Source organism: Amphibalanus amphitrite, unplaced genomic scaffold (assembly GCF_019059575.1).
Source record: "Amphibalanus amphitrite isolate SeventyFive unplaced genomic scaffold, NRLGWU_Aamphi_draft 001818F_arrow, whole genome shotgun sequence".
NCBI classification, from domain to species: Eukaryota; Metazoa; Arthropoda; class Thecostraca; order Balanomorpha; family Balanidae; genus Amphibalanus; species Amphibalanus amphitrite.
Window position 1 is genome coordinate 32,485 of NW_024883311.1, and position 69,802 is coordinate 102,286.

Sequence of the window (69,802 nt, forward strand, 5' to 3'; positions counted from 1 at the left end):
CAGACTTGACCTTTTCAACTATAACATACAGCATTGGCCGAAGCTACTATTTTATTTTTTATTTTTTAGAAATCCCATTTGCTTTGCAAAACAGTTTGAAAGTTGGGAAAACGCCGGTTAACATCAACACCCAGCAGAGTGTAGAAAATGCACTCCCTCCCATACCAACAAAGTTCAAACTCTCAAATGTGTTTGTGTAACACCCCTCGTTCCGATACGCCTTCAAGCTGATAAACCGCCACCTAGCGGTCGTCGAGTCAAGGTCTAGTGTAGGTGGCGCAGCCGTCGGAAAATCGACACGGGCATCCGTCGACTGATACCTGGGTGAAAACCCGTAATGCGAGGGGTATCTTGAAGAAATGCACGCTAAGTCACAGTTGGCTTCCAGAAACGGTACTTACGACGAGCAGAAGGTAAAGAAAGCGTAACTAAGAGTTCTAACGGTCCTCACCATAGCAATAAGCACTACTAAGCAGACAAGTCGGCTAAACTGCGCCTGTTTACCCAGCTAGCTCTTACTCTTAGGGAGGTGAAACTGTAGCATATGGGTACCGACCATCACCTGCCGCTCCCAGTTCCCACTAACGCTCAGCAGGACGGGGCGCTAGCGGCATCTTTACCGAACTGTGACATTGACTGACTGAGTGTCCCAACAGCCCAGTCCCGGAAGGACTCCTGGGGGCTCGTCGATATTGATTATTGACGTGAGGTCATCATCGCGAGAGGCGCGGAGGTAACAGTCGAGTTCGATTGGAATGGCTAATCACCGAGACGACTCCATGCTGCTCCTGTCATACCTAGCATCACTCCATTGTGTATCAGAGCCCAGCGAGGGATGTTCGGAGCCACTGCGCCGCGCTGCCCGGTCGCAGAGCCTCCATGCCGGCCAAAGACAACCGTCCGTCCACCAAACGAGGCTTCTCCCTTATATCTAGCATTAGCAGCGGGCATCCCCCCCCCCCCCAACGCATGTGTTCAATTTAAATGCGGGGTTCTCTGTATGACGCAGAACCCAAGTGTCCAACCTAGAGTGCATGGGACACTAAAACGTTAATTCTTCAGAACCCTAGGTGCGAGATCCGACCCGATTGACGATCTCTTGCCAACCCAATCAGCCAACCATGCAAGGGCGTCGCCTGTGAGTACCTGACCCCGCCCCTTGACCTGTTCCCTCTGCTCCGTCCCCCTCGGTATCCGTCCGGCGCTCTCCACGACAAAGCACGGCGGCGTCGCGTCGCTTGTTTGTATTGTTTGACCACCGCGCTACGCTGTCAACACACAGCAGCCGCCCACCTTCTTGATCTTCTCCTCGGCCAGACGGGAGAAGAACTTGGCCTTGACGATGACCGGCTGCTTGGGCAGCAGGCCCTTACCCAGCACCTTGTAGTAGCCGGCCTTGACGACGTCAATGACGGGCGCCTTCTCCTGGTGCTTGGCGAAGTGGTCGCGCGTGTCCTCAGAGACCAGAGACCACACCTTGTCCAGGTTGATGGCCGGCCGGAACTTGCGGTTCTTGTGCACGTGGAAGTCACGCATGCCAACCTGACACACAGGACACGGATGTTAGTGGCAGCAGCGGCGGTGGCCTTGTGACATTGCTAGGTCCGTCTTCCTACATCCAACAAACTGAAACGAATCGATCGCTAAGCCGTATCTTGAAACAAAATTATTTAGCTTATGTCACGAATCGTAGCAATTTGGGGGTGGGGTGGCATGGAGGTGACTTTTAATTGAAAATACCCACAGTAATAAATCTTAAGAAGTTCTCCATGAAGTTCGCCTTTTACTCTCTTGAGCAGTATTGTATGTTATAAAGTTGAAAAACACGGGAGGTAATACGATACAATGTCCCAAAATTACATTTTTGCTCGGGTGTCAGAGGGGAAACTGCTGACAAAAAATTGGATGAGAGTGAAACATTATGGGCCAGGTAAGGCCCAAAAAGAGTGGGAAAGGATAAAAAACATGACTGTATCTACAATTGTGGCAGATAGTAGAACGCAAAACAACCATCAAATCTGGTCTTTCACAGTGGAATTGGCAGTGGAAAATTGGGCTTGAAAACTGGAGGTGAGAGAAGAAAACGACCTTCATTTGGATGTCGTTTCCCACCCAAATCGACACATTTTGGGACATTGATACGATAAAAAAGAGACATCCTCCAATAATCTTTGCAATGTATGATATATGGTTTACCCATTTAATAGTAAATACTGTGAGCATATAAGGGTTGCTTCCCAACTATCTTCGCAAGTTCCTGCAGCAGTAGGTACTGAGCTCTCTTCAGTTGCTGTTATTATAGGAAATAGTTCACTTTTAACATTGGGTTTTGAACTGGAATAGCAGTTCCGTAGCTTGAGCTGAGACAAGTACAAATCAGGAGCTTTTACGGCCCAACGGTCACCCTAGGCAAAGATATTCCATTTTTCGTCCCCAAAAAGGTGCCTTGTTGATGTGTGCCTGGCAGGGGTCATGTCCCTCTTTTAAAACTGAAGAGTTCTTCCTACAGAAAGGTTTTATTAAATAATAAATGCATTGCAAAAAACTAATTTCGTGAAAGTGAACTATTCCCTTTAATCACCATGCTGTCGGTTTTCCCATATAAGGAACTTAATTACTAGCGTTTCTTGGCCTCTCCTTGGTCAAAGGCATAAACCACGTGAATCTGACCAATGAGGAGCCTGGAGCCAAGAAATAGTAGCAGGCTCGCCGCCCAATGATAAAAAACTGCGACCGAACAACGCCCAGGGTCTTCCTTAAAAATACGGGTTTAAGTAAAATTACATTTCCTTTATGACATTTAAGCCACACATAACTAGAATAAAGCTGCACACCTCAGATTACTCGACCTTTTTAATATTCATCTCGTACAGAAGAACGTGTTTCACATTGGCTCATAAGATAGCCCAGAAATTAATCTGAGAAGCATGCCAGAGCGGCAAAGACGCAATAAGTCCGCCTGGCAGCTGCCGCGGTCGACCCACCTTTCCGAAGTAGCCGGGATGGTACTTGTCGAAGTTGATGCGGTGGTGGTGCTGGCCACCGGCGTTACCGCGACCTCCCGGGTGCTTCCTGTGCTTGCCTGTAAACCAACAAACATACCGTTATGATGTGATGAAGTGTCGTTTTTTCCAATAACATACGTTAGTGCACAACCGGAGATCGCAAGTCATAAATGCTTTACTCGAAATAAATCCAGTGTTTCAATATGAGCAAAAATGGGCATACCGACCTCAAAATGTATCAATAGGCTTGGATGTGAAGGGAAATTATAGACGTCGTATCCCCAATAACTTAAATGACCAGCATCCCAACGTTGTATTTTGGTTTGGATGTCAGAGGGGAAATTACTCTCCAAAAAGGGGGACGAGAGAGGCATACATTTCTATACAAGTGTGATGAAAAGTAGGATGCAAAACCACCCACAAACATGTTTTTTCTCAGTAATATTTGGAGTGGGAATTGCTCTTAAAATTGAAGTTGAGAACCCTAAATGGTTTTCATTTGGATGTTGTTTCCCACCCAAATCAACAAGATTTGTGAAACTACAATCCCAGACAAGGCGAGAGAATTTTTTCAACAGGAATAGCATATAATATGTTTAGGATATTCATCTCATATCCGAGTGTGAACATAAGCCGAAGCAGAGACAACTTCCTTTTGTACAGATCAGCCTCCACGTTACTGTCCCTGCTACAGCTTTGGTTCACGCCATGCTGGACTAGTGGTGCATACTGAATGGGCTGAATAAGCCTAGCATGAGGTGTAGGGCCCTAAACCAACAAATAGAAGTAACTAGCATGACACACAATATTACTGGAAAACTACACCAGACACAAATAATAAACTTACCAATGCGGCCATGGCCATGGCTCACTTGGCCACGAAGCTTCCTGGTCTTCTTCTTGTTGGTTGACTGAAAAAAGCACAGATTGATAAGTAGGCATCAAGAGGATAGGTATGTAAAAGCTTTATCAGCCTTGCCCAGGTTTATGCCTAAATCAGTTGGGAAATAATTAAAATGAATAGCAATGGAATGAACACAACACCCATCACTCACAAATTGTAGTCAATTAAACATACTTCATGCTAAGATCTAGCCAATATAGTTATGCAACAGGGTGGAAAGTAATAACATGAAAATGTATTTTCTTACAATGTCAGCAGTCAGTGGAGATTTTGTATGAGTGCGGGCTGTCATGGAATATCATTGGTCGTGTTTGTTGTTGCTTTATCTATCACAAGTGACCTGACTTTGAATGATGACCTGGAAAGTCTTTAAAAGGTCTCGACTTTGAATAATGCAGATGACATACAGTACACAAGACCAAAATGGGCAAAGAGCCCCATTTGGAGTTGCCACAGAAAGTGTTTGTGATGATTTTGGCTGGACTGGAGTGGAAGGAATTGACAACAGTCTCAGCTTGCCATGTTGAAGACATAGCCCTAAAAGTGTGATCTTTTATCGGCCCTTAGACAGCAAGGCGCCACTTCTCTGACTAGTGAATGGCATTAACAGAGAGAATTTATCAAATATTATCATACCTACACTAGTAAAAATAAAGTCAAAATGTTTCTAAAGTGAAGAACTCAGCCCTAACAAGTAACACAAACTAAATATTGATCCTATTTTGCCACCAGCCTAAAAAAAGATCCCCCAATCACCTGATGAGCAAAATATAGGTAATGATTCTGCTACTCAGGCAGAAATATTTTTCTTACAATTGAATTTTGTAATTATTCATTAAACAAAAGGTGTGTTTCAGAAAAATAAGCTGATTTTATATTGAGATGTATGTATAAAAATTATTCATTATGGTAAGTTTATTTGCAGTCTTGTTGATTTATATATCCCCATAGTTACGAGTCATATTTCAGTATGTTCTACAGGACACTAAGCATTATTTCAGGCAGGCCAAGTGGTTTTCATGAGAGGGGTACCAAAAATGGCATCCTTTTTAGATCCTTTATACAGGACCCTATGGGAGGAAGTGCTGTCACAGGATCATAAAATAGTACTTTAATGTTTACTTATTTCCCTGGTAAGTCACCAACTGAACAAGCAGGGCGCATTGAAAAACTGGGCCCCATTAGATAAAAAATGGAAGCAAAACACAGGACAAAGATGAGCCTAAATGAATTTGAACGTGGTTGGATCAGCCCAGCAGAGCAGAGCAGCAGGGGTTGGAGTTGTTATATAGTCTTGGAGCAGCCATGGGAACAGACTTTTGACCCAAGCAGTGTTCATGGGCACCACAAACTGCTGAGTGCGGTGTGTGCAGTGTGCAGCAGGCCTGGGGGTAGGGGATGGGTAGGCGGTTCTAACGTCACAGCTGCGTGCGGTGGACGGTCCAGTGTCCACTGTGGCTGGTCCTGACCGACCGCAGTTGGGCGCACTGTGGTAATTCCGGTCCATTTATAGAAACGTTGCTATACTTGGAAACGTTTCCAAATATAGAAACGCTGCGTTCCATAAATGGAAACGCTCAGAAGCACCGATCATTCCGGACAATTTATTTTAAAGCAAGATGCGTTATGTAACTTTCTAGATGGTGGAATGCCATCTAGTAGCAACAAGGAAGCACTCAGGTGAAAATGACACGTCAATTTCGCCAAAACTTTAAACATCTATTTAGCCCAAATTAGCCAATATTCTACCAAAAATCAGCCCAAATCAGGTTCTGGACGTCATATTTGAAGGGAAACCTTAATGGAAGTTTTTCTCTTATTCACAATTTCTTCTACATTTTACAGAAACCAGAAATCCAATCGTCATCATTACCATGGCCCACCATGGATTTCTTTGGGCCTCCTTGCGATTATTAACTCAAATGTTGGCTTGTCACTGGTGGTAACCGTTTTGTGCGAAATTTCGCCAGAGCTTACGAAGATCGTCAAACAGGTGAGCGTGCACCTACCATTTCCAAATATAGAAACGCAGCGTTTCCATATTTGGAACAAGCGTTGGTATTTATATACATAAGGTCCGATCGCCAAAGTGAGTATAACAAACATACCACACGATGTATTTTGGCCTCCTGATTTCATATCTGATAGTAAATCATGGCGCAACCAACTTTTAAAGCACCTGTAAAATATTTACCGTCACCACCGGCCACTACCGCACTCCACCAGCCGTTGTTTGCACCACGTGGAAAGGATCGAATGAATAAACTCCGAGGTTGAGTGAAAACATTACGCTATTCGATTTTGTTACGAAAGTGACGTCATAATAATACTCGTGGCGGAGCAGTGCAGTGCCGAAGGCGATGCCTTAGGAGAGATTACAGGCAAGAGTAAATCAAATATTTTTAGGTTAAGTGGTTATGTATCTGGCTTCAGGCCGAAGGCCTGAAGCCTGATGCATGACCACTTAACCTAAAAATATTTGATTTACTGTTGCCTGCAATCTATTCCTGCAAGTAACTTTTTCCTTATCCCCGGTAGGCAAAAATCAGTAGGTTAGGTTAGGTTAGGTTAGGTTAGGTTAGGTTAGGTTAGGTTAGGTTAGTTTATGATTTTTACCATTTTTTCGTCTTTTGTTATTTTGACGTCACTTTCATTGATTATCGTATTTGATTCCCTCCTCACCCATAAACCCCGGTTCCCAACATTTCCCCGAAAATGGCAGCAAAAAAACTTCATATGGCAGCGCTGAAACGGCGGCGTTTTTCCCTCGTCGCATTCATTCGCGTCGTCGGTGCGTGTGCACGTGGGTATGTATCGTGTTATGAAGGGGTGTAACAGGTTGTTATTTTTGTGTTTTTTGATTTTTCCGCCGCACGTAAGTATGATATCTGGATTCAGAATGTCAAATAATGTAAGAATATGCAAAATTTATGCTTGATCAGTCAATCGGACCTTATGTAAATATTTACCCAAGCGTTTCTATATGTGGAACATCGTTTCCAAATATAGAAACGTTTCTATATACGGAACGGAATTACCACAGTGTGCCCGACTGACCGCAGCGGCCGCTGAGTGCGGTGATGGAAGGATGACATAGGGACACAGTGGGCGATGCTTAAAGCCTGTACAGTCCAGCTGCACATCGAGCCCGTAAACAGCCCTCTGGACTTCAGCTAGCTTCCACCCAGGCAAATAAAACGCAGCAAATACGATTCCGACGCTAATGAAACAATCAACGAGCAATTCAGTCTGTGATCAGTACCTATTAAAATTGCGAAACAAAGCAGAAAACGATACCCTCTGCAAATTCTATTAAAACCGATCGAAGAAAACAGCAACATAAGTTGAATTTTACATGAAAATTCTACAAACACACGTGAACTCACCATTGTAAGCCACGGATGTTTTCGAAAGGAAACAGCGTTGCCTTTTAGAAAATAATTAGTCTGATTGCTAGGCCAAAATCAAAATGTTTTATCTTGCTCGGCTTACGTCTTCTAAATGGATTGTAAATAAGATATTTGCAAAGAAATTACTGCTTAAAATCTTAAGTGAAAATGAATGAAAAAAATTGAAGACAAAGGGTATGTCCGGGTATGTCCTAGAAAGTCATTTGAGGCACTAAAACTCAGTTAAAAGCCTAATATTAGCTGGCAGCTCCTATTTCATTAAAAACAAAAACAAAAAAACAACAAAAAATAGAGATCGACTGACGATAACGGATAATCATTTTCAGGTATTTTTAGGAGGCCGCCCTTCATTAGCGTCGCCACGGGGGGGGGGGGGGCAAGCGGGGCAGCTTGCCTCCCTAACCTCGGACCGGGCACCCCCTGAGATCGATACAGATCCGATGAGATTTTGGAGTTGGGAAAAAATGGGGGTACCTTTCTGAGAATGCCTGTGAGGTCAGACTCGGTTGGAGCGTGCGCCGTACAGTTCAAACCAGACTCGGAGTCGCAATCGCCAAAATCTCCGACTCCGACTCCAGACCCGGAAATATCAATGCTGTGATTCATTCAATGTTCCTACTGTGGACGTCAAACCGCGAGGGACGCGACTTTTTCGCAATAACTTTTGAATACGTTGCCTCTCAAGAACGAAATTTCGGCAATGGACATTTCAGACCCCGGCCTAATTTTCATTATAAAGGTTTTTTAATGTCAAATAAATATTTAGGGTACTTCCCGTTCACTCGTAATGCTAAGTGAAATATCATCCCGGATGGCGGCTATCGTCAGGCTGCTCGCGAAGCCCCGCCTACTAACTACGAATTCCCTGCCATCTACCGTTCAGACACGCCTGCCATCTGTCGGTCGATACTCACTCAGAACCGGTTCTGCATGCTGTGTGCGTCGGGTCTCAGATGGGCGGGCATCTCGAAACCGAGATTGTTCAGTATGGCCTTTTACCAGGTTTTTTAATCCGAGAAAAAAACCGAGATTGTTCAGTACGGCCCTTTACCAAATTAACTATACGAATTATTGACTTAGCAGCAGGGATGCAGAGCCTTGAACATTTGAGTCAGCTCCAGCTCCGGCTCCGGCTCCGAGTAAAATGGCAATACGGCTCCGGCTCCGGCTCCCACTCAGGGCAAAATATGACGGCTCCGGCGGATCCGGCTCCCCTCCGGCTATGCGTACCGGTGCATTACGGAAACATTTAACCCGCGCACCGACGGGGGTCTGCGCCAACTTAGTACCGACGGGGGGGGGGGGGGCGGATGACCGCCCCCCCTGAGATCTCGAGAACGAAGCAAGATAGCGACAAGCGGTAAACGGCATCGGATACGCACGGTCAAGATCTACAATTTTTACTAAGGTCATTTTCAGGTCAGGTCAAAGATGACGTCACAGGGGTCGAAAAAGTCAAAATGGCGGCGCTGAATATGGAGAGAGTTTTTCTCGAATAACTTTCGAATTAGTCAAGATAGGAACAAACTAAGGGCATCATCGTGATCCTCTCGTCAATCCGCATCGAATGATATATATGTTGACCTCGAAAGGTCAAGGTCAAAGGTTGACCTCAGGTCACGTGACCTCGAGGTCATCATGTATATCATTCGATGCGTCTTGACGAGCTGAACACAATGAGACCATCCACGCGTCTGTATCTTGTTCCTGTACGGAGTTATTGGCCAAAAACCTTTGGTGACCTTTGATGACGTCACATGACCTCACAGCTGCCCATCAGCAAAACAGACCTCAAGGTAGTGAAGGTTGATCGTATATGAAGTCATGTATGGTATATGGGGCCATTCCTACCCGTTTTAGTGGTAAAAACAGGGAGTTGATTTTTCCCCCATTGACTTATAATGGGGAGGTCGCGAAATTGACCTGACCTTAGGTCACCGATATCAAAATTCCGAGATATACAAATTGTAGTTACTAATGACCTAATAACATCCTGCGACTTTCAAAGGCCTCCGACATCTACTGTAGCTCTGGCACGGTGACAAAGTTGCAAAAAAGTGACTTGAGGTTGGGTCATTCAAAGTGACCTGGTGACCTGACCTTGAAAGGTAGGAGGTTCAAACTTGCACACCATGTGTAAAATTGATAAGGGAATAGTCATACCAAATTTCGCGGCGCTACGCGCCGCGGTTTTCCCGCTATTCGCGAAAAACCTCAGGGGGGGCGGATATCCGCCCCCCCGTCGGTGCGCGGGTTAAGTTGGGGCATATTGGGGCTTGGCAGGATAACACGAAGTGTACTAACGTTCCTGGCGGTTTGATATCTACAAGAACCTAAAATTAAAATGTTAATTAAAAAAATTAACTTGACTGTGTAAATATATTATATTATTATGTATCTCATTTACGTAATTACGTTGACAAACTTATTAAATAATCATGTAATTATTTTCTGTTATTCTTAAATCGTCGTAATATTTGGCGTACGCGTATAGTCTTCCTATCTGGGTGACATTCTTAGCGAGTCGAAGAAAATATATCATTGGCTTCCTTCACGGTTAAATACCGACAAGAGGCGCATTGCAAATACATTCTTGCAGCCCTTAGGGCAAGCATGAATAACGTACGCCATGCGGCTGGGTGTGTTGGCAGGAAGCACCGCGTACCAACCCCTACGGACCGCGACTGACCGGTCTCGGGTCAGGTAGCGCCTCAGGCAACGGCCATCCGAGGCGGAGCTTAGCTCCAACGTCACACTATGGCTCCGCCCCTTGTGGAGTAGCCTCTGCTCACCGAGAGAGTTTCAGGAGCAAAATTTAACATTACGAGTGAACGGGAAGTGCCCTAAATATTGATCGGACATTGAAAAACCTTAGTAATAAAAATTAGGCCGGGGTCTGAAACGTCCATTGCCGAAGTTTCGTTCTTGAGAGGCAACGCATTCAAAAGTTATTGCGAAAAAGTCGCGTCCCACGCGGTTTGACGTCCACAGTAGTTGGTTCTGTATTACATTTTATAGCTGATTTTCATAACTTTGGAGTGTTTACGCCTAATTTTCGGTCATAGCGACACGAAATCTTCGGGGCCTTTCTCAACTCTCGTCAAATGTCTGCGACAGACTCAAGATAGGTACCGTTCAAGTGCCGCATGGCTCATGAGCTTGCTTTTCACACAGGCTCCTAAGGAGCTCGACTGAGCTCTAAGAAGCTTTCCGAGGACCAAAACCGGCCTCTGAGAGTCCCACTGGTGTCCATGTTCTCTGGGGGCCCATACAGGGATCTTTGAGGACCTCATAGGTAAGTACATACGTAGACTTCTGAAGGGCCACACGAATCTTAGAGGATGCCTTCGAAAATTTCTGGGAACCTTAACTGGCCTCTGATAGTTCAGTCGAACTTCTGAGGCGAAAGACTTTGCTAACCCCAAGCCGGCATCTAAGGGGTCACAACTCGCGTTTCCCTCTGAGGGCCGCGACACATGTTTCTTAGGTATGTCCCAACGTAGGGTCCTTAGGGATCCGACACAGACCCCGAGGGCTTACAGGAAGGACACTGTTATCTGAGGGCTGTTCATTACACTGTTATCTGAGGGCTCCAGGCTCACCCTGGGCCTGGTCGCTTAGCCCGCGCCCGGTAGGGAGGGGGGGGGCCGAAACAGCCCCCTGTCCTTTTCCGTCGATATCTCCTAAACGACTAGATATCGCCACCAAACTTTCAGGACCCCTCCGGGCATCAATTTTACACATTGTGTTAAAAAAAAATCTAGAGGCTATGATAGGTTGGCCACAAATGACGTCAGAATGACGTCATGTTCTGCCATTTTCGACCGAAAAAAGACCTTCGCGAGAAGAGCTGTCAGGCCTACAGCTTTGCAGATACATAAAAATGATCAAGACATAAAAGGTGTAGAATTGACAGTGCTACAAAAAAGCTATCTCGGATTTTCGAAATTTTTGAGTAACTCCCTTAAGTCAAAAAGCTTTTTTGGATATATCAGCCGAAAGATCAAAAAAGTTTTTGAGATAAAAAACCGGAATATTTGTGATATTGCCTACCGTCTTCTATCTACATTCTACATACCAAATTTCAGATCGATATCTCGTTTTTTGGCCAAGTTATAGCGAAAAAAATGTTCAAAAATGATTGCCTCAAATTTTCAATTTCAATGTTTGGCAATTCTAGAGCACGTAAGGCAAAACAAAGACCGCCATTAGACTCCCCGTGACGAGCTGCATCGAATCGATACCCATTTTATGCAAAATATCAACTTTGAAATTTGACCAAATTTGACCTGACCTTGACCTGACCTTCACCAAAACGTGACCTAAGCTGACCCCAAAGGCTGCCTGACCCACATATCGCATTTGTCATGTAAAATGGACCATAAAACATGTATCACACGACATGGTGACCCCCAGTGACCTGACCTCTGTGACCTGACCTGGTATCAGTGACCTCAGATAGCAAAGTAGGTATGTGTTTGACGAACAATTTACCATCGTTGGTTTTCAATAACTTACCAATCCCGGCAGGCAGTGGGCCTCCCAGCCACCTTCCGCGCGGTGGAGGGTTGGGCGGGCATTTTTTGCCCCCCCCCCCGTATCTCCGAAACTACTGGACGGATCCGGAAAATTCAAACGGTGTTCGATAGCCCTGTCAATTTTTTTTAATAAACCAAATTTAATTGATCTGGGGGTCGCTGATGACGTCACAGGTCAGGTCAAATATAAAATGTTTGACCGTTCACGGGTCTTCTAGGGAATGCGCTATAACACCGAGTAAAACGCATTTTGTCGAAAATCAGCGATAGGGTGTCAGTTGCCTAATACATGTTGCTATTAGAGGTCACTGATAATGCCAGATCAGGTCACAGGTCAGATCACCAAGGCCAAGGGTCAGCACATGAACCCAACTTTACTAAGGTTGTTCGATGGGTTCGATGCATGTTTTATCGCCAATTTTTCATTTCCAACTCAATGGTGTTGGTTATAAGACCATGGTTATAAGTTTAGGTCACTTTCTGGTGCAGGTCAGGTCAAGATCAGGTCAAAAAGGTCAAATTTCAAAGTTGATAGTTTTGCATAAAATGGATATTGATTCGATGCAACTCGTCGCGGGGAGTCTAATTGTGTTCTTTGTTTTGCGCTACGAGGTCTAGATTTAGAATAGCTAAAAATTGAGCTTGAAAATTTGACTTCATCAATTTTGAACAGTTTTCTTTCGCTAGAACTTGGCCAAAAGAGCGATATCGATCTTAAATTTAGTATGTGGATAGAAGGTGGTAGGGACAATTATATTTATTCCGTTTTTTTTCGAAATTCAAAAAACTAAAAAACTTTTTGGATCTGTCGGCTATCATATTCATTTTTTATTTTTGGAGGTCAAAATCCAAAAATTTAAAAAAATCCGAGATGGCAGTTTTATAGCCCTGTTGATTCTACACCTTTTATGTCTGAAACATTTTTCTGTAGGTCTCTAAAACTGTAGGCCTGACAGCTCTTCTCGCGAGCCCTTTTTTGTCGAAAATTGCAGAAATGACGTCACTCTGACGTCATTAGCGGCCAGCCTATCATTTCATTTCATTTCATTTATTCACCATATCAGCCACGGGACATGCCCATTTACGGCCAAAGTCACAGCACAATAAAAATACATGAACCATACACAGTCTTCATAAAAATTTTCCCTGTTGCTAAAGTAGGTACAAGATAAAATAAGAAATAAATTTAAAAATAAACAAATGCGAGCACTAAGCATGCTAAAATCGTTTCAAGCGCTATGAGAAACAGCACTCTTAACATACCTTAAAATACAAGACCTAACGCGAGATAAAGAATCATGAAATATGTCGACCTCGTCACATCGCTGCAAAAACTCATTCATCACCCTGGGAAGCCTACAAAACATGCCCATTTTCACCGTTTCTACTCTTCCGTGGGGCACCGCAAGAAAAGTACGCAGCCGGGTGATGCGGGGCGGGACGGCCAAGCCGAAGTGCGACCGCAAGAAGCTGGAGTCGATATTATTTTTCAAGATGCGTGTCGAGAACATTAAGTCATGTTGAGTTCGCCTTACATTCAGTGGACAGAGAGAAAAGTGAGAAAGCAGGCGGCTATAGTCGAGAGTTTGTGGCGCGCCAGAAACGTGGGTCGACAACCAGATAACAAATTTGTGTTGTACGCGCTCTATTCGTTCTGTATGGGACTTCGCCGCCCCACCCCACACTACGCTACAATACTCCAGTATGGACCTCACATTAGCACAATATGCAGCGATCAAAGCCGTTCGGTTAAATTTGACCTGTCGTCCAGACTGAAAAGATCGTATCATCACACCGAGTGCCCTATTGGCTTTGGAGACAATGCTATCGACATGCAACTGAAACGTGAGCTTACTATCAATGATGACGCCAAGATCTCTGATGAATTCTACATGTTCTAGAGCCCTGTCATGGATACAATACACACTCTTCATGGGCGCACGCCGCAGAGAGATGGTAAATGATCGACATTTATCAGCGTTTAATTGCAGGCGCCACGTCGCCGACCAGTGTTCCAGTCGCTTGAGGTCAGCACGCAGGCTATCAACATCACTGGCAGAACCTACACAGTGGAATAGCCTGACATCATCAGCGTAGAGCAAACAATTTGTGGATATGTGCAGCGGTAAATCATTTACAAACAGGGCAAACAGCAGTGGAGAGAGCTGACTACCTTCAGGAGTACCGGACGTCACACGTATCCAATCAGAGGCGCGACCATTCATCACTACTCGCTGGCGTCTATCTGACAAAAATGAACGGATCCAATCCAGTGCTCTATCTTTAAAATCGAAGCCATTTTCAAGTTTGTGAAGTAAAAGTCTATGATCTACGCTCTGAAACGCAGCAGAGTAGTCGGTATATATGCAATCGAGCTGCTTTTTGTTCTCTACGGCCTCCCATCCTGCATGCAGCAAAGTCGACAAGTTGCTGTCACATGACCGGTTTGGCATAAAACCATGCTGTTTCTCGGATAAAACCGGGCGAACGTGAGCTAAAATACACTCGGATGCAGCTCTCTCCAGAACCTTACCGAACAGGGGAAGGAGCGATATTGATCGATAATTAGAGGCCAGTCTCTGGGAGCCTTTTTTGTGAACCGGGACTATATTGGCCTCCTTCCACCTGCTCGGGAAGACTCCGGTGTTGACAGATTGCTCACACAGTATTTGAAGTGGCACAGCCAGCTCAGCCGCACATTCCTTAAAGGGAGATAATGAGCTTTCTTTTTTCTTTAATGAAAATTACTCGACATCTATACTATTTCTACTGTAGTTTCTATAAAATATGAAAATTTCCTAGCACATTTTCGTATGTGAAAAAGGTTTTTATTTTTGCAAAAAAGAAGCAGTACTTGCAGTACTTGTAACACCCACCGAAATGCGTTGTCCTTCTTGTCCTTCTCTATAAAAAAGTCGCAGTATATGGCGCTTTTGTTTCAAACAGCGACGCTTGGGTTTTTGTTTATGTTATCGCCTTGTCGTTGCTTGGTTGTAAGGATTCTAATTTGAATTAGAGTTAATTCGGTTTAGAATTAATTAGATTCGTACATAGTGCCTACTCTTCTTTGTTTCCAAGTATTATTTTGCGCCACAAATGAACGGCATGCGCCAGAAACGCAGCCAAAGCTTGCGATTGCGACTACGAAATTCATTATTTTGGCCTCAGAGCCTGAAGCGAAAAATACAAGCATATTTATTTCAAAAAGACTTCAGGTTTGTCGAACGGTGTTATGAGAATTTTGATAACAGTACTGCATAAGTTTTTCAGTGATGCCGCAAAAGTGTTGTATCTATCTTCTTTTATTGTGCAGTCGGCGGGACCGATTCAAAATTGAGTCGTTGCTACTAAAATAGCAGCATATGGCCTCAGATGATGAACAGGAAAAATAGTTGCGTAAATTTAGACATAAACCACCCCCAAACCATGAATATCTTTTGAAGGCACTATAGACGACCATTAACTAACTAGATGTGATGAAGATCAAATGTAAGGAATACGCTCATTTTACAAAATTACATGCAAGTACCAAAAAGTGATGTAAGTACTTATTCAACGGTCATTTTCAGCGCTCCCCGCTAACGTGACTTCAAGTTGAGATATTTGCGGCAAGGTACCGCATTGAGCAAAATGGTTTTAATTTACATTATAACTTGTTGTGTTTTGTCAGAAAATGATCCTAACTCAGATTTTGTGGAAAAAGGTCATTATCTCCCTTTAACGATGCGAGCACTAATTGAGTCGGGACCGCATGCCTTGTTCGGTGGAATGGACACTAAAATACGATGCACGGTGCCAGTTGGAATCCTGAGCTGCACTATCGCTGGTAAATCGTAACTGGGTGAGACCGGTAAGCATCCGACATATGGTTTGCTAAACTTGGCCGCGAACGAGAGATTCAAAACTCTAGCACGCTCTACATCTCCAGTCACAATTCTGTCACCGTCTACAAGAACGGAGGGTGATTTTCTGCTACCTTTGACACATTTAACAAATGACCAAAACCGTTTGGGATTTTCTCGAAAACTGTTAACAAGTTTCCTTAAGTAAGATGAAAACTTGTCGTTTGCCAGTGCTTTAAACACGCGCCGTTTGTCACGAAAGTCATTCTCTGTTTCTTGACAAGGATTCCGCCGTTTCCTGCGGAACGATGCTTCCTTCTCACGCAGCGCCTCCCGCAGCTCCCTGTCACACCACGGCGGCCGACGCAGGCGCGTAACCACGAGTCTGAAGTTACTGGGGACCACATGGAGGGCCGCGAAGACCAAATATGATATTTCAGGATCAGCCTTCGCCGTGGGGGGGGGGGGGGGAGAGGGGGGCGTTTTTGCCACACCTGCCAGCTTTTTTTGCGCGTGTAAGGAAAACCGCGGCGCGCACCGCCGTGAAACTTGATTATAGCTTATGATACCTCAATGTCGCATCGTGTGTGAAAATTTTGACCGCAGGTCACCTAAGGTCAGGTCACCAGGGCAAGTAAAGTAAGCATGCCTCTAAAAACTTTGTGACTCTGTCATTCCTATAGTTTACATCCCAGAAGTTTGAAACTCGAGCTTTTACTTGAGGAAATCAGTATGAAAAATTCGTATACGTATCTCAAAGTTTTTACATCGGTGACCTAATGTCAGGTCAATTTTACGACCTCTCCATTATAGGTCATTGGGAGAAAATTGAAATGCTCTTCTTTTGGCCGAAAACACATTCAAACACCGTGACACAGGTAAACATGACACACTGAACCGGAAAATTGCAACTGTGACCCCTCTATGCCCCTCAGCTCATCTTAGGTCATGAAACATCTCGCAACAGTTTTTACCACAACTTTAGGTAGAAACATGCTAGGGCGCTGAAAACATCATGAATGTGTTCAGCTCAATAATACCAATCAAATGACAAACAACATAACCTTTTCCGTGACCTGGACCAGGGGTCAAATTTTAAAGCTGACCTGTTCAGGTCAACTTACAGTTCATTCGACGCGCGTCTCGACGAGACAAACGCGATGCCGGTAAAATCAGCGTCATACAAGTTTTAAGTCCAAAGCTATAATACAAAAACCTTTTCCGCAAAAACGCCAGCCTGGAAGCTAAAACGTTGACCTTAGGCCAAATCTGAGAACACTACTCGGAAAGGCCTTTTATACAGGGGCGCGATACAGGGGCGGAACTGGTTGCCCTCCCGCTCGCCAAGCGATTTCAGTACAGTCCAAGTGAAAGCGCTATCGAATGCGCTTTCCCGCAGCATTGCAGCTCTATTGATTCCTGACTTACGCGCCAATTTGTGTAAAGTTGTCAAAATTGTGAACAAAATTTCGTGAAAATTTTACATTTGGTGACCTGCAGTGACCTCAGCGATGACCTAATCAAAAAATGATGTAGGTAATTCTGAAAGATACGAGTACTGTAGCGAGTTATCTGTTGCTTTTTACCTCGTCTTTCTAGCTTGCTTACTTTCCGGGATAACCTGTTTGGCCAAAAAGCCCCCCCCCCCCCCCCCACCATGGCGAAGTTGGCTGAAAGGCCCACCCGGGCGCGGGCTAAACAAAGCATCCATAGTTTTGTGTTACGTTGACTACATATTACTCTTCAGTCTTCACGTCGATTTAGAGACAATATTTCGCTATGTAAGCAAATTGAGGTGGTCAGTTTAACTGGGGACGGTCCCCAGTAACCCAAAAGTTACTGGGGACCGGTCCCCAGTGTCCCCAGTGGTGGTTACGCGCCTGGGCCGACGACGGCTGAGGGTGACGGTGGGGATATAATCCCTGATGGCCGCCTCTAAGAGCTCATAGAAACTATCTACATTGGTGTTTACACAGTCGCTATCCAGCGTGGCGGACCACGGTATCAGTTGCAGGCTTCTCCTCAGACCGGCCCAGTCCGCTTGCTTGTAGTTAAGAGCTGTTGTACGGGTGGCCAAAGGAGTTGCAGGGTATGTTGCTGCGACCCTGCATGTTACCTCTTTGTGGTCGGAGGAGAAGACCCCGTCCTGCACTGACGCCTCAACCTGTAGGTCTGCCGAGGAGAGCACCAGGTCCAGCATATTCTGTCCCCTGGTCGGCTGATGAACGTGCTGTTGCAGGAGCGACAGCTGGCATGTTTCCAGGAACTCCGCCGCACGCCTACATGGCCGCAACAGGACGGGACTGATCCCTAGTCTTTGAATTTTTTGGTCACAATGTGCAAAAGCTATTCGCGGGAGGGTGCTGAAAGTTTGGTGACGATCGGCACTGCGGTCTTGGAGATATATCAAAAAAAAAAAACTAAAGGGGGCAAAAAAATCCCCATCCCCACCGTCTGGAGGGTTAACCCTCGCATGTGTAGGGGGGGGGGTCGGATGGACCCCCCCATGGTTTTTCGCGAATAACTCGCGTAAAAAGCGGCCGATCGCGACGAAACTTTCAGTACCCTCGCATTGATCAATTTTACACCTACCCTGAAAATTTCATGACCCTGACCCAAATGACCTTTGACCTGTGACCTCTTTTCCGAGACCATGTTTGGCCGGAATCGCGATTTCGCGTATGTCGGCTCGCACTAGCCGCGTGTTTGCAAGCTTTTCGTGGTTTCAAACTTTCAAACATGTGATTTGATGTTACTCTCGTGTGTGTCAAGGTCACCTGAAGGTCAGGTCAGGTCATTGACCTTTGGTGACCTCGGGTGACCTCGGGTCACTTTTTCGAGTTTTACATGTTTCTAGGCTAGTTTTTGGAGCTGAATTCGAATTTAGCAACCATTTGAACATTTACGAAGTAGTTTTGGTGACTTCGTAACATGTTACGAAGCTGTCAGAGGCGGTTGACACGTACTACGAATACCCGTCACGACGCCTACTGGTTGACCTGACCTGACCTGACCCGACCTGGTCTAAATGCTTCAAGACATCATCTGTGATCAAAACTAACACGATATTCGTGATCAGCACCCCGAAAAACCCCTTAGCAGCCACACTTTACGACTTTCTAACAGGTCCCGATTTTCCCGACTTTGGGTCATTGACCTGACCTGGAAGGTCAACCAATGACCTAGGACCTTAAAATTGGGTATCATCGGCTTCCTCTCGTCACGGGCAACACGCTAGTTTTTTCCGCGAAGCTCTAGCTCGATCAGGGGCCAAACGGCAAGGGGGGGGGGTCCAACCGACCCCCCCCCCCCCTACACATTAGAAGCTGGCAAACGCCGCACACATGCGAGGGTTAAGGAATTGGGAAGGTCATGCCGCCGCTCTTTTTCTCTCGTAAATACAGCTGGTAATTCACTGGGCCATGATTCCACTGAGAGGCACTCACCTGATACAGACGTCGGACGCTCACTGATGGCACGCTATCGGATAGTCTCGAGAGCTCGAGGATAGCAAAACGATGGCACCACTACAGGGACGGATGCTCCTTTACACGTGACCACATCGAGCACACTCCTCCTATTTATGTAACACTGCTGGCCTGAGAAAGAGCTGTTGTTCTGCGCCATGTAGGTATACCGGGCTGGTAGTGCTTGTCCTCCTGCTGAGGTGAAGGCTGTTTGTGCTATCACCACTATACTATCACGGCGGACTTTCCGTGATCACTAGCTCCTTCACCCTAACTACCCAGCCAGCATGCCCATGTGGGCCCCACTTGAGCAGTTGATGGGCATGGTGGGCTAGGTGGGCCATGGGCTAGAGATGGGCAAATATGTGGGCTTCATGTGGGCCCCACATGGGCTGCCCACATATTTTTTGGCAGGCATAATGCTTGATAATGAGATTGCTTGCACCATGTAAGAGGGCATATCCAGGAATTTTGGTGAACACAGGCATTCACGCGGTGTTCCTGTATGGTGGGCTTAACATGGGCACTGCGTGGGCAGCCCATGTAGTGGGGTGTAGGTGGGCTGGATGTGGGCAGCCCATTATTTATTTTTTCACTGTCCAATGTGTATGATATTACAAGAAACAAGAACTCGCTGTTTAGTCTCATGCCTCCAAAATACACTTCGACGTCGTGAGGAAGTCGCATAGTTGATGTTTGTGAGACTAGCTACGGCTGATATTGGACAGTCAATGTTGTGATTGTGTCGTATGATTGTGTCGCCTGAGCCCGCCCCTGCGCGGGCGACCCGCCGGCGGAGCTCGGCCCACCGGACGGGGCCTGGGGCCGCCTCTGCACCGCCCGGGGCGGTGACCGGCCGACCGGCCGGTCGGCTGTCGGGGCTGCGGCGTCTGGGCGAGCCAGTTGGCGTTCAGACTCTGAGTGATGTGCGTGTCCAATAAAGCCTTAATTCGGGCGGAACCGAGACATGGCGCGGTTGGTATTAGCTCGAACCCGCCCATAGTGAGTACATGTACAAAGTGCGATGAACGAAAGTGAAAGGAAGCAGGAATGCGTAGCCGTGGCGGCCGCGCCGCAACCACGACCGCGTTCGAGTCTCGACGGAGAGGCGCGTCCGCAGCGACGCCAGCTGTATCGCTAGTTGGTCGAGTCGCAGCTGTGACATCAGGACGTAGTCGTCCCATCTCTCCTTCCAGAGGTAGAAGGCGCCACTGCGGTCGGTGGAGATGTCCAGTCGGTCGGGCCGGATCGGCTTGGGCTGCAGGCTCGTCATACCACAGCGATTACGAAGGACTGTTCTAGAAGCCCTCCACGCCAGCCACCTGGGGAAGGAGAAGACGAAGGCCCGCGCGAGACAGATCGTCTACTGGCCCGGGATCTACCGGGATGTGGAAAATGTCACCCGCTGCTGTACCAGCTGCCAGAGAGATCTACCCGCTCTGCAGCAAGAGACCATGATGAGGAGACCGCCAGCGGAAAGGCCGTTCGAACTACACATCGACTTTGCCGATCACGCCGGCGGAAGTACCTCGTGGCAGTGGACAGATACTCCGGGTGGCTGTTTGTCGCCGACCTCGGTGTAAGCGCCCCCGCTTACACCACCGGTCCGAAGGACGATGGCAGGCGTCATGACGAGCGCACTCGCTACGCGACTAAGCGTAAATGGACGGCACGGGAAAAGGGCTTTCGGCGGTACCCGGCTTTTTGATGTCGTGTTCAGAAAGTAATGGTTTTATCTCTTTATTTAATTGTCCAACTCCCTTGGACACCTGATAGCGGATGTCAGGATAACAGCAGCACTCCCATTCATATGTTATTTCAGGTGTCGTCAATTACTGTCCGATTAGCGAATTCCAAGCCAAAGCAGCCCACTTATAAAGCACTAATGTCCTTTGTGTCCATCATAATCGGACTTTGTTTGTTTATTCTGCATCATACTATTTCCTGCAAAAAAAAAAAAAAAAAATTAACCCTCGCACCGACGGGGGGGCGGATATCCACCCCCCTGAGGTTTTTCAGGAATAGCGCGAAAACCGCGGCGCGTAGCGCCGCGAAATTTGGTATGACTATAACCTCATCAATTTTACACATGGTGTGCAAGTTTGAACCTCCTACCTTTTAAGGTCAGGTCACCAGGTCACTTTGAATGACCCAACCTCAAGTCACTTTTTTGCAACTTTGTCACCGTGCCAGAGCTACAGTAGATGTCGGAGGCCTTTGAAAGTCGCAGGATATTATTAGGTCATTAGTAGCTACAATTTGTTTATCTCGGAATTTTGATATCGGTGACCTAAGGTCAGGTCAGTTTCGCGACCTCCCCATTAGGGCGGGTCATCCGAGAACTTTTTTCGAGGACACATAATGAAGACCGAAATTCCTACGGAGCATGTCACAAGAAGACTGTGTGAATTTTTTCAATTTTTTTGGTTGAGGTTGCGGGTCGCCGCAGCCAATTAATCAACCGGGTTTTTCGCTACATTTTCACTGCACGCGAGTTTTGAGCACAAATATCATATGATTAATTATTTTCAAATATATACCTCGAAACTTCAGCTATTCCTCAACCTATTCTGCAAGTCTGTTGGCTGTATCTCTTTAACTGTGGCCATGGTGCCATGCTCTCTGTATCGGTTTTCCGCAACTCGATCGCAGCGCCATCTCTTGAGAGGACTGTTAACCTTGCGTCGGCCGAGACAATATGCTTTCTGCTGATGCGATCTTAGGACGCTGATGAAAAAAACGTAAGGCACAGGAGCGTATATACACTGAAAAAAATCGGGGAACCCCATTTCTTACAATCTGACACCACATACTCCAAAATACTCCTAAATTAGGCTCCGTTTTCATGATTTTAGGATGTCATGGGTGTTGTGACACCCGACACGGGAGCCCCATTACCTTTTGACGCCGCAAAAATGTACATGACCCCCTTGGGAGAGGTTCGGCTAGCGAACTCCCCAAAAATTGCAGGCCAAAAAATTGGAGTGTCGCTGAGACACCCCCGTTGAAACCCCTCTGGGGTGTCATTATCCTGGAGTGACACCCCGTGTTTTCAGCTTCAAATCCTACCGATAGATGGCGCAAACTAAAGTTGGTAAAATCGGGACCTGTTTTTCACGAATGGCTGGTGCATGTTTGGAGCTAAGGCAAAAGCGTGCATAGCGTAGAGTGGCCAACTATATCATGATGATATCTAGACTGATTACCGTGACATACGTTGGTCGTGCACACTACAGGGCGCCGCAAGGCCGCGAACGGAAAGAGTAACTCCTCACCCGGTTATAAATATAGTCTGAGATTCTCGTTCCGAAGGACATTTAATCCTCGCCGAGAGTTTTTCGGAAGTATAGGGGAGTGAAACTTCTCTGAGAGATTCCCTGCTGACGACGCGCGGTTCCCCGCGTGGGGGTCAGGAACAACATGGCGAATTATATCAGAAAAATAGGGGAGTTGAGCTGCTATATTTTACACCCTAATTTGGGAGTTTGACACCCTGTCGGGTGCTTAGGGACCAAAAAGGGGTGCTCGGCTGATATTTGAGGGGTGTCACCTGCAGTCTAACGGAACCCCATGTGGGCCGGCGCTGACCCCCCTTTAGCGGCTGCGACTCCCCACTATGCGTCGAAACCTTCCTGGGGTGTACGCCAAACACCCCATTTATAATAGCTCAGCGACTCCCCTCAAAACACCCCACTCGGGTGTTATTTTTGACATGACCGTCAATACCCCGTACAGGGTGTCATTTTTTCTTTCAGTGTAGCGTGAACGCTGTCAATTGCAATTAAAGTAGCCATGAAATGTACATATTGGGGGTTCACCTGACTTTAGCACAGCCATTATGCGCCAAGTGCGATAGTGTCCGCTGGACCTATTAGTCATTTGATTCTGCGCTGAGACTTCAGCAGCATTATTTTCAGTTTTGGCTTCGATTATTTCCTTGCATGTAAATTTAATCTTTCTTTTGAAATGCAAACCTAGTGTTAGAACTGAACAGTAGCAGCTCAATTGCAGAATAACTAAGTACTAAGTTAGCCTCGTCAATTTAGCCCGGCTTCATCTGACAACAGACTGAGGATGAGTTGCGAGGTATCCTGCTGATCGGCGATCCGCGTATCATATCACTGCCCGAGTCGTGCGTTCTCATCGGACCATCAGATCCTATTTTGATGACCTATTGGGGCTGGGCCACCGCAACAAGCAGTGGAGCATCGAGCTTTGAGGGAAACTGACCTCATAATAACCGCGGTAGTAGCTGCTGAGTGGTCGCCGACGCAATTTGTGATCCCAATCATGTGACCTTGTTGCAGTTAGTGGAAAGGAGCCTCCATGTCGAAACGGAACTAATGCCGCGTGGTGGCCCTCGGTGACACTTCACATTTTGTTCTCGGATAGGCAAGTGATTACAAAGGAAATGCCCTTCTGCATTTTACGTGCATAAGGATGCGTCGTTTATCATGATAAATAGGATAGCCGTGCTGTATCACTGAAAGAAAAAATGACACCAAATGGGGGGTAGGGTGACTCTGCCAAAAAGTCCGCCCCACGGGGGTGTCAAATAAACTCTCTTTTGGGGCATCATAACACCGTAATATGGTATCCGTGAACGCCGTTTATTGGCGTACTTGGACTCTTGATTTCGGAGTTTGGATGCCCCAAAAGAGAGTTTTTTGACACCCTTGTGGGGCGGACTTTTTGGCATGTCACCATAAATAGAGTCACGACTCCCCTTAGGACTCTTTCTTTTGGGGTAATGATGCCCCAAAAGAGGGTATTTTGACACTCCTATGGGGCGGACTTTTTGGCATATCACCTTAAATGGAGTCATAGCTCTCTTGAATTACCCCCTACAGAGGTGCAAATGACACTTTTCTGGAGTGTTATCTTCCTAAAGGTGTCAAATATCCCAACGCGCGACGCGCTTCAGCAGAATCGTCTTATTTGGTGTTTCACCATTCTTTAGCGAAACAGCAAACCACGGTACCGCCATTCACTGTTGTCACCGTGACATGTTAGATGTCTTCCATTTCCATCATATCCTGAGAAATTCCAAGGTATTGTTCTCGGAAGATCTCTAGATATGACTTCAATGTCCACATCCGGTCTGCAAACTTTGATTTGACTCCAAGATTGGAGTCTAATCAGTATAACCACGCACATGCAAGTATTAAGCTTTATTATATGCAACATGAATCTTTTCACCGAGTTTTAGCCGTCAAAGCATTACCACACAATCATCTTACATCATACAGAAGTTGTGATGGGCCAGTCCTAAATCTCAAACTGCCAAACTGATGAAAATGATGAAAGAAAGACAAGGAACGTCAAACCTACAGACAAAACGCGGAAAGTTCGACGCAAAAAAAGACTGTCACAATCAGCGACATCTATGAGAAAAAGTAAAACTTTCAGTAACAGCACGATAGCAGCGCCACCTATATAACATCCGTTTAAAGGAGTCGTAGAGGAGTCTGAAACCTTAAATAGGGAGTATACTTTTTCTGTTAGAGTTTAACGTTCCCGTAATGAAACGTCACACTTTTGTTAGAGAGACATATCTTCAGCGAGGTATTTAGTCGTAGTTCTTTAAAAGAAAGCCGTACATCAATCGAAATTTTCAAAAGGGAGTGGTAGATCATGAGGGATCATTCAACAGGGAGTCGTACACCTTCAAAAGCGAGTCATACCTATATGTAAACTATATATATATGGTGTCGTACATATCTTAAAAGAAAATCGTACCTAACTCAAAAGGGATTCGCACATTTCCAAAAAGGAGTTGTACCTCTCGAAAAGGGAGTTGCACATTTTTAGGGCGAGTCGCACATGTTAAAAAGGGAGTCACTCATTTTCAAACGAGAGTCACACAGTTTCAAAAGGGAATCACTTATTCTCCAAAGGTAGTCACCTACGTTCAAAAGAGAGTCATCCTTCTTTGATGAGGAGTCATATATTTTGGCAAGAGAGTAAAGCACCTTTTATGGGAGTCAAATGTGTAAAAGGAGTCTCGACTCCATGTTAAGTGAGTGCAATAACGTAGAGTCAAGACACCTCATTTTAACTTGACTCTCATAAAGGGGTGTCTTACTCCCTTGCTCAGATGCACGACTCCCTTTTAAAGATAGCCAACTCCCCAACAAAGGCGTCAACTATTGCCGTTTTGGTGTCGGACACCCTCGCAGAGCTCACTGATCCGATTTAAGGGTGTCATGACCCTCTCAGGAGGACACCATTTTTTGGGTTCGTCGGAAACCGACGCCAAACGATGGGGTCAATGACCATACATTTTGGAGTCGGACACCAAAATCTAAGCACTCAGACTCTAAAACATGGAGTCGTCGTAGAGGTGGGGTGTCAAAATTTTTATCAGTGATATCATCGGCTATGACGAGCCTGTTGGACGAGCATATTGCTTCAGTAAATGAGCCCGGTAGTTAATGCTTATTCTAACTTTTACACCAAAATCAGACAAGGGCCAAACTATTAAACAAGTTTACAAGACTTCACTGGACTAAAGCTGCGCCGATCAGTGGACCATTTACCAAGAGTGCCTGTGCATCGAGCAGGAACCGTTCGTGCCGTTTCGGGCAACGCCATGCAGTCCAGATCAGAGAGCACTTCTGAACAGCCCGGAAGCAGGCGTCACGCTCTTGACAAATCCTGAGGTAGCTGTCAGTAAGGAAGCTTGAGCCCTTGAATTTGGTAAAATGGCTTACGTTGGCAGCTTGCAAGTTACGTATTCCGTCGCGATCGCCCATCATACAACATATATTGACCAGCTTCGAACTATCACCGAGTTCAATGTTGTTCACTATGTCCCAATGTGGTCCGAAATTACGGAGTAAACATTGCAGAGACGGATTACTCCAAAGCATCCAGCTATTGCGAGACCTCTCAGCTCACCGGTCTGTGTTATTCGCCCAGTGATCGACAGGAATAAGTACCGGGCTCACTATAGGAAACTTTTTTGGGCTGTACTGGCCGATACAGACAGCCAGCAAACAGTGCATACACTGCGATGCTTGCTGAACTAAGGAATTGTGATAAAAAGACTCGAGACACTTACGGCAAAAAAGTATAGGAAGCGAATGAGGCAGGAGACATAAAGATATGCGATTCTATCAGCATTTTGCAATAAACAAGTCATGCACTACATGCAGCTCATAGATCGGTCCAAAGAACGCGTTACAGAGTCACCAATAGCAATCTCGCTGGAAGAGGGTGACCTGGCTTCGACCCGCTGCTTAACAAATTAATTTCGATCCGGTGCATACCCATACTCACTACTCAGGCAGTGGAGCGAGCCGTCCGGTTCCTAACTTAGGCAGCATACGTTGCTGTTAAGAGAGCACGTCTCGGTTACATCACGTGTGCCATCAGGACGCAATGCAACGCTCTCATGCCGGCGTTTGAATCAATTATCGAAGTGTGATTTTCTGTCCTAGGACGGTTAGGTGGCTGGCTACATTGCATTCAAAAATGAACATACCGTTTGGACTGATGTTATCTGTCTGCAAAACTTAATTTAACTGATAAACATATAGGTATCAAAGTTAAGCATCTCGCTGTTTTCTTGGCGAAATCACTATAGGTATAGCTTCCGGAGCAATTTATGATTCCTGAAGTATTTCGGATCGAATGGGTACAAGTCACCTAGTGTCAAATAAGGAACACCAGACACCTAGGAACACCAAAGAACACCATATACCCGACGTGGCAGCGGCTGCGTCAGCTTTTAACGGTCGGAAAGCCGTCAAAATCAATGTTATGCCAAACTCGCTCAATAGATGGCGCTGGTTTCGTTGCGCTCAGAGCGCCGATGCTAATCGCTATTCTGAGCACGATTCTGCCACTGGGGTTTCCAAACTTTGTGAAGAGGTGGGGGTAAGCATGTAGAACTAGGAAAGTGGTAAATATAGTACCTTTCTCGAATTATTCCCACTACATTTTGCAAACAACGAGAAAAATTAGCAAAAGTGGTCTCGAAAAACCGTTGACGGCGCGCCCAGTTCCTTTTCAAAAATTCGCAAAAAATATGTTTTAACCGTTTTATGGATCAGCCCGTAGGAAAATCGCTCTTCACTTGGAAACTTTTTCCATCGACCCGCCCTACTCCCCATTATAAGTCAATGGGGGAAAAATCAACTCCCTGTTTTTACCACTAAAACGGGTCGGAATGGCCCCATATACCATACATGACTTCATATACGATCAACCTTCACTACCTTGAGGTCTGTTTTGCTGTTGGGCAGCTGTGAGGTCATGTGACGTCATCAAAGTTCACCAAAGGTTTTTGGCCAATAACTCCGTACAGGAACAAGATACAGACGCGTGGATGGTCTCATTGTGTTCAGCTCGTCAAGACGCATCGAATGATATACATGATGACCTCGAGGTCACGTGACCTGAGGTCAACCTTTGACCTTGACCTTTCGAGGTCAACATATATATCATTCGATGCGGATTGACGAGAAGATCACGATGATGCCCTTAGTTTGTTCCTATCTTGACTAATTCGAAAGTTATTCGAGAAAAACTCCCTCCATATCTAGCGCCGCCATTTTGACTTTTTCGACCCCTGTGACGTCATCTTTGACCTGACCTGAAAATGACCTCATTAAAAATTGTAGATCTTGGCCGTGCATATCCGATGCCGTTTACCGCTTGTCGCTATCTTGCTTCGTTCTCGAGATCTCAGGGGGGGGCGGTCATCCGCCCCCCCCCCGTCGGTGCGAAGTTGGCGCAGACCCCCGTCGGTGCGCGGGTTAACGTTCATTTCTCAATTATTCAAATCAAATCAGATGATGTTACTTTTAATGCAGGTAATACAGAATCATGGTAGAACACAGCAGGGGCAATACACAATTCGCTTATGTGTCTGCACATTTTACATTGCTGGCGCTTATTTTACAGGAGCCGTGCGGCGGAACGGGCTTACCCAGGACACCAACAACGGCCAGCTGGAGGTGGCGCCACGAAAGCGGTTTACGGGTGCCAGGAACCGCGACGCAGGGCGCCTGGAGAGGAGACCAGCTGGAGTTTAAGCGGAGGAGCAGATGAGAGAAGAAGTCTAGAGATGAGCAGAAGAGAGCTGAGAGTTTAAACAGCATTTTTTTGTGTTTATCGATAATATAAATATTGATCACTGACAGTTTGTTTTGTTGCGGTGGCGAACGTTCAGCAATGATCAGCGGGAGTGATTGAAATAGCAGACATCGATTATATTATAATCATATTGAAATTAATTGTAGAATCTGGTGGGAACTAAGATGGGCTTTGGTGAATATTTATCAATTAATGTGAACGATGTTAGGGAGGTGTGAGCCAGCATGGGGCCCACCTAGGGCCCACATCTGCTGGCCTACGTGGGCCCCATATGGTACCCATCTTGAGCCCATGTGGGCCAGCCCAGGTGGGCCCCATATGGTACCCATCTTGAGCCCATGTGGGCCAGCCCAGGTGGGCCCCATATGGTACCCACCTTGAGCCCACGTGGGCCAGCCCAGGTGGGCCCCACCATTTACCCAGGGACAAATTTATGTGGGCCCCACATGGGCTGCCCACATGGGTTCCACCAAGTGACCCACATGGGCCCCAGGTAATAATGTTGGCTGGGTATGGGTCCCAGCTGGGTCCCATTTCGAACCCACATGGGCTCCATGTGGGATTTTTCGCTTATACCCATGTGGGTCCCGGCTGGGAAAGCCCATATGGGACCCATATGGGACCATATGGGACCCATATGGGACCCGGCTGGGCCCCATATGGGTCCCATGTCGAACCCACATTGGCCCCATGTGGGATTTTTCGCTTATACCCATGTGGGTCCCAGCTGGGAAAGCCCATGTGGGACCCATATGTGCCCCGGCTGGGCCCCATATGGGTCCCATTTCGAACCCACATGGGCCCCATGTGGGATTTTTTTTCGCTTATACCCATGTGGGTCCCGGCTGGGAAAGCCCATGTGGGACCCATATGTGCCCCGGCTGGGCCCCATATGGGTCCCATTTCGAACCCACATGGGCCCCATGTGGGATTTTTCAATTATACCCATGTGGGTCCCGGCTGGGAAAGCCCATGTGGGACCCATATGTGCCCCGGCTGGGCCCCATCTGGGCTGCCCATGTGGGACCCAGTTGGACGCCCATGACAAACTCATCTGGGCCCCAAGTGGGCAGCCCAGATGGGCCCCAGTTTGCTGCCCACTTGGGGCCCATATGGGCCTCATTTGGGAAGGCTGGCTGGGTATAGTGGCGGAACTGTTTTCATCCACCCCTTCAGGTCTTTGGTTGAGCACTTCATCATATGATCTCCGGAAACACGGGAGATAATAGCCGTTTTTACGACGGACTATCCGGCGAGTGCACCTAATTTGACCAAATCTGCACTTAATATCTTTTACTGCAGATATCTTTATTTTATGAATTTATTTCAGTGTTTTAATCGATGATACTCTCTGATAATATGACAAAGCAGGCCTTTTAGAAATTAGTGCAACCCTAACTGATAGCTACTAAAGAGATACACTGAACCTAATTTGACCAAATCTGCACCTAAGCTGCACCAATTGGGCACCAAATGTGTACCAGATGGCTGTCGTGAAAACGGCTAATGTGCTGAATTCTTCTGAATTATCTTTATACTACACTGGCACATTCTTTAAAAAAAAATCCAGCTGATAACTGTAACAGGGCGGCTCCAGCCCCTTTTTTAGTGGCTTTCCCATGAACTCTCCCGACCAGGGATGCGGAGCCGTGAAAATTTCAGACGGCTCCGGCTCCGGCTCCGGCTCCAGAGAAAAAACCGGCTCCGGCTCCGGCTCCGGCTCCGGCTCCGGCTCCGGGAAAAATATGCCGGCTCCGGCGGCTCCTGCTCCGCACCCCTGCTCCCGACATTGCGAGCATACAGGTTGAGTGGCACTTGGTCCCTACGCTCTCTGTTGGAGCATGTTTTGATCTCCTAACATGCATGTTGCTGTGACCAGAGGATGTATAATCACTACGAAAATCAAACATTAACCATTTTCACGACAGGTTAACTGGCGAATGCACCTATTTGACCAAAGCTGCACCAAACCTCTTATAATATATATTTTTGCATCATGAAGTTATTTCAGTGTCGAAAATGAAGTCTGATAATTTGAAAATGAGAGATACAAGCATCTGCACAACCCAAACTGATTACTTTTTAGGAAACATACTGAACCTAATCTGACCATACCTATCTATACCAAATCTGCACTCGTGAAAGCGGTTAGCAATTAGCATGTCACATAGGCTATAATTTCATGCATCTAAAATAGGGGGGTTTGAGAGTAATCAGACGTTTATTTGGAGGGCTACACTGAGAAAAAAATTGACTCCATATGGGTCAAAACTCTTGAAAATACTCCCCTGAAAACTCCTTAAAACCATTGATAACTCCCTTTCAAGCAGAGTTATTGAGTGTGTTCTAGGGTAACTTCGAGCCTTCCTCATTTTGCGAAAGAGTTTTCAAGAGTTCTTAATGGATGGCGAAATGACTCCATGTGTTACACCCCATAACTCTGTGACGCAACTCTCCATTACTTCCGAAAAATCTTTCCCGAACGTTCCGACAGGAGTAAAAGGGGAGTTACGAAGGGGTTTTAGCATACGTCGCGAGGAGCTGCCGGTGGCCGCCATCTTTTGCGCGTAGTACACAGCACGTTGTGCGGGGCGGCGGGCGAGGTGTTAGTGAAGAGCGTGTTGACTTAGACGGACCTGACCTATATACAGTGACGGATAATTGGACCTTACTTTGGATTTAAAGGTAAGCTTAGCTGTATTTCTCATCATGCTTTTATAGTGCAAAGTGTTATAATGCTGTGATGAGAACATATGGTAACCCCATGTTCTTGATGGGCTGGAATGGTCTCTGTAAGGGTAAGTGATTTGTATTGTTCTTGAGTGAGATAAAGATCGGAAACAGCATGCTCTGAGTTTCTAGGTATTGGCAAATATCACACATTATTTCCCTCGAATAAATTGGAAAGTTAGGATTACACAAGCTTTACACGTCATGGATCCTATTGTTATTGCCCAATTATTTTAATATCTATACCAATGACAAATATCAAATTTGAAGGGTTTGCAAAGGAGAGCCAGAAAATAAAACTATCTTGGCATAAAAGCCTTGATTTTCCTAGCCCCTACATATATATAGAAAAAAAAAAATCAGTTACCTACCACTGCCACTGCCCATGAATGACGAAAACCACCGTCAAACCAGCATGTTTAAATAAATTTTGTCTAAATTGTTGTATGTTTTTAGAAAGTGTTCATAATTGAATTGGTTACCTATGCAGCGTATAACGTCCTTAGCTTATTTTTAGCGACCTGCTCAACTTTTTGAGCGTTCAAGTAGGTACGTTTTATAGCATTGCCCTACTGTGTCTGCAACTAAGATGGAGGCTGTTAACTTGCCCTTTAGACTTTCACTGAAACTTAACTTTATCAAAATTGTAGTGCATAAAAAGTATGCTAACTTTGCAATCTCTTGCTTTCATTATTTTGACATCATGTGCCGAAATGCAGTATCAGTGCCAACACGTCAGTTCGCGTATGTCTCGTCTCGTCCATCTTGTCTCATCTGCCTACCTCTCAGTCTCCTCCCTCATTTCTTCCTTCCATCTTTCCTCGCTTCCTTTCTCACTCCCTCTTTCCCTCCCCTCTCTCTCCCTTTCTTTCTCCCTCTATCCCTCCCTTCCTTCCTGTTTTCCTTCCTTCCTTCCTTCATCCCTCCTCTCCTTCCCTCCCTTTCTCCTTCATTATTTCCCCTTCTTCTATTTTTTTCTTTCTCCTCCATTTCCTCCCACGCAATGTTAAGGGTACCTATAATTTCATGGTTATTAACATTTTGCAGGGGATGAGCTGGAGAGCCTGCAGCGCATCCCGCAAGACACGTCGGAAGCCAACGGAGGCCAGCAAAATATCCATCCCACCATCGTGAAAGGAGAGCCGGACGAAGAAGACGCAGTATTCGTCGAGGCCCAGGAGGTGGTAGGGTAGCGGCACCACCAGACCAAGCATTCCTGCTGTGGTAGGCCGCCTTTTGGATTCTTAACATCAAAACTCGCGACCGTGAAGCATATGGAGTGGTGGAGGCCCACCGCCCCGGACTATGAGTACACATTTCTTGAAATATATTTTTATCTGTGCTTCGGTACACGAGCTTTGGGTGGTTACGCTATTCGTCCAATATTTATTTTCGGGGGGGGGGGGAGGGGCTGGAGTGGAGTGATGGGAAGTTTGGGTGAGTTTGATGGGGAGTAACAAGAGGTATACCATGAAGCTGTAAACGGAGTTTTGGGGAATCATGGAATGGAGTAATCGGGAGTAATTATGAGGCAGTAGGAGAGTCATTGAGAGTAATGGAAGGGAGTTTCAGGGAGTATGTTGTTTGTTTTGATAGGGTAAAGGAGAGTAATGAAGAGTTTTCTAAAACGGTAGGGAGAGTTACAGAGAGTTTCTCGAGGGAAGTTTTGAGGCGTAATGGAGAGTTTTAGAGGGGGTGTAATGAGGAGTACCACCTGGGAGTTTTGGGGTGTCGTTTTGGTGAACTCCCCCTGGGGGTGTCATGCGGAGTCGGGATTTTTCTCAGTGTAATACGAATCATGTGGATGTGGTCATCACTAGTGGTCATCATTGCCTCTTAGATATATGTAAATATGAGTCACTATCTGGAAATAAAATCAAAATGGTACCGTAGAGGCAATTTCAGACGTCAAAAAAGTTTTTGCGAATGTTTTTGCATTGCAACACAAAAAACTTGCACAGAGGCGTTTCCAGGAGTTGATATAGGCCGCCATATTAGGGGGTACTATCTACCAGATCCGTCTTTGTTATCTTCCTCTGAATATGCCTATGGATGGCTATGGCTTAAAGATAGAGTCTATTCCAAATGATAGACGCGCTCAAAGCAGGCATAGAAAACCGATCGCAACAAATTGCAAGGGTTGTTGATAGTGTGCTAGCCAAAGAAATCAGCGAAGGAAAATGTGGTTTTCCACAACCTGCCAGGGTCTGATGCCCAAAATCCCTAAGGGAGGGCCACTCATGACCAGTCAGTTTTTGCCCAACTGGTGAAAAACGAACTTCGTGTCATCACCACTGTGACGAAACCATTCAGGGTTAGGAAGGTTACACCGGCATACCTCATTTACTTGGAAATCGAAGAACTGAAATACCAACCAGGGGTTGCAAAGGTTACCTTTACCCTAAGCCCGCTTTATTGACAGGGCATGCTTTTGCTGCTCGCGTTGATGTTTTATCGAGGTACTTAAAAGACCATTCTTTCAAACATAAGTTCACAATGCCTGTTTTGTCAAATTAATGATACAGTTACGTACAAATCACACAAAAACCATGATGAGACTACTGAGCGTATAATCAAAATGTCATGCACTGTCGTCCCCGCACCAAGCATTTTCGGGAGCAACCGACCCTATCGGAGAAGCGACGAGTGCTCTTCACTTGTGAGCCAGGTGGAAACAGCCTAACGTGACCATTGTTATCTATACATTCTGGGCGGTTACCGTCAGCAAAATCACACCACTATGGGCCACCACCACTTGAACCCGGAGAGCCGGCGGCCATGTTTTGTCGGTCACTTTTCATGCCAGCAGAGGGTGAGAAGTGAGAATTTGGAGTGAACACGTCTCCATGGAGATAGAACGGGCAGCCCTGCACTCTCTCTCTCTCTCCCTCCCTCTCTCTTCCTCTCTCTCTCCCCCTCTCTCTCCCTCTCTATATCTCCCTCCCTCTCTTTCCCTTCCTCCCTCTCTCTCTCTCTCTCTCTCTCTCTCTCTCTGTCTCTATCTCTCCCTCCCTCCCTCTCTCTCTCTCTCTCTCTCTCTCTCTCTCTCTCTCTCTCTCTCTCTCTCTCTCTCTCTCTCTCCCTCTCCCTCTCACGACAATCGACATATACATACATACATGTAGGTACTTGGATTGAGTACTGCAGGTGTATCGATTGGGAGAGTTGCCTTTTGGAACACAACTACTGTGTGTTTACTTTTTATATGCAATTGCGTATTAATGATGAATGTGTATGTGTGGGTGTTTGTGTAATGTGTAGGTATGTGCGCGCTCAAGTGTTCACACCTATCTAAATCCATGCCAGCAGATGAGGGGGGGGGGGGCTGTCAGCACCGAGAATGACAGCTGATGGGCCTCCTAAATCCTACAGCCCAGATAGTCGGACAGCCTGAAGTGATTGAAGGTCATTGACACGGTCTGGCTGTCTGAGAGAGCGATACAAGGGATTATTTGTGTGCGTCTTCAACAGCCCATTGTCACCTTCTTATGACCCAATGACTACTGCGATAAGTGACAGATAAATACAAATTATCGTTTGGGTGCTCCTTTTCAACGTGACCAAGATATAACCTGTGAGGCACGACTTTTGTGTGGCCCATATTAGCTGATAAACCACTAAGCATATGAATGAATAATTAATATATCAGACAAATATCTCAACTTTGGCTGAGTTTATCAATATATAACAGAAACTGAACCCGGTTGGTAACATGTTACGAAGGCACCAAAACTACTTCATAAATGTTCAAATGGTTGCTAAATTCGAAATCAGCTCCAAAAATATGTAAAACTCGAAAAAGTGAGCCGAGGTCACCAAAGGTCAATGACCTGACCTGAGCTTCAGGTGACCTTGACATCCACCCTAATGCATGGGAGCAGCATCAAATCAAATGTTTGCAGTTTGAGCGTTTGAAACCACGAAAAGCTTGCAAACGCGCGGCTTATGCGAGCCGACTAGGGATGCGGAGCCGTGGAAATTTCAGACGGCTCCGGCTCCGGCTCCGGCTCCGGGTGAAATGTTGTGGCGGCTCCGGCTCCGGCTCCGGCTCCGAGTAAAATGGTCCGGCTCCGGCGGCTCCGGCTCCGGCGGCTCCGGCTCCGACTCAGTACGTCCCCTATGCAATCAATTAAATACGGGTGGAAGAAAAATTGGATTGGTTATACGCGTTACTCTTTGCCATGACCGGCTCACCGCGTCCCCACGCAAACGCACCTCGGAGAGAACTGGCAGAACAAAGGACTAGCCCGCGCCCTGGTGGGGTCTGTTTATAACGCGACCTGGTGGGGGGGCTATTTTTTGCCCCCCCTCGTATCTCCGAAACTACTGGACGGATCCGCAAATTTCAAACGGCGTTCGAAAGGCCTGTCAAATTTGTCGAAGGAAACCAAATTTTATTGACCTCGGGGTCACCGATGACGTCACAGGTCAGGTCAAAGATGAAATGTTTCACCGTTCACGGGTCTTCTAGGGAATGCGCTATAACACCGAGGAAAACGCATTTTGTCGGGAATCAGCGATAGGGCGTCAGTTGCCTAGTAGATATGTTGCTGTTAGAGGTCACTGGTCATACCAGGTCAGGTCACAGGTCAGGTCACCAAAGGTCACCAACCCAGCCAGCAATTTTGCTCCGGGCCCAAGCAGGCTCAAGTGCGGATTGCCCGAGATTTTTAGTCGGGCTAAAGTCGGTTAGGGCTTGGGCTAAAGTCGGCGTATGACACAGAAACGCCGACTAAAGCCCATGCTCTGCCGGAGGTATGCCCGCTCTGCGAGCTCCGGGCAGCCGTAGTTTAGCCCTAGTTGAGCGACGATTGGCGTTAGCCCGATTTAAGCCCGAGCAATGAATCCATTTATATAATGGAAATTACTCTGGGCCCGAGCGGGCTGAACTCCGGCAAGCCCACTCTGTGTGCCCTGTCTATCCCGACTTAAGCCATAGAAGTGAATGGGGTTTATACATTGCAAACTGCTGTGGCTTTGCTCGGGTTCGGTTCGAGTGACGGCTCCTGTTTTCTCAAGTCTCGACTTGACTTCATCTTGCTTTTGCTTCACACCGGATCAAGTAGCAAGGAGCAGCCAATGCACTTTCAGCAGGTTGTGTGGTTTTAATGCATATTTAAAATTGCTACGGTCACTCATATGCTCTGTTAACCGGTCATCGAGCATTGCGAAAGGAAAGTAGTGGTTGACTTTGATTGAATGTTTATTTCAAACGACTACAGACACGTCAAATGAAACACAAATACATGAAACAGTGGACTGCAAACTGCAGCAATAATATGGCACGAGTCATGAAAAAGCGCCATCAAAACTATAAATCAATCACAAGACCCGCTAGCCTTCCTCCCCGTTCGGCGTTCATAATGCTTGGTTGAACACTTAACCGAAAGCATAAAGTAAGGACAGCAAGTAATCGCTCATAAGACATAAAGCAGTTAGCAAACAATCGTTTATAAAGAACTTCACTCTGGTGAATGGGAGCTTTGGAGGCGTCTGGCTCCTCCACACACACACATCTGCAGTAGGTGGTCGGCCAGCTTTCGGCGCAGTTTCCGTATATGTAGGTATACCTACTTTAAGCAGGCAGTTTCCGCTAAACCACTTGGCGAGGGCGACAGCGGCGTCCACCCGGTCCTGGTTTGTACCTATAACTATTCCATTTTTGGAACAATTTGCTCTAATGGTACGTACCTGAAAAAGAGATCAATTGGTTTAATTTACAATGCATGTTTGCTTGAAAAATAACTTATTGTTGCATTAATACTGTAACAGCACTTCTCATTGATCCGTATAAAATGTTCATTCGAATTTTTCAACGCGGACAGAGAATGAGCGTGCTCGGTGATAAGTAGATAAATATTTGTGTTTTGTATTTCATTTTCCTGGTTCAGAAGTGCTGGTATTTCACAAAGATATACATAAAGGCACGGAATGCGGCTTTTCTGAGCGAGGGTATAAGTCGCCAGGCTGAACAGCTATTCAGCTTCATGTTTGATGGCGTGAAACTCAGTCAAAATAATGACGTTTACATACGATCAAGCGCACCATTCAATACAATTACCTACCGTTAAACTCCATGCCAGTCCACTTGATAAGAGCAATGAGCACTATCCCTTCTTCGCGCTGTCACACGCGCCCAAACATCAACCACCAAATGCCCCAACACCGGTGTGTCGTTTCGTCGCACAGCGCGCAGACTGTCACAAACGCTGCACATGATTGGCGCAGAACTGCGCATGCGCGAACAGCCGAACAAGTATGGCTAAACTCCGGCTTTACTCCAGTTAGCCGAAGGACACAGCCAGCTTGATCAGCCCGCGCTCCGCCCAAGTTAAGCCTGTTTTGGATGCGTGGGCAGATGTCGGGCTGAGCTACTGCTATCCGCACGTGGGCATAGCTGCGGCATGCCCAAGCTCAGCCCTAGTAAAAAATACATTGGTTTTGATCAAAGTTGGCAAACCCAAGCTAAGCCCAAGCTGCCCGACGTTTGCCACAGTTCAGCCCAAGTGAATTGCTGGCTGGGAAGGGTCACCACATGAACCCAACTTTACTAAGGTTGTGCGATGCATGTTTTATGGCCAGTTTTTCATTTCCAACTCAATGGTGTTGGTTATAAGACCATCAGGTACGGTTTAGGTCACTTTCTGGTGGAGGTCAGGTCAAAGTCAGGTCAAAAAAGGTCAAATTTCAAAGTTGATATTTTTGCATAAAATGGGTATTGATTCGATGCAGCTCGTCACGGGGAGTCTAATGGTGGTCTTTGTTTTGCGCTACGAGGTCTAGAATTGCTGAAAATTGAGTTTGAAAATTTGACGTCATCAATTTTGATCAGTTTTTTCGCTATAACTTGGCCAAAAAAAGAGGTATCGATCTCAAATTTGGTATGTATATAGAAGGCGGTAGGGACTATCACATATATTCCGGTTTTTTCGAAATTCAAAAACATTTTGGATTTTTTGGCTATTATATTCAAAAAATCTATTTTTTTATTTTTGGGGGTCAAAATCCAAAAATTTCAAAAATCCGAGATAGCAGTTTTGTAGCCCTGTCTATTCTACAGCTTTCATGTCTGTATCATTTTTCTGTATTTGCAAAGCTATAGGCCTGACAGCTCTTCCCGCGAAACCCTTTTTTGGGTCGAAAACGGCAGAACATGACGTCACTCTGACGTCATTTCCGGCCAACCTATCATAGCCTTTGGAAAAATTTTTGGTCACAATGTGTAAAATTGATGTCCGGGAGGGTACTGAAAGTTTGGTGACGATCGGCGCAGTGGTTCTGGAGATATATCGAAAAGTCTGGAGGGGGGGCAAAAAATAGCCCCCCCACCAGGTCGCGGGCTAGGAAGCGATGGCATTGGAAACGCAGTCGCCGCGAATTGGAGTTCACTGAACCATCGTAAGCTGACACCAGTCTCGGCTGCATTGGGGGTGGGAGTGGGGGGTGGGGTGGGGGGAGGGGAAGAGACGGTGCTGGGAGTCGCAGTCCACTGCACTGGCTTGAAAGGCCGTCACCTGATGACCGGTCCTCATGCTCTGGGGATGCAGTAGACGTGGGGGGGGGGGGGGGGAGGAGCAGACAAGAAGTTGATTGCGTACTGTGGGATGCTGGGGATATTCGGCTTTTTTCATTCACTTGATGGCCCATGACGTAAGTAAAGTACCATATGTTTTACTGCCTTGTACTGTCAAACCGAACTAGGTCAATTATTTTTTTCCTCTTCAAAAATAAAAAGGAGCCGGAGTCGCCCCCTTTTTGGGCGGCTCCGGGCTATATGTTTCACGGTTCCGGCTCCGGCTCCGGATCCGGGCAAAATATGCCGGCTCCGGCGGCTCCGGCTCCGACTCCGGCTCCGGCTCCGCATCCCTGGAGCCGACAAACTCCGAATCGCGAATTCGGTCAAACATGGTCTCGGAAAGTAGGTCGCAGGTCAAAGGTCATTTGGGTCAGGGTCATGAAATTTTCAGGGTTGGTGTAAAATTGATCAATGCGACGGTAGGTACTAAAAGTTTCGTCGCGATCGGCCGCTTTTTGCTCGAGTTATTCGCGAAAAACCTTAGGGGGGTCACCCCCCCCCCCTGTGCCGGCGAGGGCTAACCCGCGCGCCGACGGGGGTCCACGCCAACTTTGCATAGGCGGGGGGGGGGGGAGGGAGACGGATAACCGCCCACCCCAAGATCTAGAAATAAAGCAAGCTAGCGACAAGCGGTATATGGCATTGGATAGAGAAGGACAAGGGCTACAATATTTACATTGTCATTGATCATTGTCAGATCAGGTAAAAAATGACGTCACATGAATCAAAATAATTAAGATAGCGGCATTAAAGGTCGAGAGAGTTTTCAAACTAGTTCAGCCTGAAAAGGCCATTACCGAGCTGTGGGATGATAGAATAGGCTGTATTGGACTGTGCGGGACACCGACAACGATCTACAGAAGCGAGGCTGTCCCGGTGGAGCGGGAATGTCCCCTGGGAACAGCCCGCCAGCGCTGAAACGGTCACCCCGGAGAAGGTGTAATCCTGACGTGGATTTGCCCTCACCACCCAGGTTGCCAGGTGGGGTTTCCCGCTAGCCCTTGACCAGGTGGGGTTGCCCGCTAGCCCGGAAAAGAAAGCGGGAGGGGGATGGAAGAGGATGGTTTTGTCCTGAGTAAGGCAAGGACGAATGCGAACAGGTAACAGGTCAGATGTGATCTGGTTCTAGATAATCAAATTTTCAGTTTACGCATAAATATGGTTAACTCAAGAGGACTGAATTAGCCCTTCGCAATCCATCGTTTTTTTTACGCTAGATATTTGCGAAAAACCGAAGGGGGGCATCCGACCCCTTATTTCGCGCCCCGTTGGGCTCTGCCGAGCAACGCGCCCTGTTGGAGAGGGGGGGGGCAATTTGCCCCCCCTAAGATCTCGAGAACCACGCAACATAGCGACAAGCGGCAAGCGGTGTTGGATAGCCCTATCAGGGAACTAGGGGAGAGCGGGGTCATTTGGCCGCCCGGGTCACTTTGGCCGCCCCATGCCTACGCGTTTTGACGGTCCCGAGCGATTATTTTTTAATATGACTTAATCCGCCGTCATAAGAACTACTTTGGAAAGAAACTAAGGAAACTCGGCGACGCCCAGTTTTTTGTAAAGCCAACGATATTTGAATTTTGGCTAAAAAACGTAACTTTTTCTTCTTTACGAAAAGTTGCATGGTGTCCCTTATTTGGGTGGCATCAAAATTTTAACTCTATTGGTAGAACAATCTGGTAATTCAGGGAGCTGTCTGACCCTTTTGCAAGTTTAAGTAACAATTTTTGCTTGTCTGCGGACCTCTTTTCCTAAAAATGTCATATTGGGGTAAATTGGCCGCCCCATACGGGGCGAATTGGCCGCCCAGCGACTCAGTTGATTTTTTGCCTAGTCTGCGAGCGACGCGCTGCGCTGGCTAAGTTCTGCCACTGAGGATGGTAATGCGGCGGAGTCTAAATGCAAGGGACGACCTAACCAAGGTGTCCGCTGATTGGCTTTCGGCACCCGGCGGCAGATGGTGACGGCAGATAAGCACGCCGCGGCCCCGGCTGTGCTCCAGCCGCCTGCCGCGGCTGTGCTCCAGCCGCCAGCCCCGGGGCCGGCCGTGCTCCAGCTGCCTGCCGCGGCCGTGCTCCAGCCGCCTGCTGTCGCCGTGTCTTAGTTGCTTGTCGGAAGCCCAGAGTCCATCCGACCACTTCCGCAGGTGCGCATCAACGTTCAAAAAGCCGGTCGGAAGAAAGGGCGTTCTAAAATCATGACTAACAGCCCGGAGCGGACGGCTTTGGAGGGCAAGCAACAGGCACGTATGGCGAGGAGCAAAAAGCGGGGTCCACAAGCTGGACCGTCGAACCATCGAACGTCGGGAGCTGGACGTCGAACCATCGAACGTCGGGAGCTGGACCGTCGAAGAAACAGGGGCGCAAAGGTGAAAAACAGTGAAGCGCAGTGATGACTGGACATCCATGCCGTCGGGACCGTATGTTGTTTATGTTGTTTATTTGCTCATCACCAACAGGTACAGATAAAACCCGGTTACAGGTGAAGTCATGGATAAATATAAGATAAATCTATATAAATACACGCAACCCTTCGGACGGACAAAAGCTCAATAAAAGCCAGCTCGTGCAGCATGGAGCCTTACAGAGGCCTTGTACACTGATATCGGAGAATAAAAGAAGTCTAGAGATGTGTTGTCTCTTAAAAGCTCATTGCACCTCGATGGGATACGGCAGAAGGTATTGTTTTTGATCGTTGCCACTCGAGCAAACGGCACATGCCAAAGAGCTGGGGACCTGTTGCGTCTGACAGGTGTCGACAGCTGAAACTGATGGAGCAGCTGAGGACAGTCAATGTGGCCGTGAAACACACCGTAAAGGAACATCAGGTCATGTTGCATGAGACGTGATTTGATCGAGGGAACGTTAAAATGCTGAAGTAGGTGATCATAGCTAAGATTTTGTGAGCAAGTGTTACTAGAACAGGCCAGCCAGATGAGAAATGTGTGCTGAATACGTTCGAGTCTTTTGAGGTGAGTCACAGCTGCACCAGACCAGACCACACTGCCGTATTCGATGATGGAGCGAACATGAGCGTAAAACACAGACAGTAAAGGCTTAAAACTGACCCTGGCGCGGCGCGGGACGGCCGATCGCTGCATGCTTCTGATCAGCAGACCGACCATGCGTTTCGCTTTGGCGACCGTGGCATCTACGTGACCAGCAAAGGTCAGTTTGCTGTCAAGCACAACTCCTAAATCGCGCACCTGCGTACATCGTTCCAGTGCGGCGTCACCTATCTTATATGATGCTAATACAGGTGAGGTGCGCAAAGTAAAGTTATCACATGACATTTCACAGGGTTCAGGTGCAAGTTCCAAGCGCGAGACCAGTCTACCAATGCATTGATGTCAGCTTGCAATGTATGAACATCATCTTCACAGCGAACCATTTTGTGCAGTTTGATATCATCCGCATACATCGTGCACCCGTGCTGGACATGAAGCGGGATGTCGGCTGTGTAGCACGCGAACAACAAACTACTGCACACACTTCCCTCCGGCACGCCCGACAGCACAGGTGTCCATGTTGATTGCTTCCCGTTGACAACAACACGCTGTTTACGGTCACTAAGGTATGAATGAAGCCAGTTGTATGCAAGACCCGTTACGTTGAAAGACTTGTTTAGCTTATAGAGTAAAAGTTCGTGATTAACACTAGTAAAAGCGGAAGAGAAGTCGGTATAAATAACATCAGTTTGTTTGCCTTCGGCAATGGCACCCCATACATCGCTCATGAAACATGTAAGATTGGTCACACAAGATCGGTTTGATAAAATCCGTGTTGGCTCAGCGGCAGCACAGGACGGCAGTGAGACATCAGACAGTCGTAAACAACCTTTTCTAAAACTTTAGAACAGAGCGGTAGCAGTGAGACCGGACGATAGTTTTCCGGGCGACGTTTGTCTCCTTTCTTGTGCACTGGCACCACGTTGGCTTGTTTCCACCGAGATGGAAACACGCCCTGTTCAACCGAGAGTCGGCACAGAATCCCAAGCGTATTTTACAGTGGATGTGTTTAAGTGCTGGGTCGAAGACGGGGCCTGCTGGGATCGTTTTTATTTCATGTTTACGACAGAGTTTGAAATAAACAAACAACTCGTACACAAATAACTTTTTTTTGCAGTGTGATTGTCGTCTAAAGCAATCTACGATTTGGCAGCCATTACAGTTGGCTGTTGTTATCACTGGGCAGTGCTCAACTCATGAGTCGTAAGTTCGTAAATCAAATGTTGCTCCTCACTTGCACTGATTCAAATGAATCGAGTGTAAGCCTAGTCTTTTGAAAAATTAAGGATTTCAGGCGAATCAAAGATGAGTCACGATGCTCATCATTTGTGTCAGCATTGGGGCATCTGGATCGTCACATCAGTCATGCGTCGAGTCAATCCAGAATTCATGAGTTAAGCACAATCTTGGGCGTCAATATTTCAGGTTGTCTCAGCTCTGTAATGGGTATATCTCTGAATCACATGCCCGGCCAAATGACCCCACTCCCCCGGCCAAATGACCCCGGTACCGGGGTCATTTGGCCGCCGTGCAGTCTTTGAAAGAACGGTTAATTACTACCGAAACGAGATGTCCCGGCATGATGCAAGTAATATGCCGGAACAACAAATGAACGCCCCACACCCCTCCATGGAGAAATCGACCAAACACGCACTGGTTTTATCAAAATATCGTTTTTACAAATGGGCGGCCAAATCGCCCCGTTCTCCCCTACCTTGTTACTCAATTTTATTGAGCTAGGTCAAACCCATGACGTCACAGGTCAGTTCAAAGGTCGAACTTTCACCGTTTACAGGCATTTCAAGAAATGCGTTGTAAAATCGAGTAAAATGCATTTCATTGAAAATCATCGATGGGGAAATATTCTTCAAACACATATTTTGCTATTTGAGGTCACTGATACCAGGTCAGGTCACAGAGGTCAGGTCACTGGGGGGTCACAATATGAAAGTGTCGTGTGATACATGTTTTATGGTCCATTTTACATGACAAATGCGATTATGTGGGTCAGGCAGCCTTTGGGGCCAGCTTAGGTTACGTTTTGGTCAAGGTCAGGTCAAGGTAAGGTCAAGGTTAGGTCAAGGTCAGGTCAAATTAGGTCAAATTTTAAGTTGATATTTTTGCATAAATGGGTATCAATTCGATGCAGCTCGTCACGGGGAGTTCAATGGTGGTCTTTGTTTTGCCCTACGTGGTCTAGAATCGCTAAAAATTGAGTTACAAATTTGACATCATCATTTTTGAAGTTTTTTTTTCGCTATAACTTGGCCAAAAAACGCGATATCGATCTGAAATTTGGTATGTATATTGTATATAGAAGAGCGCAAGGACTATCACATATATTCCGGTGTTTCGAAATTCGGATTTTTTTGATTTTTTTTTAATTTTTCTAAAAAATCAATTTTTTATCTTTTAGGGGTCAAAAACCAAAAATTTGAAAATCCGAGATAGCAGTTTTGTAGCGCCGCTTTTTGTCTACTAGAACATATAAAGAACTTTGAAATTGCTTGGTAACTGTAGATTTGGTGAGCGTTTCAAGATTGCATGTTTTTTGCTCATTTTTGCTCGAACATGACCTCAGTTTGACCTTAATAACTCCTGACCTAAGGTGACCTAAGACTTGAAATTTGGTGTGAAGGTGTCAAATTGATGCCCAGGAAGGTACCGCTTTCTTGCTATTCAGGAAAAACCACAGGGGGTGCCAAATTGCCCCCCCCCCCAACGGGGCGAGGGTTATCAGTGCGAGTTATAAACTAAGTTTTCCCCGTGACGATGTCATAGGAATAGTCGATCTACTCCAGCGAACCCACCAAAAAACTGCCAACCTTTAATTATTATATGTACTGTGCGAACTGCAGTGCATACCGCATACTATGCACTCGTCGGTTAGGCATGTATACTGCGCTCTTCTCAGTGACTTAGTGTAATGCTCTGCGACTCGTGATGTTTGTGATAGTGTGCCGTTATCGAACACGAGACCTCTGGGTGGCGCTGCGCCGACCTTGAATGTGTGCTCAGAAGAGGGGATGGCACGGGGGAGCAGCGGGATCTCCGGCCACTTCAGACAGCCGGTGGGGGGACGGACTATCAGGTGGGGCCGGCCGGCCGGCTATCGGGCGGCGCCGCGGCGGCTCGCGCCGGACCGCGCGCGGCAGCACCTGCCAGTCGTGCCGGGGCCGGCCAGCGGTGAACAGGAGCCTGGAGGAGGGGAGCGCGCCAGCAATAAGGACCGACTGCTAGCTGCCTGACGCCGCCCGCCGCCCGCCGCCCACCGCCCGCCGCCCGCCGCCCGCCGCCCGCCGTCCACCGTCCACCGCCCGCCGCCCGCCGCCCGCCGCCCGCCGCCCGCCGTCCACCGTCCACCGTCCACCGTCCACCGTCCACCGTCCACCGCCCACCGTCCACCGCCCCCCCGGTCCATCATGGAGCCGAGCACCCGGTACACGGCGCTGCTGGGCGCCGGCCTGCTGACGCTGGTACTCGGCGTCGTGCTCGGCTGGTACGGCTTCCCCACCATCATCGACAACATGATCGAGAAGGTACGTTCTTGAAGGCGTCTGGCTAGAGGTGGCCGGCACCCGCCGACCTCCGTGCGCCGTGCACGGGCGGCGAGATGTGACGGGAGCTGCCGCCGAACTGAAGCCGGGGGTGCTGCTTAGCTATACGACGACCAGTTGCTGACCTGATCAAAGCTTGATGTTCAATTCATATTTCATTTGACGTCTTCTGATTGGCTTCTGAGCTAGTGCAATTAACTAATATGCACATGGAGTTTTCAACTTTTGCCTGTTTCAATATTTACCTGGTTCCCTGTAGTGTGCACCTTAACTGTAAGGATTATATTGCATAATTTGAGTTGAATGCACAATCACATGTTCGTTTCGTCCTCGACTTGCTGTGAGTTGACCTAGAAATTCCCGTTCGAAACTGGGGCATTGTTCGGACGTTACTGCGCGGCGTGCTGCGGCGAAGACGGACTGACTGGCGCGGCGGCAGGAAAGTTGGATGCGTCAGGTGGCGAGCCGGTTTTCCTTAGCCTTCCCGCGTCTGTGAACAAACTTGATGCGCCGACAAGAACTGGTCCATTTTACCGCTTCTGTAAGAGCTTTTATTTCACAATAACTTATACGCTGCCATAAATGTAAGGGTATAACAAAATCATGTCGTTTCAAAGATGCAAAACCATTTCCATTTATTCGAGTTTATGCTTTACCAGTAGGTATTCTGGTCTAAATTTTGTTTCACCTGTAAAAACTATAAAGCTAACTATAAATTGTACAACTTTACGCGACACTCTCAAGTTTTATTCCATCAGACCCATGGTGGTGGCTGGCTGATTTTTTTTTTTTTTTTGAAGTGGTTCCTTGCCATCTTTGTGCTGGTATTGGATAAGATTCAACTCGATTTCAGCACAAAGCAAACCAATGCTAGATGTAAGGCAATCCTTTTCTGGTTAATTGTGCAAGGTATGCTGCAGAGATAACTACGTCAAAACTAAAAAAGATGTATCGTTGGGACGTGAGATTTCCAAGAATAGGATAAGTACGTGGGGACGTACGTAATTATTGTTTTTTAGACCCATGATGAGCAAAATGTGCAGATGGTAATAAAGATAGCGTTTCAATATGAAGCATGTTCTTTGCACAACGATTCTATTTCTGGGCCCTGAAATAGGGAATAACCTTTCTTCTTCCCAGTCACAATCGCGTTGTTTGACAGCATTAGTGCCTTTGCTATGTAGGAAAGTAACCGTTCATACGTTCAGTTTGTTCTGTAAAAAATATGTGCAAGCAAAATTACGTCTATTTGTGTCTGACCTCAGGTTCTGACATGATTTCATCCGCCACCGCAACCACCCATTCCACGCCACAATGCGTGTTGACTGTAAAGCCTGTTGTGAATGGCACCAATTATACGGTACCCACCGCGGTGCCTTGTTCTCCATGGGCTTGTAGCGTACCGAAATGTAAAATAAGGTCACTCACAAGCCCAAACATTATTGAGATTCTGGATAAGACGGTGCCTGAAATCCCGCATCTCACCACGAGCCTGATCCTGACAGAGCCGTTCAGGTTTCTGCCGCAAGGCCATCACGAGGTGCAGTGTCTCGGGCCGTTGTCGACCATACAAATACACGGCTGTCGGTGCAGGCACAAACGGAACTGAGATATATCACGCAATTTTGGGAGTAAATATTCCTACATAGGTGATTCTCGGACACGGTGATATGCGCGCTACTTGGCCAGTAATTCATGTACTTGATCTAGCTGCGTGACGCTTGGATGGTTTTCGTCCGTCTTTTCTTTGCTTTTGTTGTTTTATTTGTTAACAGTTTCCTTTTTGCCGAGTAGGTGAGAAGAGAGGGCATGCATGCGCAAATACGCTACCTTTATACATAGGGATGCAATGATATGTTACATACAATATGCATGCAAGCATGTGTTTTTTATTTTTATGCATGCAAGCAACACAATGGCCATGGAACGTGCCATGATGGTCACCCAGATGCATCAGCTATAGACAAATTCGAGAGGAATAAATTATGCTTCCAACAGCAACAACCATTTCTTTTAAAGCAACAATCATTTTAAATGGTTGTATGTGTGTGCACTGGGGAATATTATGCAGGTAAATATCCCTTCACGCTAGACTGGGCCATGTGAGGTCTAACGAAGTCGTGGAAGGTCTAACGGAAAGTGAGCGGAGTCGCCCAGTGACCCAGCGCCATTTCCGTGAATATTGGGAAGATTCACTTCACGCTTCGCACTCGCTCGTGTTCAGCTGGGTGTTTTCCCAGCTCTGCTTTTGGACAGCTCACTCAGGCAGTCACCGTAGCGGCCCTATCTTCCGATCTGCGGCGCGTGTGAAAGGTGTTCCGAGTCATGCCGACCAGCACTGGCGGCCGCACAGAAAGTACGCCCGGCTATCCACCGCAATCTGAAGGCACCACTCGGCGGATGGGAGCGCGCTTTCAGCACTCAAGTGCCTCAATTGAAGTGCCTCAAAAACTGAAATACAGCACTCACGTGCCTAAAAATCGTTCTCGCGTTCATGTTCAATGTTTATGGCCGTACCTCACCTAATGGCTGATGATTAATGACGCATGCCATTTATTTATAAGCAATAAGCATTTAGAATAGCTTGCATTGTGGTATTTGGTGCTTTGGGTAAGGGAATCGAATTCACCGAACTATAACTGTTACATCCCAGCTCACCCAATTGCTCCTTTTTATTTTTAGACAACTCTGATCAGATCGTTCTTGTTACCCTCCTCCAGTGTTTCTGTAACTCGTTTAACCGTTCTCCACGGTATGAATACTAATGAGCTAATCCACTGCGGCAGGTTTGGTGACCCGCGCCGCGCCGTGCTGGGGGGGGGGGGGGGGGGGTGTAGCCGGCCCAGCAGATTTGTCGCAAATATCTATAAAAAAAGCAGCGGCGCACACCTTATCATAATCTATTCTGCATATGCTGTTAAAATTTCAGACCCGGGTCGCTCAAGGTCAGGTCACCAAATCACGCCAAGTGACCTCACCTTAGAAAAAAGTAATTAAATGCTCGCCGTAGCTGCACCGACTTAACGATCGCTTTGCAACTTTTACCGATTGATATATCAGTATCAGATACATCAGTAGGTATCAGTATATACGTGTGAGCTGGTCAACTCTGAATTTTGATACATGTGACCTAAGGCAAGGTCAGTTTTTGCGACATCTCCATCATAAGTCAAGGGGAGAAATTAACCCGCGCCGGGCCGGTGCTCTGAGATTCCGCGTCGGGCCGGGGGGTCTGAACAGTGAACACCCCCCTTCTAACTCGGCTCCTGGGCCACGTAGCGACACGCAGTAGGCGGCAATCGAAAGAACGTCCAAAATAAGGACGAAAACACTCAGTCATTTTTTGGTCAGGTCAAAGGTCAGGTCACCAGAGATCACCGAAGGTAAAATGTTGACTATTTCAACCTTTTGGAAACTGCCTACGGCTATCTCGGGAACCGATAGAGCTACAGCGCCGCGGAAGAGCGCATTCGATAGCCCTTTTACAGACCTTTCAGAATAATGTTCTCAGATTTGACAACAGGTCAACGGGTTAGCCTCCAGAGGGCAAAAACTCCAAAAATAGCCGTTTTTACGAAAAGCGTTTTTCGGCAATAACTTTTATTCAAAAGAGCCATGACATTACTTTTGCCAGCATCGTGTTCCTCTCGTCGAGACGCGTCGAATGAACTATAATTTAACCCTCGCATGTGTGCGGCGTTTTCCAGCTTCTAATGTGTAGGGGGGGGGGGGGGTCGGTTGGACCCCCCCTTGCCGTTTGGCCCCTGATCGAGCTAGAGCTTCGCGGAAAAAACGAGCGTGTTGCCCGTGACGAGAGGAAGCCGATGATACCAAATTTTAAGGTCCTAGGTCATTGGTTGACCTTCCAGGTCAGGTCAATGACCCAAAGTCGGGAAAATCGGGACCTGTTAGAAAGTCGTAAAGTGTGGCTGCTAAGGGGTTTTTCGGGGTGCTGATCACGAATATCGTGTTAGTTTTGATCACAGATGATGTCTTGAAGCATTTAGACCAGGTCGGGTCAGGTCAGGTCAGGTCAACCAGTAGGCGTCGTGACGGGTATTCGTAGTACGTGTCAACCGCCTCTGACAGCTTCGTAACATGTTACGAAGTCACCAAAACTACTTCGTAAATGTTCAAATGGTTGCTAAATTCGAATTCAGCTCCAAAAACTAGCCTAGAAACATGTAAAACTCGAAAAAGTGACCCGAGGTCACCCGAGGTCACCAAAGGTCAATGACCTGACCTGACCTTCAGGTGACCTTGACACACACGGGAGTAACATCAAATCACATGTTTGAACGTTTGAAACCACGAAAAGCTTAAAAACACGCGGCTAGTGCGAGCCGACATACGCGAAATCGCGATTCCGGCCAAACATGGTCTCGGAAAAGAGGTCACAGGTCAAAGGTCATTTGGGTCAGGGTCATGAAATTTTCAGGGTAGGTGTAAAATTGATCAATGCGAGGGTACTGAAAGTTTCGTTGCGATCGGCCGCTTTTTATGCGAGTTATTCGCGAAAAACCATGGGGGGGGGGTCCATCCGACCCCCCCCCTACACATGCGAGGGTTAACATTGAAAGGCCAACTTAAAAATTTGACCTCAGGTCAAGGTCATGACCTGACCGGAAAAGGTCATGTTGCAAATCAGTCGATCCGCAACGTCGAGGCGAACACATCTTAGGCGTTTTCAGTGCTCTAGCACGCCTCCATCAGAAGTTATTGGCGAAAAACTGTTAGATTCTGTTCGTGACCTGAGATGACCTCGCGGACATAACGAGGGGTCACAGTTGCCATTTTCCGGTTCAGTGAGTCACTTTTACCTACATCTTGATGTTTGAGAGTGTCTAGAATACCGTTCGTGCAAAACAGACGCTTTTCAATTTTCTCCCGTAGACTTACAATGGAGAGGCCGCAAAATTGACCTGACCTTAGGTCACCGATATCCAAATTCCGAGACATACATTTTATAGATAATATTGCTCTTATCAATCGCTAAAAGTTGTAAGGCAATCAATCAGTCGGTGTAGCTATGACGAACATTCTAATTTTTTTCTGAGGTGAGGTCACTTGGCGTGACCTGGTGACCTGACCTAAGGCGACCTGGTTCTGAAATTTTCACAACATGTGCGGAAAAGATGCACAAACAGGTGTGCCAAAAACCGCAGGGGGGTGTTCAAACACCCCCCGGCCCGGCGCGGGTTAAAATGCGCCGCTTTTAAGCGAACGTCAAAATTAAACACTCTCGAACATCGTATACCTAAAAGGTAACCATGACACATTGAATCGAAAAATTGCCACTCATGACCCCTTGTTATGCCCCTGAGGTCATCTCAGGTCAAGGAAGGTCTGCTGCAGTTTTTTTTACAATATCTTTTGATAGAGACATTTTGAGCGATGACAACACCTTAGATGAATTCATCTATAAATGAATTCAGCTCGACGACATGGCCATTGACTGATATCGTGCATAACCCTTTTCAGTCAGGTCATGACCTTGACCTGAGGCTAAATTTTCGAAATGACATTTCAAAGTCAACTTATTGAGCATTCGAGGTGTCTCGACGAGAAGAACACGGTACTTGCAAAAGCAATGCCGTGACATTAGAGTAGAAAATTATTTCAGAAAACGTGTTTCGTAAAAACGGCTAGTTTAAGAGCTTTTGTGTTCTGGAAGGTGAAACTTTTGGTTTGAGGTCAAACCTGAGAACATATGCCCGGAAGGGGCGTTAAAAGAGCTATCGGATAAGCTTTTCCGCGGCGGCTGTAGCTTTTTGGCTCCCGAGCTATGCGCCGATTTGTCGAAAATTGTAGAAATAGGGGAAAATTGACCTTTGATGACTTTTGACCAGAGTACTCAATTCATTATTTTTGATGCTCTTTCGATCCCACTTATTGCGTGTGACTACGTGGCCCAGGAGCCGAGTTAGACGGGGGGGGGGGCGTGAAATCACCCCTTCCTCCAGCACTGTGTGTAAGTACCTACCTACGGAATACTCGACCACCAGCACGGCGCGGGTTGTAAGTAACTGACCAGGAACACTGTTGACAAGCTGTTCAATTTTTGCAGGAAATGGTGCTGACCGAAGACTCGGAGAGCTTTGATCCCTGGAGAGCTCCAACGTCAGAGATCGATGTGTTCATGCAGTTCATTATGTTCAACGTCACTAATCCTGCAGAGGTTAAAAGAGGAGACAAGCCAATTTTGAAGGAAGTTGGTCCATTTTCATACAAGTAAGTACCATTGGCAAGTGAATGTTTTATTTTAATATAAGATTTATAATATAGATTAGGTAGGTTTTTTGCTATAAGCTATGAAATGAAGTTAGATGAACTATTGTTCATTCAATATAATTTGTTCTAAAAGACCGAGAAAAGAACTATAAGAGCATACGGCATCGTTTCAATGTTTTTAGATTTTGGTAATGCCTTTTGGCTTTTACTTAGCACAGGCAGATCCAGAAAGGTGGTCCGAGACGCTGCGCCCCCCCCGTCAATCTTCAAATTTCAGCTCTCCGCGGCATTCGATTTCATTGCCGCGGTCTTTTTGAACAAGATATATTCGATGTGCCATATAAGTGCCACTGTTTCTTTTCATTCGCACCGGTATTCGGTAGCCTGCTGCTATACTTTTTATAGCTTGTGAAACTTGAGCTAAGTTGATCGCTTAACTGAAGTCTTTGTATTCGTGTGTGTTATGGCAATCTATTCTTACCTTGACTCTAAAAAAATGAGTGTTTAATCGCATCTCCGGAAATGTTTCCTCCAGCAAATTCCATTCACCGATTCCTTTGGAAATGCAGTAAATACAGCTCTCGTCCGTAAACTATACTGCGGCCGGCTGTTTGGGCTTTATGTTCACTCATGGTGCGGCCAAGACACGGTGTGTGACCGTGTGATGGTGTGTGACCGTGTGATGGTGTGTGACCGTGTGATGGTGTGTGTCCGTGTGATGGTGTGTGACCGTGTGACGGTGTGTGACCGTGTGACGGTGTGTGACCGTGTGATGGTGTGTGACCGTGTGACGGTGTGTGACCGTGTGACGGTGTGTGACCGTGTGATGGTGTGTGACCGTGTGATGGTGTGTGACCGTGTGACGGTGTGTGACCGTGTGATGGTGTGTGACCGTGTGACGGTGTGTGACCGTGTGACGGTGTGTGACCGTGTGATGGTGTGTGACCGTGTGATGGTGTGTGACCGTGTGATGGTGTGTGTCCGTGTGATGGTGTGTGACCGTGTGATGGTGTGTGACCGTGTGACGGTGTGTGACCGTGTGATGGTGTGTGTCCGTGTGATGGTGTGTGACCGTGTGATGGTGTGTGTCTGCGCAGGGAAAACCGTCAGCGCATCAACCTGACGTGGTCGGAGGACGGCACAGAGCTCACCTACTACGAGGTGATCTCCTACTTCTACGACCAGCCGTCGTCCTCGCCGGACGTCAGCGAGGACACCATCATCTCCACCATCAACGCGCCCATGGTGGTCAGTACACGGGGTCAGCACCCGGCTCACCGGTCCGTGGGACACTCGGACAGTCCTCAGGGGTCAGTACAGGGCAATCTGGTCCGAACAGGGACGGCTCTGAGTAGGGAAAACTCGTTGTCTGAGTAGGACAGTCTGGTCGGGACAGGGGACGGCTCTGCAGCGGATAGGGAATGGGACTGTCCACGTCGAACTGTCACAGATGTGTGTGCCTCGCGTGTGTCCGATAAGAGTGCGTTTCTGACGATGCATAGTTCATACCGTGATATTAACCTGACCGGCCAGGGTCTCGTTTCATAAAGCGAGTCCGTAGCTTACGGCGGTTTTTGGTCTTGTATTGCAAGTGCATGTGAAGCCATGACGATAGTTTGAATCGTTGAATTATTTATCTGGCAAGCAAGACAGAGGGGAGAAGGAGTAATAAATCTATCGTTTCACATGCACTTGCAATACAAGACCAAAAACCGCCGTAAGTTATGGACTCGCTTTATGAAAGGAGGCCCTGCAGTTTACAGATTCATACCGATGGCGAATGGACATTTTTCTCTCCCTCAGGTGCTCGCTGCGATGGGAGACGAGCTTCCCCTGGGAAAGTCAGTGCTCTTTGGAATGATTAACACGTATGAGAAGGGAGAGAGTTTCAAGCTGTACAAGGCTGGCGAGCTACTCATGTCCGGTGTCGACGACCCTCTGATGGCGGCGGTGGCTGCCAGCCCGCTCTCTGTTCTGCTGCCGCCCACCTTCAGCGATGGAAAATTCCGGCTCTATGGGGTAGGGCATACGGATGTGGGAGAAACGTTTTGTCATATGGATGACTGGTTGTCTATGAATTGTAAAATCAGCTTTCTCTTTGAATGTACCTATACCGAATTATTAGTTGAGATGTAAGTGTTGAGACGTTTCCACTGTAAATGTTTTTTTTTTGTAGCGAATGCATTGCTTCTGCATTCTGAAACTATACCTCTCATAAACCTAGCCCTAATCCAACCAGCGGACGGTGACTCCTGTGCTAAGGCAGACACGCTGCCTCTAACGCTAGCCGCTGGACCGCACTGCAGTACAATAACACCGTGGACGGGCCGTACACGATCAAGACGGGCAAGGACGACATCAACCAGTTCACTCGGATCCTGTCGTACCAGAACGCCTCCGAGCTCAGCTACTGGAGCACTGACTACTGCAACATGCTGAACGGCACCGACGGCATCAGCTACCCGCCCAACACGGGCGAGGTGGACCGCGTCTACATCTTCAACAAGGACCTCTGCAGGTCAGCTCCCCGTCGGGGCAGCTCCCCCCCCCCCCATCCCCGATCAGCTCCGCAAAGAGCAGCGCCCCAACGATGATCCCTGCTCAAAGGCCCAATTGCATATCAATCATCCGTATTGATGACTTGAACGCAGTGCAGGCGATTTCATCGCACAACCATGGCTCCATTAAAAGTTAGTGTAAAAAAAAAACAACTAATGACCCACCTTTTATGATCCAACATAACCTTTGGAATGACCGCGGGTCATCAGCTGCACTACATCTGTCCATCGCATATGGGCGAAGTGGTCATGTTTCAGTAAATAGCCTAAGGTTCTGACGCGTTTGTTCAAATAAGTATTTACTTGTAGGTACCCCCTTTGACTTATGATAGTGAGAGCACAAATCTGACCTGACCCCAGGTCACAGGTGTGAATGATACGAGATAGAAAATTATTTGAATTGATTCTCTAATCCTTTTAATGCACCGAGTTTCAAAGTTTTTATTTTATTACGGAGCGAGCGAAGCGAGCGGAGTCTTACGTAGAATAACGGAAATTTCTGAGTATGAGCGGCCGGCCGGCCGGCCGGCCGTGGTCACGCTTCTGCGACGCTTATATCTCAGCAACCACTTGACCGATTTACATGCGGTAATTTTTGTAGGGTAGCTTCATTCCTTCTACCAAGTATTGGACTATTCCCGATGCATGTGGGTGACCCCTTATGCACGTGCCACGTGCAAAACGAAGAGGTGTCACTTTTGTAATTGTTGCAATATCTCGGTAACTACTTGGCCGATTGCGCTGAAAGTTGGCATGAAGGTAGGCACCCACTAGGCACTGCATATCCATGTGCCAGAGTTGGGGTGCTGCTGCACGTGCGCACGTGCAGGGGTCGATTCCAGATCTCGAGAACGGCTGGACCGATGGCGCTCAAATTTGGTACATGGCTAGGGACCTGTTAGTAGGGTGCCGTGCAAAAGTCAGTTGGGACCCATTTTGCACGTGCGCACGTGCAGGGTGCCGCTTCCAGATCTCGAGAACGGCTGGGCCGATTGTGCTCAAATTTGGCACATCGCTAGAGACCGGTTAGTAGGGTGCCGTGCACAAGTCAGCTGGAGGTACCCCCTCGAAATTTCGCACGTGCAAGGCTCACCCTCTCGCTCGCTCCGTTAGTCGCCCCAAAAGGCGTTATACTGGTTTTATAAATCTAGTCCGAACCTTTTTTGATAGGAAGGATTGACAAGGACAGAGCCCCCGCTAAGCGAAGCTTGTTGCGGTGACCCTGCCCTCTACCCTCCGATCGCGCAATTCCAGTTCATATATGGAAGAATTTAGAGTCCAAAGTTTAACGTGCGCACATAGCCGCCCACGGCCGGTCCCCTCACTAACTTTACCTGGCTACGGCCTGCCACCAACCGCAACCATATACCTGTCAGGAGGCCCATAAATGTCAAGCGCCTGTCGCGCTTTGAACCCGGACTGTTGTATAACTGGGAATGCGTGCTCTCACCAAGCTGAGTCCAACGCTCTACCGACTGAGCTACGGGACCGGCTAAGTTCTAAGAGATAAGTTGAAAAAATGGCGAAAACGATATTTTCAGAGGCATGACTTTTTTTAGAGGCAAGTTGACCTAGTGGCATGACCATTTGTGACCGGGGAAAAATTAACACACGATGCAAAATTGATGTATAGCTAAGCAGTCGGTGCAAGCAGTGATGTATACCTAAGGCAGTCAATGCTCCAAGTTTCACGGCACTGCGCGACTCGGTTTTCTTTACGCACGCAAAAAAAAAAAAACTGGAGAGTGTAGCCAAAAACGCGTCCCATCTTGGCGAGAGCTCATCTCTGTTAGCTTTGATGTCTCATTGCCTTGGTTCTTACCTTTTCTGTGACCTTGATTACGAAAAAAGTAAGTTTATAAAGAAAACCCGGTCTCCTGTTGGTTTTGGCGCTTGTGAGGAGTCTCCGGTCCCATTAAATTGTGTTCTCTTCCACAGGTCGATTTACCTCGACTACGAGAAGGACGTGGAGTATTTCGGCATCCCTGGCCGCCGGTTCGCGCCCACCAGGGACGTCCTGGAGGACCCCGCCATCAACGAGGACAACCAGTGCTACTGCGTGGGAAAGTGCCTGAAGGCGGGCGTCATGTCGCTCAGCCCCTGCCAGTACGGTCAGTGCTCCAATATTCACTGCCAGTACATGCAGTCAGTGCTCACTACCAGCACCTACGGTCAGTGCTCCCTGCCCCTTCCTGTCCTTGTCAATTGCCACAGTACCCTCGGCCTGCGCGGCCAGCGTTCCCTACCAGTACAGTCAGCGCTCCCTGCCATTACAGTCAGCGCTCCCTGCCAGTACAGTCAGCGCTCCCTGCCAGTACAGTCAGCGCTCCCTGCCAGTACAGTCAGCGCTCCCTGCCAGTACAGTCAGCGCTCCCTGCCAGTACAGTCAGCGCTCCCTGTCAGTACAGTCAGCGCTCCCTGCCATTACAGTCAGTGCTCCCTGCCATTACAGTCAGCGCTCCCTGCTAGTACAGTCAGCGCTCCCTGCCAGTACAGTCAGTGCTCCCTGCCAGTACAGTCAGTGCTCCCTGTCAGTACAGTCAGTGCTCCCTGCCAGTACAGTCAGTGCTCCCTGCCAGTACAGTCAGCGCTCCCTGCCAATACAGTCAGCGTTCCCTACCAGTACAGTCAGCGCTCCCTGCCATTACAGTCAGCGCTCCCTGCCAGTACAGTCAGCGCTCCCTCCCAGTACAGTCAGCGCTCCCTGCCAGTAGTAGTACAGTCAGCGCTCCCTGCTAGTACAGTCAGCGCTCCCTGCCATTACAGTCAGCGCTCCCTGCCATTACAGTCAGCGCTCCCTGCCAGTACAGTCAGCGCTCCCTGCCAGTACAGTCAGCGCTCCCTGTCAGTACAGTCAGCGCTCCCTGCCATTACAGTCAGTGCTCCCTGCCAGTACAGTCAGCGCTCCCTGCCAGTACAGTCAGTGCTCCCTGCCAGTACAGTCAGTGCTCCCTGTCAGTACAGTCAGTGCTCCCTGCCAGTACAGTCAGTGCTCCCTGCCAGTACAGTCAGCGCTCCCTGCCAGTACAGTCAGCGTTCCCTACCAGTACAGTCAGCGCTCCCTGCCATTACAGTCAGCGCTCCCTGCCAGTACAGTCAGCGCTCCCTCCCAGTACAGTCAGCGCTCCCTGCCAGTAGTAGTACAGTCAGCGCTCCCTGCTAGTACAGTCAGCGCTCCCTGCCATTACAGTCAGCGCTCCCTGCCATTACAGTCAGCGCTCCCTGCCAGTACAGTCAGCGCTCCCTGCCAGTACAGTCAGCGCTCCCTGTCAGTACAGTCAGCGCTCCCTGCCATTACAGTCAGTGCTCCGTGCCAGTACAGTCAGTGCTCCGTGCCAGTACAGTCAGTGCTCCGTGCCAGTACAGTCAGTGCTCCGTGCCAGTACAGTCAGTGCTCCCTGCCAGTACAGTCAGTGCTCCCTGCCAGTACAGTCAGTGCTCCCTGCCAGTACAGTCAGCGCTCCCTGCCAGTACAGTCAGTGCTCCCTGCCAGTACAGTCAGTGCTCCCTGCCAGTACAGTCAGCGCTCCCTGCCAGTACAGTCAGCGCTCCCTGCCAGTACAGTCAGTGCTCCCTGTCAGGACTAGTACAGTCGGTGATCCCTGCCAATCAGTGCTCCCTATCAGTACCTAGAGTCATTATTATTTTATGCGTTATTCAGGCTACCGATATATCGGTGGCCTTGGATAATACATGTGACTGAAGGTCCAATAACCGGTGCGGAAAAGATGTATAGGTACCACAGGCCTTGCCAAGAAATTAGGACGAAACGTGACACGCTCACCCGCCTTGCCCCGGGCTTATGGGCTAGACTAGCGCCTGTGGTATAAGGTGATTCTTCAAGACACGCTTGCATCAGTTCCCGCAACTCTTGCCATTTATATTCATGATTGTATTTTCACAGGCGCACCCATCGTGGCCTCCACGCCTCACTTCTATATGGGGGCTGAGGAGTACATCAACCAGTCGATCGGCCTTTCACCCGATAAGAATCGTCACCAGACGTTCATTGACATTGAACCGGTAAGACCATAAGAGACGCTAGGTGTTCAGATCGATGTATAGAGGCGAGGGCGGATACCTCTTTGCGCGAGTTCAACAATAAGGCTGCCTGGCCCCGTATAATACAATACTGTGCAATGCTGCTATTTCAAGTCCTCGATATCACTCACCATACATGGTGATTGGTGCATTGGTGCAAGTCATAAATGATTAGCTTGGTTTTATTGGAGCATGTTCTGCGGCCAGTCATGTGATCTCGTGAGGTATCTTTTCAGCATGCACTGTACTCTGTCACGTGGTCTGACGTCCACAGTACACCGGTCTGGCGATGAATGGAGGAAAAAAGATCCAGATCAACCTGCAAACCAAACGCTACCAAGGGCTCATTAAAGTCAAAGGACTGGAACACATCCCTGAAATGTTATTCCCCCTAATCTACACGAACGAGGTTGGTAATTAAAGGCTAAGTTAAGGTAGCCGCCAAACTGTTCTCTAGCTGATCTTAAAACTACTTAGAATATTGTGTCTTGATATTTATTGTTTTTCAACTGGAATGGGCGTACCTTTATGTTACATTTGGAAAAAAATATTCTTGCACTAGCCTTTCTTTAACTTTTGAAAGGAGCCTTACACATAAGGTCCACTTGTTTCGGCTTCTTCTCAAGTCCACGAACGATGTGTTGCTGCTGGTTGATAGCTTGCCATTTGCTGCGTCTTCCTGGTATCCGTCCCCTGCTGTGCGGCGGCCCACCCTGGCCGTCTGGCGTCTCTCCTCTGTGCACAATATCAGCCCTTCATCCTCCCACTACCCAATGTCGCTCTATGCCTGCCGGGCCGGCGTGCCTCCCTCTCAGCCTGCCCCGTTCCCCGACCTCCCCCTGCGCCCCCTCACCCCCCCCCCCCCCGCCGCACGCTGCAGACCGCCACCATCGACCAGGCCCACGCCGACGAGCTCGACAGCGAGCTGATGACGCCGCTGAAGATCCTGACGGGCACCCAGTGGGCGCTGATAGCCGTCGGCGCACTGCTCGTGGTCGTGGCCGCCGTGATGCTGGTCCGTAGCAGGAGCCGCGTGCAGACGGTCAGTTGGGCGGGGCCCGCGGCCCGCGGCCGATCCCACGGCCCGGCCGTCGTGCAATGTGCCACACTCTCATATCTCCGGCATTTGGCTATATGTAGGTACTAGATAGCCGGTGCTGGCAAATGCGTATCCAAGGTTTCCAAACGATTCCCAAAAAAGTCAATATACGATAGACTGAAATTCAGTGCGAAAAATAGCTGCATTTGGTCATCGTTTTAGGTACCTGAAGTTAATCCAGCACTATCAGTCCCATGTACGACACTTGCAACATTGGGCTCAGCAGAGACGTGGCTCATTAGCTTTCTCGCACAAGACCACCATTCATGCTGTAGTACATTATAATACAATTTTGCGTTACAAGTTTGACCACTAAAACATTCGACACACATTCGACTTGGAAATGGCATCAAATTACTTCAACAAAACTTGTGAACTATGTTTTCACTCTCCGTATCTAATAGTGCGTGGTGTTCTACATATTTCAGGTGTAGCAGCAGAACCAGCGCTCATGCTGCGCCTCACGTAGCAGGGCCGGTCTCTGACCGACGACCGACACTCGCGCTGTGCAATGGACGACTCGGCTCAGTGCCGGGACAGATGGGAGCCCTCGGCGGCCCTCTGTGACGGACGCCCGCGCTGACCAATGCTAACACAGTGGCGCGGAAAGGAGCGCACTGGCCCACCGTGCGCGGCGGCCCGGCCGAGGTCGCCGCACAGTGGGCGGGGCGAGCGGAGAGCCAGTAGGGTGACCCGGTCGCCGATACCGCGGCACCCCGGCACAGGCCTCGCCTGCGCTGCCCCGTGTCACTGCCGCGCTCACTGGCCTCTCAGCTTAACGGAGCTGTTCTCGTGTGCCAATGTGCGCTCATGTATGTATAAGATGTGTATTATATGTAATTATTGGCTAGTTTCGGAGACATCACGTATGTGCCTGAAGTGACTCGCAATTCACGTGAACTATATGGTATATAAATGATGTTTGCTTGTGGACAAGAAATATGTGTTTGCAATGTCAATAACGCCACTATATATGCAAAATAAAGAAAAATTATGTAAATAAACCACGGTGAACAAAATACATGCCTGTGTATAATAGAATATGATAAGTTATAACAAAATGCTACATCACATGACGATTACGCTATCATCGAGTGTGAGGCAGTGAGCTATTAACATGGGAAATTTTAAGGTCACGTGGCACGTGCACCAGATTGTCCCCGGAGGAGAGACCCATACCGGAACCTAGATCACCTGGCCCACTAGAAATCCTGAAACAATCGAAATTTTTTGGAGCTGTCGTTTTCTCTAGTATCAAGATGTACATAGGTAGGTACCGATCTCAGGCAACTTTTGCCAAATTGTCAGGGAACTCAGATTTGTTTTTCAATGAAAAAAAAAACAATTCTAACTAATAGTGTTTTAACTATTGACAACGAACCTTCCGTTACCTTTGTCGCGGACGGTAGGTATGTGGGGGGTAAGTCATGAACGGGGCAAAGCGGAAAACTCCCAATTGGCCATAAGTTTTCTCCACCTGGACAGCAAACGTTATTGATATTAGAATGTGTCGTCATGCGTTTACCTCGGTCACTTTTTGGTTACATGATCTAGGGGAGAGCGGGGCCAGTTGAAACACGGGGTCAGATGAAACATGGCTTTATTTTCAACAATATGCAACATATGGCGTTGCCGACACCACTGCGCATCCGCGCTCAGCCACTTCCTTTGTCAACGGCGTTTGGGCGGCAAACGGACGGTAATTTTGATTTGACACTTGTTTTTGTGTTTTTGAGGGGCGTTTAGGAGAAATCGTTTTTAGGAATATTTTGTGATATCTCATATACCTTTGTTTGCTGAAAGAAGAACTCCTGGCTCCGGAATAACACCTTATTTGGCCCTTCATTCAGCATGATGCCGTCCCTCCAGCTCGTTTGACATGTGCTTTACGGCGCGTGCGAGATGGCGGGAGCGGATGGGGTCAATTGAAACGCTTCTCTGAGGGTCAGTTGAAACAGGGCCACAGGCCGTTTCAATGGACCCCGGTGACCTTTGCAATGGTTATTGTTCAGGGGCTGTAAACATTAAAGGAAATAGTCCACCTTTGAAATGAGCTTTTAAACTGAAATAGTAGCTTAATAGAGCTCAATTTTTGACCCTTTTTTCCCCAGCCTTTTGCTTGAAAGCACACCATATTCTGAGATGTTTCTCATTTTTCTCATCCGCCCATTTTACCATAGTCTATGTACTTAATGTCACCTATTATGAGGAACGTTGCACTTTTAGCTTTCCAACGACCTTTTGAATGTAGCATTTGGAAAAGTAAACCGGACAAAATATTTCCTTAAGAAAGTGGCCTTAAAGAGGAAAACATCCCATTGTTAAGGATAGGTGCAATTGACCCCATGGGCTGGTTCAATTGACCCTCGCATCGGGGTCATTTGAAACGGGCGTAGAGCTGTTTTATAAGCATGCGTTTGGCAGCAAAATATGTTTGAAACATAATTTTACATATCTTAAAATAAAGCCAAAAGAGCATATTTTTTATGGCATTGTGCATTTTTCGATATGACAACTAGATTTCGCTGTGCATGTCAATATATAAAAAGTGGTTCAACTGGCCCCGCTCTCCCCTACTATGAAATACAATTTGATATTAACCCGCGCCCCAGTGGCGGTCTCAGCCAACTTCGCCCTAGTGAGGGGGGGCATATGTTACCACCCGCCTCTAACTCAAAAACTAAGAGGGCTAGAAAGACGCGGTAAAAAGCAGTCGATAGCTCTTTATGCGTACGTTTGAAAGTATTTCGGTCATTTTTCAGCTTAGAGCAATATTGGGGTCACCAGAGGTCATCAAAGGTCAAAATTTGCCAATTGTCATAATATTTTTCAGAAAACATGCCGCTATCTCATGAACTATGGTAGGTAGAAAAACGCATGGAAGAGCAAACGATAGCTTTTGAACCCTTCTTTTGAAAAGGTCATTTTCAATATTGACCTCAGGTCAACGGCTTAGCCTCCAGAGGGCAAAAACTCTAAAAATAGCTGTTTTTACGAAAAGTGTTTTTCGACAATAACTTTCTACTACAAAAAGCCACGACATTTCTATGGCCAGAATCGTGTTCCCCTTGCCGAGACGCGTCGAATGAACTATAATTTGACCTTGAAAGGTCAACTTGAAAATTTGACCTCAGGTCAAGGTCATGACCTTACCGGAAAAGGTCATGTTGCATATCAGTCGATGCGTCTCAACAAGACAAACACAATGAGACCATCCCCAGCGTTCTAGCTCTTTCCAATCGCGAGTTATTGGCAAAAAACTGTTTGTAGCCTCAAGTGACCTCGGATGACCTGCCTAGAGGCTATCAGCAAAAATGACACCTTGGTCATCACGAGTGGACTAAATCATTGTGATTCTGAAATATTTGGACTGTTCCGATGCGTACACACGGATCTAGAGGCATTTTCATTTTTCTCCATTGACTTGTAATGGAAAGGTCACGCCACTGACCTGACCTTAGGTCACAGATATAAAAAATCCGAGATATACAAATTGTAGGCGCCCATAACAGCATGCAATCCACCAAGTTTAAAACCTTTCTGACAAACACTGCAGGCTGGACATGATTGCAAACTTTTTTTAGGCTTGGTCAGTTAACTTGACCTGGTGACCTGACCTGACATGACCTGGGGTCAAAAATTTCACACATTGTCCAAAATTGATGTACCAAAAGCTACCCCAAGCGGCGCGGCGCTACGCGCCGCGGTTTTTTATTCACACGCAAAAAACGCGACAGGGTGGTAACATATGCCCCCCCCCCCCCCACTGGGGCGAAGGTTAATCTTGCATTGTTTACCTACAGCCTTCAGGCGGAAAGAAAGCAAAAAAAAAAAAGAAGGAAAAGAATCCATCCTATTTTAAACCTCTTTACCCGCGCCCCACTGGGGTCTGTGTATAACACGCCCCACTGGGGGGGGGGGGGAGGGGCTATTCATAGCCCCCTCCTAACTCCAAAACGACTGGGCCGATCGTCAAAATTCAAACGAAACCGAGCGAAACCTAATTTTATTGACGTCGAGGTCACCGATGACGTCACAGGTCAGGTCAAAGTAAAAAATATCGATATTTGGCTTGTTCACTTTTTGGGCTCTAGCTGTCGTCTTACCTGTCAGATATGGCTGATTTTTGGTTAACACACTCGTGAACAGATGCTTTAGATACCCTCAGGGTACCAAACTTGTACTTTGATTTTCAGGTCAGGGTCAGATCATCATATGTCACGGAAATCTTATGTCATAAGTCGGTCACGTGACACGTGTTTTATGGTCCATTTAGGCCATAAATTTCGAATTCAGTGTCGCCTGTGTCATTTGAGGCCATTTTCATTCTGCATATAGCTGAGGTCAGGTCACGTTCAGGTCAAAAAAGGTCAAATATCATAGTTGAAATTTTTCATCAAAAAGCATGTCTATCGGATGCAGTTTGAGGTCAGCAATACGATGGAGCTATTTATATTGGTGTACGATGACAAAAACGTACTGAGAAATTGGTTTGAAAAATTTATAATTGTGATTTTTTTTTTGCAAATATAATGCGTACCTATAACTTGGCCATTTTTGAAGATATTTAGCTAAAACTTGCTAGAGTAAGTCATAACCATGTGTTCTATCAAATATGTTCCAGTTTTGTCCAAAGTTCAAAAAAAAAAGTTTTAAGAAATATAAACAAATATAAATTTCGAATTTTATTATATATAAATTTCAAATTTTTCCAAAATTTGAAAATCCGAGATAGCAGTTTAACCCGCGCCGGGCCGGTGCTCTGAAATTCCGCGCCGGGCCGCGGGGGGGGTGTTTGAACACCCCCCCCCCCCTTCTAACTCGGCTCCTGGGCCACGTAGCGACACGCGGTAAGCGGCAATCGAAAGAACGTCAAAAATAAGGACGAAAACGCTTCGGTCATTTTTTGGGTCAGGTCAAAGGTCAGGTCACCAGAGGTCACCAAAGGTAAAATGTTGACTATTTCAACATTTTGGAAACTGCCAACGGCTATCTCGGGAACCGATAGAGCTACAGCGCCGCAAAAAAAAAACGCATTCGATAGCCCTATTACAGACCTTTCTGAGTAATGTTCTCAGATTTGACCTCAGGTCAACGGTTTAGCCTCCAGAGGGCAAAAACTAAAAAAATAGCCGTTTTTACGAAAAACGTTTTTTCGGCAATAACTTTTGACTCAAAAGAGCTATAACATTACTTTTGCCAGCATCGTGTTCCTCTCGTGGAAACGCGTCGAATGAACTATAATTTGACCTTGAAAGGTCAACTTGAAAATTTGACCTCAGGTCAAGGTCATGACCTGACCGGAAAAGGTCATGTTGCATATCAGTCGATCCGCAACGTCGAGCCAAACACATCTAAGGCGTTTTCAGCGCTCTAGCACGCCTCTATCAGAAGTTATCATCGAAAAACTGTTAGATTCTGTTCGTGACCTGAGATGACCTCGGGGACATAACGAGGGGTCACAGTTGCCATTTTCTGGTTCAGTGTGTCTATTTTACCTACATCTCGATGTTTGAGAGTGTCTAGAATAGCGTTTGTGCAAAACAGGCGCTTTTCAATTTTCTCCCATTGACTTATAATGGAGAGGCCGCAAAATTGACCTGACCTTAGGTCACCGATATCAAAATTCCGAGATATACATTTTATAGATAGTGTTGCTCTAATCAATCGCTGAAAGTTTCAAGGCAATCGTTCAGTCGGTGTAGCTATGACGAGCATTCTTATTTTTTCTGAGGTGAGGTCACTTGGCGTGACCTGGTGACCTGACCTAAGGTGACCTGGGTCTGAAATTTTTACAACATGTGCGGAAAAGATGCACAAACAGGTGTGCCAAAAACGGCGGCGCTCCGCGCCGCCGTTTTTGAGATATCTGCGAAAAACCGCAAGGGGGGTGTTCAAACACCCCCCCCCCCCCGGCCCGGCGCGGGTTAATAGTGCAGTCTATTTTTAGTCCTCTCATGCAACGAAATTGGATCTAGCTTAAAAACTGAGCTCTTGGGAGCGATTGCCTTGGTCAATGTTTTGCATCGAAGTCGACCGAACATGACGTCACTCTGACGTCATTTCTGGCCGACCTATGGTAGCTACGAAATTCATATTTTGACACAAGGTGTCAAATTGATGCAGCCGAAGGAACTGAAAGTTTGGCGTCGTTACGTCAAGCGGTTTGGAAGTTATTGCAGAGACAAAATGCAAAGGTTTAAACTTTGGCAATATCTCGTATATGCAAACGCCTTCAGAAAAGAGACGAAGTTGAAATGAAAGGCAATTTAATAAAGGCCATGCTGACTTACAGGATTCTTTCTACAGGATGCTAACTGTAGGAAGATTCTTTCTAGGTTTGAAATTGAAGCGTCGGCATCGGAAAATAGGGTAAGGGTGGCGGCTTTGTCTCGATCATCTCCACTGACTCATACTAAGGAAGTTCTAGTTTTTAATTAGTGGTTCGCAGGAAGTTATCTCGTTACGTCGCGTCAAGCACGTCTCATACAACGCACAGTCCGAATATTGCAATTACTTAGCAATGTTTTAGCTTAGCATGCGATAGTCCTGATAGGAATGCCAATTGAAGGGTGTATTTATCGCTGCCATAGTTTATGAGTGGCTGTCGATGCCAAAGTGCCTATGTTTGTTTCGACACTGCACTGGTGACACTTGGAAAAACCGACCCTCGCCCCTATAAGGCTTCTAACACGTTTCAAGTGACTGAGTACATGTGCAACACTTGAAGTTCGCCGCCCGATTACCTACAACACACCATAGGCGTAAGTCGTGTAAGTTAGTCATCAGAGCACCGCTGAGTGCATCGCCACTCATTCTATCCACGCTGGCTGATTTGTGACGGGGGGGGGGGGGGGAGACATCTCGAATATTTAGGCTTAATCCCCGCCCGCCGAGGGGATGCAGCCCATTCGGCCATATTTTTTCGCAGTAGCTTCGAGAACGCTGTTGATAGAGACCTGAGGCTTGGCATACTTAATCTTTGATTCAAGTCGGAGCTTGTGACACCCACCGCACTATCTTTTCGGCCGGGACGTAAGTACATATGTACGTAGAACAGCGATAGGTCCAGAAAGGGTTAGCTGCTGTGCGCTTTAGTTTATACAGTCGAGAATTACATGTTTATCAAAGTCGGCCATTTACGTTTCTCAACAGCGCTCTGGTCTCAGCCAGACACGCGCTGGAGTCCCAGCCAACTTCCCCATGATGAAGCGGTTAGCCGCACAAAAGCAGCTCGAAGACTTAGAAAGCTAAGCGTGTAGTTCACCATACTACATTTTTAACCCGCGCACCGACGGGGGTCTGCACCAACTTAGAACCGACGGGGGGGGGGGGGGCGGATGACCAGGGGGGGGGGGCGGATGACCGCCCCCCTGAGATCTCGAGAACGAAGCAAGATAGCGACAAACGGTAAACGGCATGGGGTACGCACGGACAAGGTCTACAATTTTTACTCAGGTTTTTTCAGGTCAGGTCAAAGATGACGTCACAGGGGTCCAAAAAGTCAAAATGGCGGCGCTAGATATGGAGGGTTTTCCTCGAATAACTCTCGAATAATTTTCGAAAAGCTAGGAACAAACTAAGGGCACCATCGTGATCCTCCCGTCAATCCCCATCGAACCATATATATGTTGACCTCGAAAGGTCAAGGTCAAAGGTTGACATCAGGTCACCTGACTTCGAGGTCATCATGTATATCATTCGATGCGCCTTGACGAGCTGAACACAATGAGACCATCTGCGTGGCTGTATCTTGCTCCTGTAAGGAGTTATTGGCAAAAAAAAAACCTTTGGTGACCTTTGATGACATACGAGTAAGCTGAACAAATAAATCACATGACCTTACAGCTGCCCAACAGCAAAACAGGCCTCAAGGTAGTGAAGGTTGATCGTATATGAAGTCATGTATGGTTTATGGGGCCATTCCGACCCGTTTTAGTGGTAAAATCAGGGAGTTGATTTTTCCCCCATTGACTTATAATGGGAAGGTCGAGAAATTGACCTGACCTTAGGTCATCGATATCAAAATTCTGAGATATACAAATTGTAGCTACTAATGACCTAATAACATCCTCCGACTTTCAAAGGCCTCCGTCATCTACTGTAGCTCTGACACGGTGACAAAGTTGCAAAAAAGTGACTTAAGGCTGGGTCAGTTGAAGTGATTTGGTGACCTGACCTTAAAAGTTAAGAGGTTCAGACTTACCCACCATGTGTAAAATTGATGAGAGAATAGTCGTACTAAATTTCGCGGCGCTACGCGCCGCAGTTTTCCCGCTATTCTTGAAAAACCTCAGGTGGGGGGGGGGGGGGGGGACAGCCGCCCCCCGGTCGGTGCGCGGGTTAAAACCCCTCACATAGATGCCCTTGAAGTTAAAACGTTTCGCATCAATAATGCCACCAGATTTCGTCTACTTCTCCTTAGCTTCGTATGTGATGGTGCTCTGAGGCTATCAGGCGAGTCCGCGATCTGCTGCGGTACACTGTATCAGTCCCCGGCTCAGTCCCCCCCCCTCATTCCACATGGTAACGACAGCGTCTCTCCCACTCGATTTTTACGGCCTGTCATTTCGGACCCGCCCTCTTACACGGCAACATTGGCCGGACAGCATTAAAGGGCGCATTAGCGGGGCGACAACGCAAGGTCATGTTGTAAATATCGGTCGACAAACACTTCAGAGCGATCAGCGCGATAGGTGGATCACGCTTATCAGCACGGGCAGGGAGATCACGTGAGAGAGCCCGCGAGACACTGCAGCGCCCAACTCGACAAGGTGTTAATAGGCATGAAGTCGCTGGGTGCGAATAAGTGGGCTCAAGTTGTATGCATGTCATATGACACGCTATGTGCTGTATTATGATTCTACAGTAACATAAGTAGAAAACACTGAACGGAAAAGAGAAAGATAGAGGTAGAGGCAAGGTGAGATAAGAAAGCAGAGAGGAAAAGAGGAGAGAGGAGGAAGAGGAGGAAGAGGAGAGAGGAGGAAGAAGAGGAGAAGGAGAGGGAGGAGGAGGAGGAGGAGGAGGGGAGGAAGAGGAGAGGAAGAGAGAGAAAGAGAGAGAGAAAGAGAGAAAGAGAGAGAGAGAGAAAGAAAGAAAGAAAGAAAGAAAGAAAGAAAGAAAGAAAGAGAGAGAGAGAGAGAGAGAAAGAGAGAGAGATAGATAGAGAGAGAGAGATAGATAGAGAGAGAGAGAGAGAGAGAGAGAGAGAGAGAGAGAGAGAGAGAGAGAGAGAGAGAGAGAGAGAGAGAGAGAGAGAGAGAGAGAGAGAGAGAGAGAGAGAGAGAGAGAGAGAGAGAGAGAGAGAGAGAGAGAGAGAGAGAGAGAGAGAGAGAGAGAGAGAGAGAGAGAGAGAGAGAGAGAGAGAGAGAGAGAGAGAGAGAGAGAGAGAGAGAGAGAGAGAGACTTAACCACCGACCCGTTGGGGGGGGGGGGCAAAGGGCCCCCCTATGGTTTTTCGCAGATAACTCAGAAACGGCCGCGAATTTCAACTTGAAACTTTCAGCAGATCAACACCTTTCTGGACATCACTTTTACACAACTCCTGAAAAAATCAGGTCCCATGTCATCTCATTTCACGAGCTATAGAGGTCAAACTGAGGTCATGTTCGGCGGCGATTTTTCGTCGAAAAAGTTGTTCACGGAGAAAAATCACAGAAAATCATATTTTTAACTTAGCAACTCAAATATTAGACCGTACATATAAAAAAGCATGTCAAACAAAATGGCTACCTCGAAATTTCAAAAATATAAAAATCATAAGATCCAGGGATTTCTTGAGATATTTTTGAAATTTGGGGAAATTAAAAAAATGGAATATATGTTAGAGAGCCCCTTGGCCTTACAGATGCCAGTAATTAGCCAAATATCTGTAAAAACTGCCTGAGATATATCCATTTGACTAACTGGAAAGTAGCGACTGTTCTTATGACGTCGCAATATTTTCGGTATTTGTGCTTGAAATAAGTCATCAGTAATATGTATGATTCTTATCAACCTCTTGCTGACTGAATATGATTCTTTGCGTGAGTAAAGTCACTTTTACGTAGAAAATTGATTTTCGATTTAAACCGGTACAATTTGACCTTATTTGACCTTCTTGTGACGTCATAGGTCCAATAAAAATGGTTAAGGAATTTTCTGTGGTTGCATATAGATGACATGTCTTCATAAAGACTCGAATATTCACAATGTAACACGCCTTTCCTTACGATTCACGAAAGTGTTTTCTGATTGGTCGAAGCTGACCTCTGTTGTGACGCCACACGTCATCATCCACTCAGGTGACTATCCACATGTCAGATCTATCATATAGGTGAGACCTGGGAGGTATGGGCCATGGCACGGGAGGTATGGGCCGGTGCCATGTTTCATATTTTTTCTCGATAATGAGAATAATACTCGTAGCTGGTATCTACCTTGATCTCTCTCAGAGCCCAGGAACCGCATAAGCGGCCAACAGCTTACTTCGTGGAGGTCACTTGAGCCCATATGTATATTTGGTAAACTCAATCATGCACCATGAAATAAGATCCATAATATATTTCTGTTCGAATGAAATTTGAAGTTAAGTTTTTCGACCTTGCACTACAAAAATAAAACTTACTGACGGGACATTAAATGAAAGCATCTTTTTTTTATTTGGGATCAACAGGGTGGGTGGCCCGAGCCTCCCGCTAGGACGCCAGAATGTCGTAGCATCTCAGCTCATAATCTTGCAAGAAAGCTTCAATTG

At 47.2% G+C, this 69,802-nt stretch overlaps 2 protein-coding genes across 3 annotated transcripts; one reads left to right on the forward strand and one right to left on the reverse strand.

Moving 5' to 3' along the window:
• Positions 1 to 1,228: 1,228 nt before the first annotated feature.
• LOC122375325 (60S ribosomal protein L27a-like) lies at positions 1,229 to 7,482 on the reverse strand. Its single transcript, XM_043354639.1, has 4 exons — positions 7,296 to 7,482; positions 3,853 to 3,916; positions 2,985 to 3,082; positions 1,229 to 1,542 (listed from the first exon to the last, which is right to left on the reverse strand). Exons 1-4 carry the CDS (start codon positions 7,296 to 7,298, stop codon positions 1,264 to 1,266), a joined length of 444 nt encoding a protein of 147 aa, XP_043210574.1. The 5' UTR covers positions 7,299 to 7,482; the 3' UTR covers positions 1,229 to 1,263.
• Positions 7,483 to 44,737: 37,255 nt separating this feature from the next.
• Positions 44,738 to 60,085, forward strand: LOC122375326 (sensory neuron membrane protein 2-like). Of its 2 annotated transcripts, XM_043354641.1 has the most exons (10): positions 44,738 to 45,117; positions 51,203 to 51,366; positions 52,464 to 52,614; positions 53,170 to 53,385; positions 53,673 to 53,884; positions 55,863 to 56,035; positions 57,829 to 57,947; positions 58,240 to 58,374; positions 58,846 to 59,007; positions 59,493 to 60,085. In XM_043354641.1, exons 1-10 carry the CDS (start codon positions 45,001 to 45,003, stop codon positions 59,496 to 59,498), a joined length of 1,455 nt encoding a protein of 484 aa, XP_043210576.1. In that variant the 5' UTR covers positions 44,738 to 45,000; the 3' UTR covers positions 59,499 to 60,085. The 2 variants fall into 2 exon arrangements, 1 of the variants encoding a protein (XP_043210576.1); XR_006255377.1 differs by having other exon boundaries at positions 44,913 to 45,117; positions 55,863 to 57,947.
• Positions 60,086 to 69,802: the final 9,717 nt, after the last annotated feature.

What these genes read in the sequence shown, in the direction of transcription:
- LOC122375326 (XM_043354641.1), top strand. Translation starts at nt 45,001, where the DNA reads ATGGAGCCGAGCACCCGGTACACGGCGCTGCTGGGCGCCGGCCTGCTG. An exon ending in TCGACAACATGATCGAGAAG is followed by an intron (nt 45,118 to 51,202) that starts GTACGTTCTTGA and finishes CAATTTTTGCAG; the next exon opens with GAAATGGTGCTGACCGAAGA. An exon ending in GCTCAGCCCCTGCCAGTACG is followed by an intron (nt 56,036 to 57,828) that starts GTCAGTGCTCCA and finishes GTATTTTCACAG; the next exon opens with GCGCACCCATCGTGGCCTCC.
- LOC122375325 (XM_043354639.1), bottom strand. An exon ending in CCATGGCCATGGCCGCATTG is followed by an intron (nt 3,083 to 3,852) that starts GTAAGTTTATTA and finishes GTTGGTTTACAG; the next exon opens with GCAAGCACAGGAAGCACCCG. An exon ending in ATCCCGGCTACTTCGGAAAG is followed by an intron (nt 1,543 to 2,984) that starts GTGGGTCGACCG and finishes CCTGTGTGTCAG; the next exon opens with GTTGGCATGCGTGACTTCCA.